We start from the raw sequence: 72,089 nt of genomic DNA on the forward strand, positions 1-72,089 counted from the left end.
ATTGGTAAAACTGCTATATTGTGACACCATGAACAAATGATAGAGCATAAATGTTCTCATGTATTCCCCTGAACTGGATTTTGCTTACTGTAGTTGATGGCCAAGGTACAAAATATGGTTTGGAATAAGATTGTGCTGCCCATCTTTCATGTTCATATATTTCTGGCCTTTTCTATTCCGTGTTTCATATCACCAAGATATTTGCGCTTATTTATGACCATGTTGCATAAATTTATACTCTGATTTGACAACTGCGTTTTGTCATCCTGCGTGTTACTACGCTAATCCATTCTTATTGTGTATGTACTACACACACTTCCCTCCACTCATTTTCCACCTATATCATAATTTTTTTCTTTGCTTAGAATGGTAATGTCGATCGCATTTATTTTCTTTCCAGGTCCTCTTGCATACTATCAAGACTTAATGAATTGGCATGGATGCTTCAAGGGAATTTCCGATGGATCAACACCTACCCCACTACCAGTTAATGTTACAATTAGCCATAACTTCGCTTCCTCTGTAGGTTAATATCTCCGTTTTTCCCCTGTACTAGATAGAGGTGTGAACCTTAGGGAACCATTGATGTACTAGATGCAGGTCAATGGTATTTAGTATTAACATCATGAACTGATATGGATGATGCACATCCACCTTCTCTCGTCTTTATCTACTCAAGACTAGATAACCACGCCGAATATTATTCCACTATACTGTATTTCTTTTCTTTGCTTAGAACATCAATGTCATATTTCTTCTTTTCTCTGATCCTACTGCATGACCTCATAAGTCTCGGTCCAATTTCAGAATGCACGGCTCATGCCTCTTTTGTAATTAAGTCTCCAAGCAGGTTCTAACACAGCACGGGTCAGTTTCATCATCATATCATTGGTCTGAAAATTATTGCCGACCACGGTCCAGTTCTATCTGTATACTCAACATATATATATGTGTTGGGACAAACCCGATACCAGCTCTCTTTCTCTCACTCGCACAAACGAAGGTGGAAGATGGAGCACACAATTTTTCCAGCGCACAAACGCCTCCGTCACACAAATGGCTCCTCGGCCGCACAAACGGCCTCACTTTACTAGGCACATACCCAGGCATGGCAACACACCGTAGCCTACCCAGAGGAGCTCTCTCACAGCCGGCCGGACGCATACCACGGTCCAGGCGGAGACTACCTCTTCTCTGGCTTCTAGACTCGGCTCACACCGGCGCGCCTCGACCAGTACATATGGGTTGGGTCTTTATACCCGTGCACACATACCAGGCTAGCTACCACGCACGCACCCACTGACTTGGCTTGCGCTGCATGCACTCGGCCACACCGCAAGTCACGCACGCACTAGCCTAACGGCCACCACATTAGGCGACTAAGGGCATGTACAACAGTGTCTAGTCAGCCGTCTGCAACTCAGCCCACGTAGGAAATTAGATGATGTGGGAGGAGAGAGAAGAAGAAAACGGCAGAGTCCATCGGTAGGAATAACGACGGTCTATTAGCGTGAAAATCGTTGCTTATCGACAGGCTGTTTCCCATCTTCCACGGAAACCACCTCTGCCGTTTCCTCAAAATTTGGTGATTACCGACAGTCAAATAGATCCTCTGTTGTATAGGCTGTCCCTAACGATGTCTATACGTGACATGGATAAGTTTTATAGACACCCAGCATCGGAACGATTGTACATGCCCTAACCCATGCACTAACTACTCACTGGAATCTCTCCACGATTAACAAGATCCGGTTGTGCAGCTAACAACCATGCATGCATGAGCACAACGGCTCGGCCGCCGCTCACGCACCGCTAAGTCAAGATTATAGCTATCAATATACTCTGCCCTATTCGTTTGAATGAAAAAGCTAGAGCAAAATTACTCCTAAATTAGTCAGTACAAGAACAGTACAGTGTGAAATTTCTCAGAGAAAAAAATTACCCCTAGATCGAATGCATCTCTCATCTGATGAAATTCGAAGGTCTCTCAGAAATGCTAAAAATTAACAACTAATGCAAAAGCAAATCTGGAATACGGGAATGGAAAGGGGTTTGTCCGAGTCCGATAATTAGCTGGTTGGCGCTAACCTGCCGGAGATCTGTGCCGGCCTCGTCCATAGGCGGCTCGAGTTTCGGATGGCGAGTCGCCTCCGGCCGCCGGATCGAAGCTCCGCAGAGCAGCATCGGAGACGTCGGCGACCTTCCATCTTTTTTTTTTGGAGATGACGCTGTTTTTTCTCTTCTGAGGCAAACCTTCCATTGCTGCTGTGTATGCTCGAGGAAAAGGTAAACTGGTTCGGCCGGCCCACTCGCACCCGATTATTTTATTTTTTTAGAATCACCCGATTATTTTATGAAGCGCTTCTTTTTTGTATTTGATGATGCTTTTGTTTTCTTCTTTTCCATTGCATTAGATCAATGATAAGATTAATTATATATGAGATGTATGTATACAAATATATCATTATAAACTCCTTTTACATATGAATTCGACGGTATACTTTGTGTAACATGCATGTTGTATATTACTAACTTATTAATGGTCAAAGGCAACCTCAATAAAAATATAAGGCTCTATATATTTGGATGGAAGGAGTACTGTTAGTTTCAGTTTTTTAATGATTTGAATGTTCATATGTCTGTTGTTAGTGGTGATGAAATGAGAATCTAGTCTATGGACTTTGTACCTCGGTTTTACTTTCATGCTCGATAAGACTATTTGGTTTTTGCATAACCGAGTAATGAAAGCTACCTTTCATCTAAGAAAATCCATGAACCAACCATGCACATCCTAACTTACATTAACTGAATATAGTAAATTATAAACTTGAAAATATTGAAACACATGCCGAATAAATTTGTAATATAAATTGATAAAATAAATTATAAGAAACACATGCGGATGAGGGGAGCATGTGCAGTCGACTGTCGCGTGCTATTCATTCTAGGCGTGATGCGAGCGTTTCGCAAGCGCGATTGTGATTGGCAGGAGGCGGTGGTGGCAGGCCGGTCTACTCTCAGCGTTGGTGTTCCAATCTACTCGTGTCAGTGAGGACTCCGACGGCTGGCAGCTCTTGGCATGGTCTGGGGCCAGTGGCTAGCGGCGCAACGACTTCACATATTGCAGGCGACAAATTCCTAGCATTGGCTCATCCTGTTCAGCATTGGTTGGCTCCGGTGGTTTTATGTTGAGTTTGCCGACGTTGGTGGGCGGAGGATTTGGCACTTCCTAGATCTTGCCTACATCAATGGCAGCGAAGCGATGGAGTGTGGATGGTGTGGCTATAACTTGTTGCGTCTAGGCGTCATTGTCGGTGCCGTGAGACTCTTTCACTAGGGCTGCAAAGCATGTGCGTACAAGATGTTGAACCCGCCGATGAGTTCGGCTCTCCCTTGTGTGGTAGTTTTGATTCAAACGCATGGCTTGATTATGTGGTGATGTGCAAGCCAGGAATTTGCAGACGGGCAGCTATCTCCGGGGCATGTATGCCATGAAACGGTTTGGATTACAATTCCACCGGATCATGGTGTGTGGATGTGTCTCTCCACGCAACATCGTCTTCTACTCTTCTTTGACAAGTGGTAGCGGCAACACACAATGTCCTTGGGTTGGTGTTGTCCTCCTAAGCTTCAGATCTCCATATTTGGGATAAAGACCCGGTAGGGCCTTCTTTTGTTGCAGGGGCAGTGACATTGTTAAGGCGCCTTTTCCTTGTTGAAAGCATTGATTTGGAGATCTCTTACACATGTTATTTGGGGTGAAACCAAAGATCTGTCCTTTAGCGATTGAAACAACAGTAGTGGGGCTTGCGCGCCACTTCCTTTCTAAAGGTGTTGACCTTCTCGAACCTCGTTGGTCGATGTTGTTGCTTGTTGCATGTCATTTTTCACGATGGCTCTCTTTATTTTGCACTCTTACTCTTTTATCTTTTTTGGTCGTGTGCATCCTCGGTGTCTCAACTAGATCGTGAAATTGTGTCCTTGCAGAAGTATCATCTTGATATTAATATATTATTCTTAAAGTTAGGTGTGGGGGTATTGTTTGCTAATTCTATTCTAACGATGTATTGTAAATATAATTTTACCCAAGATCTCGATGATAGAACTTTAGATCAGAGTAGGCTAGTAGATCCGGTGAACCTACCTTGTCCAGAAGCGGATGAACTCGAGCCGGAGGCCCTCGTGGTGCTGGGGCACACGGCGATGGCGGAGAGTGGGCGAGGTGGAGGTGGAGCTTCCCGTGAGCACCGCGCTAACCCTAGATCGGTAGGGATGTAGGTGGGGTTTGTGGCAGCGATTAACCTCGTGAGTCGTGCCCCGGCCCCCACCTCTGTTTATATAGCGCGGGTCACAGGGGGCCATCAACCATGGTTTGGTTGGGCGCCCCCGATCAGGGCGCAAGTCAAGGGCCCGCCCGTTGGGTTCGAACGGGAGAGAGATCAACCTAACATTCTCCCCCTTGATCTCAACTTTACTTTTAACTTTATACTTTCTAGTTTATTTGTTTCATCACATATTGGTACATAGAGCATGTTTCATCGTCACGGCTTAATTGCCGTTAGAATCATACAGCTACAACATACGTTATGTTCAGAAACAAATTCTGTTCCTTTTGGGCCTATCCAGGAATCATAAGGCTTTCCCTTAAACCCATGTCGGCTAAGTGTTCCTTGAACACATTGGGTGGTAAGCCTTTCGTTAGCGAATCCGCAAGCATATCCTTTGTCCTTATATGCTCGAGACTTATAGTTTGATCCTGGATTTTATCTTTCACAACATAATACCTTATCTCTATTGTTTTGGCAGCATTACTCGACTTGTTGTTGTGAGCATAGAATACTGCGGGCTGGTTATCACAGTACATCTTTAGTGGTTTGTGAATGCAATCTACCACTTTCAAGTCGGGTACAAATTTCTTTAGCCATATCGCCTGCCCCGTGGCTTCGAAGCATGCTATGATTTATGCATACATCGTGGATGATGTAACTATCGACTGTTTGGAGCTTTTTCACGAAATAGCTCCCCCAGCGAGGGTGAATATGTATCCTGACGTGGATTTTCTATCATCTCTGTCCCCCGCAAAATCTGCGTCTGAATACCCTTTTATCTCTAGGGAATCACTTCTCCTATATATTAGCATGTAGTCCTTCGTGCCTTGCGCATAACGCAATGCTTTCTTTACCATCTTCCAGTGCTCTAGGCCTGGATTCTCTTGATATCTACCGAGTACCCCGGTGATAAAAGCTAAGTCAGGGCGAGTGCACACTTGTGCATACTGTAAGCTGCCAACTGCCGAAGCATATGGTACTGCTTTCATTTGATCGATCTCATACTGGTTCTTGGGACATTGGAATTTCCCAAAACTATCGCCCTTGACTATTGGAGCAGGTGTGGCTTTACTCGCATGCATATTATACTTTTTAAGAACCTTTTCTAAATATGCTTTCTGAGATAGTCCTAAGACTCCATTGTTCCTATCTCGGTGAATTTCTATGCCCAAAACATATGATGCTTCACCAAGATCTGTTATGTCAAAATTTGAGGATAAGTATTTCTTTGTTTCTTGTAGTAGACTAACATCACTACTAGCAAGCAGGATATCATCCACATACAAGATTAGGAAAATATATTTCCCATTTTTAAACATTGCATAAATGCAATTATCCTCAATATTTTCTTTAAATCCAAAACTTTTAATCGTTTGATTAAACTTTAGATACCACTGCCGAGAGGCTTGTCTTAATCCATAAATGGATTTCTTCAGGCGGCATCCCATATTTTCCTTGCCTTCCATGATAAAACCCTTGGGTTGTTTCATGTAGACCTTTTCTTTTAAATCACCATTCAGAAATGCCGTCTTAACATCCATTTGATGTAACTCTAAATCAAAATGAGCAACTAATGCCATTATGATTCTGAAGGAATCCTTACATGAGACTGGAGAAAATGTCTCATTGTAATCTATCCCTTCTCTTTGTGTAAATCCTTTTGCCACGAGTCGTGCTTTATACTTTTCTATATTCCCTTTAGAGTCATACTTAATTTTGTAGACCCATTTACAGCCTACTGTTTTGGCTCCTTTAGGAATTTCCTCTAAGTCCCAAACATCTTTGGAACTCATCGATTTCATCTCGTCTTCCATTGCCTTCATCCACTTTGATGAATGAGGGCTTCTCATGGCTTCTTCATATGAGGTGGGATCTTTTTCCATATGAACCATTTCTGTGTTATAAACTTTAAAGTCAGTAGAAATAGCTGACTTTCTTGGTCTTGTAGACCTTCTAAGGGCCTCAGTTTCTGGCACATTTTGTGCCTCAACTTCTGGCACTTCTTCTAAAATTTGCTGTTGCACCTCCCTTTCATGCTCAACATCGGGTTCAGTCGGCTCCTGACGGACAGGTTCCGGGTCTTCCCCCATAGCTGTCATGGGTGGAGTTGCAACTGGTAGTGAGAAAAATGGCTCCTGAATCATCGGATTAGGTGCATGCACCCTCTTCTCCTCAAGATCAATTTTCCGAGCTACCAAGCTCCCCCTCATCATTTCGTCCTCTAAGAAGACTGCATGTCTCGTTTCTACAAACTTTGTATATCTGTCAGGGCAGTAGAAACGAAAACCTTTTGATCTGTCTGGATAGCCAATAAAGTGGCAACTTACTGTTTTGGGATCTAACTTTGCAATGTTTGGATTAAACATTTTGGCCTCAGCAGGGCACCCCCACACCTTGAAGTGTTGTAGGGAGGGCACCCGTCCTGTCCATAGCTCGTACAGTGTTTTGGGCACCGACTTGCTTGGTACTCTATCGAGAATGTGAATGGTGGTTTTAAGCGCCTCCATCCATAATCCCAATGGCAAGTTGGAATAACTCATCATGCTGCGCACCATATCCATAAGTGTACGGTTGCGCCTTTCAGCTACTCCATTCTTTTCTCTCAGAGTGGGATACATTAAAAGCACATGAGTTATCATATTTTTCTCTTGCCAGAATTTCTCCCGCCATACGGGATTTTTGACATAATATTATGTCAGCTTTACCCCGTTACGCAGGTATTTTCCCAGACTTTTTCCGCCATGCAGGTTTTATCATAATCATCTTTTCCCGCCATGCGGGTAATTCCCTGTAAGGGAACATAAATGCCAGAATTGGCTCTTTTGACTGCATATTCAATCATCAAATTTAGGAATAAATCTGAATGCTCTTTGACACACATGCTTGATCCGACGTTGGTCAAATTAAACACGCATGTTACTTTTTTCATCTCAAATCATGTTGACTGAAAAAAAACTTCTTCATAGAGAGTACATGAAAGACATTCATCAACCAAGACTCTGAATGATCTATCTCTTTTCTTTTTATGCCATTCTTTAGAGAGAACATACTCCCTCACGTTATGACTCATCTTTTGGGTCACAAGTACCCAGCCATTCGCTTTCACGAATGAAAGCATGCAAAACTTTTAGTCTGAGAAAACTTAGCCAATAATCAACAATGATGGGCATAAAAATAACCCTACGTTGGTCTGGTTAAAAGAAATGCACATTAAACTTTTGAAACTTTCTTTTATATTCTAAATCACCATTGTGGCAGAATTAGAATAAACATCATCCTTATACATTAATTCCATATCACCGTTGGGCGGAAATGGAAATAATGCATATAACTTATAAACAATGTGATGATAGTATTTCTATTAAACAACTTTGCTAAGAATTAATCTTCACCATCAACTTTATTGCATCGGGAACAAGAAATATACATTTCTCTAGTTCAAGAGCATTTCTTGATCTTTATCCGTTCTCTGAAAATTGACCACTTTGATACAAAACTTATCAGAGATTTAAACTTTGAACATAAGACTCATAGAATTATAGCATTGTTATCATCAACGTTGGTCAGAAAATAACAATACCACATTTTAACTTTAAAAAACAATAATACTTTCCTTTTGTCATAGTGGAAACTATCTGCATCTTATTTCACCCACGGGGGAAAAACATTGCTAAGAACATTTCTTCCAATTAAATTTTCCGTTGGTTCCAATTTAATTGGAGGATAAAACTTTTACTTTGCAGCGGAAACTTTATAATATTCTATTCAAAAATAATTATGTACTCTTTTGCTCTCTAAGCAATTTTAACCGGTTGGTTCAAAAATGCATTAGAGAAGCAACAATTTAATATCTTACTTTAGTTTGATTCACTTTTAAAAAAGCACCTTTAAATTTGAATAATAAAACATGATCATGTTATTAACAACGTTGGTCATAAAAATAACATAATCATATTCATTTTAATAATCTCTTCAACATGCTCTTAAAACCTTCATTCTATATAAACTTTTATTTTCTTTGTAAAAGAGCACTAATAATTATTTACGCAGCGGAAAAACATGAATAAAAATTCATGAACTTTTTATTCTTTACAGAAACTTTTCTTTTATCAAAGAAGAATTAATGAACTTTATTATTTTCTTTATAAAATTCCTGAACTTTTCTTTTTCTGAAAATTTTCTATTTTCATTTTCAGAAACTTTTTCTGTTTACATTTCTATTTTCTAAACAGATTTTTCGTTGGATAAATCGGAATAGGAAAAAGAATTAAAACTATATAAATTTTTTGTTAACAACAGTAACTTTTTCAGAATTTTTTCCATTTTCTGAAAAAAAAATAGCAGCTGCACAGCCTAGCACGCGCCCGCAGCGGAAAAAGAACGGCCCACGGCCTGTGACGCGCGCGCGCGCCGGCCTCGTCCTTTCGGCCCGATGGCCCGGTCATGCGCAGCGCAGCTGCGATGGCCTCGACCACTTTCGGCCCAAAGCCCCGTTTGAGCCGGCGCCGCTCGATCTTCATCCGACGGTCGTCCTTGGATCTCGCTCGAACAAAAGAGCCCGCACCGGCCTCGAAGGAAACCCTAGTCCATTCTTCCCCTTCGCACGCCGCTCAGCCTCTGTCCCGCAAGGGTGTCGGGGTTCGGCGGTCGCCGGCGACGGCGACGAACCGCCGCGGCGCGCGTGCCCCTTTCCCTTCCCCCTCCTTCTCCTTCCTTTCACCTCCTTTCCTCCCTCTTTCTCCGTTTCCAGTAGCCGACAGGTGAGGTCGAGCGCTCTGCGCTCTCCACAGATGGCGCAGCAGCGAGTCCAGCCACGTCGGTCGCCGGCGACGGCGTCGAGCTGCCAGCCGCCGTCTCTTACTCCTCCCCCTTTTCTGTGCTACCTTCTCCATCCCCACTATAACAGTGAGAGAGAGAGAACAACAGGAGGGCAATCTCTATTCCTCCCCGCGTCCGACGGTGCTCAAACGACGGCGAGTGGCGGCGCCCCTACAGTTCCCCTTGCCGGCGTGCGCGAACTCCCGCCGGAGAGCGCGCCGCTGTCAGGTGGTCCTGTGGAGGTGCCCTTTGCCCCGAAGGGTTGCTCTTCGTCCCCGCACCTCGGCTTGCCGATGCGTGTGGGGATCGAGAGGAACGGCGCGGCCTTGCGGCGACGCGATTTCTTTGCCCTTTGCCCCTATTGTTCTTTTAGGGTTAGGGTTCTTTGGGGGAGGGGATGTCCTTTTCTTTTTCTTTTTCTGTTGTTGTTTCTTTGTACCGAAATCAACTAGCCCGATCTGGCTGATACCATTGATAGAACTTTAGATCGGAGTAGGCTAGTAGATCCGGTGAACCTACCTTGTCCAGCAGCGGATGAACTCGAGCCGGAGGCCATCGTGGTGCTGGGGCACACGGCGATGGCAGAGAGTGGGCGAGGTGAAGGTGGAGCTTCCCGTGAGCACCGCACTAACCCTAGATCGGTAGGGATGTAGGTGGGGTTTGTGGCAGCGATTAACCTCGTGAGTCGTGCCCCGGCCCCCACCTCTGTTTATATAGCGCGGGTCACAGGGGCCCACCAACCATGGTTTGGTTGGGCGCCCCCGATCAGGGCGCGAGTCAAGGGCCCGTTCGACCCGTTGGGTTCGAACGGGAGAGAGATCAACCTAACACCCGACAGTCAATGTCCAGTTACAAAGTAAATCACATGGGAGTGAAAAGTAAGTCTAAGCTCGCAAGGCCTCCCTACCACCCTGGCAGCCACATTCATAATTAGCTTCGTCTATATGCATATGCCCACCTCCTCGCGAGGCCATTTGTCTTTCCAGAATGTGTGATATTCTCCTCAACAATTCAGTTCTTCACGTCCTTCTGATTTTTCCTTATTTTTTTTAGGTTGCCTTATTATTATTTTTATGGTGTGTAGTTTTTTTTAGGAGATTATGGTGTGTAGTTGGTGGCTCTGTGAAGGCACATTATGCTCAACTACTCACTCTATATTCCTGTTGTATTCACCAACAATTCAACCGTTACTATAGTCCTTGGAGAAAAGCTTCTTCCTTCGCCCTCAAAAGTTTTTTTAAAACGCATCAGTTGTCCACCCAATAGATGACAACCACCAATTCAACACCCTACTCACTGGAAGTAAGGCTGAGGAGAATAAAACTCGAAACTGAAGAACATTTGACCAAACTGCATGACATCATCATCTCCACTAGCACTATTAAGAGCGATTGAAAATGCTAGGTGACAAGCCAAATCATCGAGAGCCACTCACCGACTGTATTGAACCACGGTGCTCTCCGATATCAGCCTTGTCAGGCACATGGGTTACAATATAATAATTATAGTCGTGAAACATTTTATTTCATGGAGTATCGTCGCCAAGGATACAAAAGTCTACCATGACAGAAATTTAAAATCATGTGTCGACGTTGATCTTTGGTCCTCCATGTGTTTCGGTTTGAGAAAGTTTGCCAGTGTGAGGGGAACTGGTGGATACGTGCATGGCCGAAACAAATCAAAGCTGCTCTAAAAGGCACATGTGGGGTTTCTTCACATTGAATATGCAGTTGTAGTACGGAACTGCATATTTCAATCTTCCTATAGATGTTGTTGCAGAACCCATTTGGATTTGAGGGTTGTTATCTCACTAGTTAAACATACGACGGGTGACCGAACACAAAGAATTTCTGCGTCCAACCTTCGGTGCCCTTTTAAGGCGTTTGTCGATCATATGCGCACGGTGCGAATATTGTGGAGTGTATAGGGCTAACATCTTCGGTCGGCCGGTCCTTGATTGCCGACTTGCAACACTACTCAGTAAAAATGGAATGTTCTCACAACAAATCTGAACTTTGATCATGAAGTGGATATTTCACAGTTGCAGCTTATTGATTCCAAGGGAGAGATGAGAAGTCTGTTTCGATGTGGAGCTTTGAGAACGGTGTCGAAACGAAACAAGCCGCGTGGCATGCATATCCTGGATAGGGTCTAATTAGATGGAGAAAAAGACCCGTTCTCATAGGATTATTTTCCATAAAAGAATGTGGAGAGGACAGTTCTTTGGACAGGTTAGAATGGTTCCAACGAAGACAAACAACCACTGGAGAAAAAAACTCCCACCCCCGCGTCGCCCACCTCTGGCGACTCGGGCGGCGACTCCCCTCGTGCGCCGCCGGGCCTTCTCCTCTCCCCTTCTCGTCTCGCCGCTGCCGGAGGCGTTCCGCCGGCGAAGCCCTGGCGGGCGCTAGTGAGGGCGGCGGCGGGGCCTCTCCCTGGGCGCCCTCCTTTCTTCTCCTTCCCCCTTCGCTGGGAGTGGCGGCTGCGCGGCGGCGCGCGCCGATCTGCGAGGTCCAGCGGCAGGGTGCAGCGGCAGTCCTCGGCGGGCGGCTGGCTGTGGCCGGTGTCGTTGGGGTGGCCTTGGCGCGTGGTGGGGTGGTCGCGGTCGGCCGGGGCAGGCGGCCAGATCTGAGCGCTGCGCCCTTTCCTGGATGCGGCGGCGGGGATGGCTGGTGGTGCCGCGGTGGTTGCATCCTGGCGGCGCGGCTGCTGGTGCTTTGGCGGCATGGCTGGCGGGAGGAGGTCTGACGGTTGGTTGCGTGCTCTGTCAGACCTAGGCTTGGTCCCGGCGAGCGGTGCGGGTTTGGGCAGCGGCTTGGTGTGGTGGCTGCTCTGGTCGTGGGCTACGGCGGCGCGGGGTGGTATGGTGGCCTCCCTGCTGCTTGGTATCTACACGGCAGCTCGGCGGTTCCGGCTGCAGCGACGGTTGGCTTCTCCGCCGGCGTCGGCTCGTTTGCAGGTGGACTATTTCGACCTTCGTTCCCTCTCCTCGGCGTCCGGTTGCTACTTTCGTCGAAGGGCTGGTTCTCTCCCAGCTGCGGTCCATCGCTCGTCTCGCGTCCCGGTGCTGCAGGACCGAGCTCGTCCCGCGCCCGACGCGGCAGGACCGAGCTCGTCTCGTGCACGGTGCAGCAGGACTGACCTCGTCCCCCTATCTATGCTGCAGGACTGAGTTCGTCTCGCGCTCGGGGCAGCAGGACGGGTCGGTGGATGCCAGTTTTGGCCGACCTATTGGGTCTCGACGCTGGGGGTCGCCCAAGGGTGCGAAAGGTGGGACCTTTCCACTCGTCTCTTTCGTTGGGGTGCGACGGGTCTCGGGTGAGGTGGTGTCGAGGTCTTGGATGCTGGGGCGGTGGCCCTGGTGGTGGTAGCGCGGTGCTCGTGGGCAGAGCCCGTGCCTTGGTGCTGCCCGGTCACCATGGCCGTGTGGGCGGCGTGGTTGCCGGGGTGTGGCGTTCGGTGGCGATGAGTGTTGGCCGAGGTGAAAACCTGTTCTATCTTCGGACAGACTGGCGGCGGCGAAGATTGTTCCCTTCTTGAAGACGTCGTCGCGGCTCTCTTTGCTTGTCATGCGGATCCGGGGGAAACTCTGATCTTTGGATCGGGCGGTGGCTGGTGTCGTTCCCTTCCTGAAGGCGCCGCCTTGAAACGCATGGTTCATCATATGTAGCTTCATCTCTGCGTGGTGGTAGTGCTAGGGGTGGTGTTGCTACGCTCAACATCTATGTATCCTGCCCTGGGTGTGTGCATGTGTTGTGGTGGCGTGGCGTGTGTTTGTACTGGGTGCTTGTTGATTGATGCTTTATATATAAAGCGAGGCGAAAGCCTTTCTCGATAATGGTTCCAACTTCCAACTCATACTCCATCTAAAAAAATACTCGTACTCTTTGAACTTCTCTTGAACATATTTTTTTGGGTTGAGAGAGCGTAGACTATGCCAGGCCTGGAAAGTTGGCCCGTCATTATAGGCCAAGGCCCAATTTGGCTGCCAGTACCATGGAGGAAAATCTATCTTGACTCTCGACTCTCACTCTCCTCTCACTGCCCCATCCCATCTCGTCCAGGGTTTCCCGACGGCTGGCCTCGCCCCCTCCCCATCTCGTCCAAGGTTTTCCGGCGGCTGGCACCTCCGACCTCCCTCCAATCACCATTCCCCGCTCCAATCCAATGGAGACCAGCAATAAGAAAATGGCGTCGCATCTGACGGACATCCCCGACCACCTGCTAGCGGAGAGGTCAAGCACATATCGTGAATATTACTCCCCCCCGGCCCCCGCGTCGCTCCCGCAGGGGCGACTCGGGCGGCGATAACCTAGCCCGCCGCCAGCCTCCCCTCCCCCCTCTCCTCTCCCTCGCCACCACCGGAGGGGGTCGCCGGAGCGCCGCGCGTCCGCCCGGGGAGGGTGGTGGCGAGGATCTGTTCCGCCCTGTCGCGTGCAGGGGGCTTTGGAGCCGAGGCGGCGGCCTCGGGTGGTGGAGCGACGGCGACCTCAGCAAGCGGCCGTCGCTAGTGCTGGCCGTCCTCCTTGGCCGTGCGGGTGGCAAGGCGGCGGCGGGTGGTGGCTGTGGGGCGCGGTGGCCGCGGGGGCGCCCGTCCCGGATCTGACGCCTCCGTCTCCAACCCTTTCGGCCCCTGTCAGATCTGGTCTCTGGCTGGTCCAGGCTGCCGGTGCCGCGTCTGTGCTAGGGGTGGGGAAGACGTGGAGCCCGGAGAAATCCATGGCTGGCTCTGCCGGCCACGACGACGGCGACGCCTGAGGGCGCCGTCTCCTACTTGTAGGCGCCGTCAAGGTTATCCCTTTCCCCCTCTGCCTCGTTCCCCTGCTCATATACCGGGGTGAAAACCCAAATCCCTTTGGATTGGGCGGCAGCGACGCTCGCGGCGCCGTCACCCCCATGGTGGTGCCGCCTTCGGTGAGTTTGGGGCGGTGGTGAGTCCGATCTGGTTGGTGGGCGTTTGGCGGCGACATGGTTGGAGCTGGTGGGCGTTTGGCAGCTTCGTCTCCATGTTCAGTCCAGTGGCTCCACTCCATTGTTGCTCTGTCATCGGCAGCCCCACCGTGCTTTTGCTTCTCCTTGAGTGTTGGTTCCCTCCCAGTGCCATGTTGCCCTTCGTTGAGCTCGGCGACGCGTGTTGGTGGTGCTCTGGTATGGCATTTCGTGTGGCCATGGCGTCGGGTGTACATCTTTGCTCTTGGGAGAGCATTCTCATCGTCCGACGGATCGGCGCCTCGTGCCAGGCGAGGGGCTAGGGAGCCCCTTTCGGAGATGTAGGAGGTTGTCGCCGATTCGGCCGGAGCCCATGGAGCTGCCATCGTCACTCCCGCTTGCTAGCTGGGTCTCCTCAAGGTCAGATGGTGTCTCGGTGGGGTGGATCACACTCGGTGGAGGGCTTCAACGTCTCCAAGCTGGTCTTGTTCTTTAGATTCTGCATCTTTGCTTGTAGATGGTAGGAAGCCTATTAGCTGTTAGCACAGCACTCTTGTACCCTTTTAGCTGTTTTCTGTTTCGTCTCTGTTCTTGGTGCTTGTTGTAATCCTGGCCGGTTGATGGCTTTGTTAATTCAAAGCCGGGCTCGTCCTGAGCCTTCGTTCCAAAAAAAAACCTACTAGCGGAGATCTTCCTCCGGCTGCCCGACCCAGCCGATGTCGCCCGCGCCTCCGCCGCCTGCGTCCCCTTCCGCCGAATCTCCACCGACCGGTCCTTCCTCCGCCGCCTCCACGCACCACCACTCCTCGCCTTCCTCAACCCCGACGGGTTCCACCCAGCCCTGCCGCCTCACCCCTCCGCCCCCGCCGCCCGCGCGCTCGCCCTTGCCGCCGACTTCTCCTTCTCCTTCCTCCCCTCCCACTGCCGCTGGAGAGTGCAGGACATCCGCGGCGGCCTCGTCCTCCTCAATCGCATTACCCGAATTGGACGAGGAGATGCCCAACTTCACGGAGCTTGTGGTGTGCGATCCCTTGCACCGCCGCTACATCCTGCTTCCCCCGGTACCTAACCACCTAGTCCCTTCTATGGAGCATCCAGATCCCACGCTACCCGAGCTTTGGTGCGTGCCTTTACTCGTTCCCCTCAGCGAGGAGGCGGCAGCAGCAGCAACTGCAACGGAGGAAGAGGCATCATTCAGAGTGATATGGTTGGCACATTACGAAACCATGATAACCGCCTCCGTTTTCTCTTCAAGCACCGGACAATGGATAGCTGCTGCATCCAAGGGCTGGAGTGATTTGGGCATTACCAGTGACCAATATTTCATGGCGTCACAGATCTCCCCTTGTTTTATTAGACGCAGCTATGCTTATGGCTGCTTCTATTGGTATTTGATGATCTCGACGAAAAAGATGCTCATGCTTGACATCAGGACGATGGAGTTCTCTGTCGTTGTTGACCTCCCACCTGGAAAATGGAGCAAGGAAGGTATTGCCATTGTGGAGGCAGGGAAGGCAGGCTTGGGATGTTTGGTTTCCATAGTGAAACTACATCTGACCTCAGCTATACCATTGCGCTTAACAAAGGTGAGAGTCCCAGCCAATGGCAGATGGAGAAGACAATCTCACTAGATTCTGGGTACAAGTATTATATCAAAGCTGCAACCGACACGTACTTGCTATTGATAAGGACAGCAGCCGTGCCACGCCCATCTCTAGGCTACGCACAATATGAATATTTCTCAATGGACGTCAAGACATTGCAGCTTCAGAGGGTTTGTGTGAAACAATGCCAGCCCATGATGCTCGGGACACACATTATATACCAACTTCCCACCATCATTGTTGTCTTCACCGGCAATATGAAGAGGTAAGCTTCCTATTGCATCCTTATTATCACACAACTTGTGTAATGGTTGATCGCTCATTGTTACATTTGATAATTCTTGGTTACATGGCTGGGTAGTCTTGTTTATTTTCATGTGCTTGTGAGAAAGCCAAGCCAGCTTGGGAACATAATTGTTTTTTGCTGTCTTGTTTGTTCCAATTGCCATTTAAGAGAATGAGGTTGGTAAGAAAAAAAAATATAGCTTGCACACTATGACTAGCTTATGCATGAGTCCTGATGGAAACATTAAAAACAGCTAGTCATTGTAATTATTTTCGAGTAGTAGTTTTGATGATCAAGATAAAGTAGAAGGAACAGAACTTTATATCCAGTTTACCTTGGGAGTGTTTCACCTCGAGGAAATTCATTCAAGTCAAAGAAAGCCCGTTTTGTACACTTTTTTCTTTTGATAGATGTAAGGAGGCATAAAAGTTCTCTTTTAGTTATCTTCAGATGTATAATTTGAAATTCCGATCAGGTGCGGTTACGATTAGATGGCAGTCGAGTTCCGACCGCAGGTATCCGACAGCAAAACGATAACGTTTAGATGCGGTTATCTTCAGATCGTGGCGTAGTGGCTGAGCAGGGCCTGAGCCACTACGATTAGATGGCAGTCTGAGCGGGGCCTGAAAACTGGGCTCGTTATTACCAGCCAAGGCCCATTCCAGCTTCGAGTGCCCTCACTCACAGCCGGCAGCTCCTCCCAATTCCATCTCGTCCAGGGTTTTCCTGGCGGTTGCCTCCTCCGCCCTACCTCGCCGGCCATTCCCCACCTCCACGCCAATGGCGACCCGCAAAAAGAAAATGGGAGATGGACATCCCCGACCACCTCCTCGAACAGATCTTCCTCCGCCTGCCCGACCTGGCCGATCTCGCCCGCGCCTCCGCGGCCTGCGTCTCCTTCCGCCGACTCGCCATTGACGGATCCTTCCCCCGCAGATTCTGCCGCCTCCACGCACCACTGCTTCTTGGCTTCCTCGATCCGGACGGGTACCACCCAGCCCTGCCGCCTAACCACTCCGCGCCCGCGGCCTGCGCGCTCACCCTCGCCGCTGACTTCTCCTTCGCCTTCCTCCCTTCCCACTGCCGCTGGACCGTCCAGGACGTCCGCGACGGCCGCGTCCTCCTCAACCGCGGCCCCAGAGAAGATGAGCGGTCTCCGGTCTTCCGCGAGCTCGCGGTGTGCGACCCCTTGCACCGGCGGTACGTCCTGCTCCCCCCGGTACCTCACGACCTAGCCGCTTCGCTTGAGCACTCGTTCCCCATGGCCCGCGATGTGCGGTGCAAGCCCTTCCTCATTCCCCTCGGCGTGGAGGAGGCAGCGGCGGGAGAGACAACATTCAGAGTCATCTTGATGGCACAGTGCGAAACTAGTCTGTCTGCCTTCATCTTCTCTTCGAGCACCGGACAATGGCAAACTATTGCATCCAAGGATTTGAGTGATTTGGGCCTTGATAGGTTCGAGTCGATCACCATGTCACATGGCCCCATTTCTTGTCAGAGGCGCCATTATGCTTATGGCCGCTTCTACTGGGACTGGGCTGTGATAAGCATAAATAAGTTGCTCGTGTTTGACACCATGAGGATGGAATTCTCTGTTGCTGACCTCCCACCTGGAGATTGGACTGGGCAAGGTTTAGTCTTTGTGGAGGCAGGGGAAGGCAGGCTTGGGATGTTTGGTTTCGATGGTGAATTTGCATCTCATCTCAGCTATACCATTGCGCAAAACGAAAGCGGGAGTCCTAGCCAGTGGCAGGTGGAGAAGTCAATCTCACTAGATTCTAGGTACAAATATCTTATCAGAGATGCAACACAGAAGTACTTGCTCTTCACAAGGAGAAAAACCTCACCTCTAGAGAAGTTACTCTTTGAATATTTCTCACTGGATGTCAAGACGATGCAGCTTCAGATGGTTTGTGCAAAGCAATGCACGCTTCATACACTCATATACACCAACTTCCCACCATCGTTGTTGTCTTTGCCGACAATATGAAGTGGTAATTTTTTTTATTGCATCCTGGCTATCTCCTTCCCTTCATAATTAACACACAGCTTGTCTAATGCTTGGTTGTTCATTTTTATTTACATGATTCAATAGTGTTTATTTTCTTGTGCTCGTGGGAAGTCGAAGGAATGCTTATCATTGCACCACATAATTGAAATTCTTTTTTATTGCAGTCAATCTCCACCACTCTGACGTCCTCGTATCATAGTTGTCCTAATCTGAAAGCAAGTCATATTATTTTGAGATGATTGGTGAAACTTGAAGAGTTTTCAGGTTACTGTGTATTAGCAATTTTGTAAGATGAATTCAAGGGGGGATACAGTTTTGTTTTTCCTTCTTTTTTGTGCATCATTTTTTTTACCAGTATGGACTTAGTTTTTCATAACTTGGTTCTTTATGTTGTTGGGCCTCTGTCGGGCTATGTGTTCCAACTTTGTATTTCAAATTCCAATACTTGGCACACTGAAGCGAGTGTTTGCAGCCACATGTTTCAAATTCAGTTTTGATGAATATTACCAATGTGCCTCTACCTAGGTACATATAGTTCGTTCCTTTTAGCTCGTAAACTCTCAGATATGTGTGCAATATAATTCTTATTTCTTCCTGTAAAAAAATACAATTCTTATTTATTGCAGTCAATCGTCACCACCCTTAGGTCCTCATATCATGTTGTTCTCCTAATCCCAAAGCAAATCATGTCCGTCGAGATGATTGACTAAAACTCAAGGAATTTTCAGGTGATTGTGTATTAGCTATCCTGTAAGATGAATTGGAGGGGGCACCCAGTTTTGTTTCACTTTCCTTTTTGTGACAAATTTTTGTACTCGGATGGATTACAGCACCTAGTGTGTTGGTTGTCGCTACCAATGCCCCTAGTTTCTTTCCTTGTTTTCTAGTTAGAAGTTTGTTGTACTGCTAGGTGCCTTGTAGTATATGATTTCTTGCTGTCCTGTGTAGCATGGAAGTACCACTTAAAGTTTTTTACGACTCATTTCTTTATGTTGACTGGCCTCAGTCCGGCTATATATTCCAACTTGTGTTGCAAACTACAATTTCAATAAACACACTAAAGCGAGTGTTTGCAGTAACATGTTTCGAATTCAGTTGAAATCAATATTCAATATTACCAATGTGACAATGCTATTAATTACTGAAACTTATGGAATTTTTTAGGTGATTGTGTATTAGAAATTCTGTAAAGATGAATTTGAGAGGGCACCCAGTTTTGTTTTGTTTCCAGTTTTGTGCATCATTTCTGTACTAGGATGGCTGACAGCAGCTTGTGTGTTGGTTCTCACTACCAATACATCCAGTTTCTTTCTTCTTTTTAAGCTAGAAGTTTGTTATACTGCTAGGTGCATATATACCAGGTAGTATTTAAAAATATTCATTTCTCTTAAAAAGTTGTGTATTAAGAATTTTCTCATGTACTTTAAAAATATTTAATATATTTTTAGAAAATATTCATCAGATATTTAAATAACGATCATCATGTCTTAAAAATGCCTGTGGTTTATTAAAAATGTCTATCCTGTGATTTAAAAATATCATCATGTTTTTGAAAAAATGTTTGTCGTGTATTAAAAAAATACTGCACGTTAAAATTGTTTATAGTGTATTTAAAGAAATGGCCATCCTGTATTTTAAGGATAGCATGCATGTGTTTTATTAACAAATATTCATCGTGTATTAAAAAGAAGTCTTCATTGTGTCTTAAAAAAAAGGTTTGTTGCACTTTAAGAATGTTCATCACATTTTCCAAAAATGTTCACGTCTATAAAAAAAATATACGTCATGTATTGAAATTTTTTGTCGTGTGTTCTGAACATGGTCATTGTGTTTTTCGAAAACCTTCATTGTGTAATAAAAAAAGACCATGAATTAAAATTATTCATGGCGTATTTTAAAAATATTCATAGTGTAATTCTTTTTTATCATGTACTAAAAAACTGCTCATCATGTAATTAGAAAGGTGATCATACATTTCATAAAAATCTTCATTTATTTTTAAGAAAGTGTTTGCGTATTTTAATAAAATGTTTATATATTTCTAAATGTTGTCCATGTACTAAAAAAATCCAGCCACCACACCCATCTAATAACTTCATTATTCCCTTGCAATTTTTTTATTATTATTTCCAATGGCCTATCTCCAGTAGCATGTGTGCAAATTTGAATCCGCTCACCACATATATCATGTTCGGGCAAATACCCAACTCACCGGAGGCCTATGTATTCTGCAAGGACGCATGCCCCCACGGCACCTCTGTATATCACCAAAATCTAGCGGGTTCGTACAGCTGAACTTTGAATGATTTTTACCTCTCTTTTTTTTTAGACAAACTCTTTTTTTTATGGGTAGACAAACTCTTTTGTTTTTGAGAGGCTACTCTTTTTTGTTGAGATGGATGGTTTTCACTTTCTGTTTAGCATTTGCTGGGCCAGGAAAGTGAGCCCGTTATTGCCAGCCGAGGGCCGTTTCGGCATCCATCCAGCAGCCCAGCAGAGAGAAACGCACACAGCCGACGGCTCCTCCCCATTCCCATCTCGTCCAGGGTTTCCCGGCGGCTGGCCGTGGCTCCCTCGCCCTCACTCGCCGGCGGACAACCAAGCAAGCTTGGGAATATAATTGTGTTCCTTGTTTTGTTTTCTTTTATTCACATTTATAATTTTATATCACGATGTTTTGTTAAAATAAACCTGCATAACTTCTGCGGTCACAAATAAGATCATGGGTCACTGCTCCAAATAAGAACAGCTTGTGTTCACAGGCAACTGAAATTTTATCTCAACATCTTGAAATCAGCCTCAAAAGATCAAGGGAGTGCTTATCATTGCACAAGCAACTGATTTTTTTTTATTCCTGTTAATCTCCACCAATCTTTGAGCCTCACATCATGGTCATTCTACTAATCTGAAAGTAAACCATATGGGTGAGATGATTGACTGAAACTTATGGAGGTTTCAGGTGATCGTGTATTAGTAATTATGATTTGGACACCCTGTTTTGTGACTCGGTTTTCATACTGGGATGGTTTCTGTTGGTTCCTGCCACCAGCGCACCTAGTTTCTTTCCCATTTTAATTATACCTTTGTTATAATGCTAGGTTTCTAGGTGTTTATGAACTCCTGCAACATGAATGCGCCGATTCTCTAAGGCTAAGTTTTCCATGACTCATTTCTTTATGTTCATGCCAGTATGGCTATGCATTCCAACTTGTATTGCAAATTACATGCTAAACACACTAAAGCTGAGTGCTTGCAGTCACACATGTTTCAAATTTTGTCGAGGTGAATATTACCAATGTGACAATACCGTTCTGCATCTTCCCTGTGATACTACCTAAGTACCTACAGCTTGTTACTTTAAACTTGTAAACTCTTCAGTAGGCACAAATTGGGCAGAAATTTTTCTATGATGTCTGAGCTTTCTTTGTCTTATTTTTCCAGATTCGATCGAGTCATTGTCAGATCAGCTTTCCGAGTTCAAAGTGATTATGGCTTCGATGGCGTGGAGTTTCTCGCTGTTGTGATCACCTTTCGGACAAGCTGGCGTGTGACAATCTACAGAAATTCTCTTGGGAGTGGTCATGTTTACATTGTTCCTGTTTTCATGCTACTTCTAGCTTCGGGTTCTGTAACATGGATGTGGCTGCTCTCCGTCTACAATGTGACAGTGAGTTTCAGTCAACCAACAACTGTGGGTAAAGCTAGCTGTTGTATAGTTACAAGCCACATCCTTTTCTCAACTATTAGAGTTTGTTATTATAGAAAATGAAATCTGACAAATGGCAACGCTATATATTAGTTGTGTTCTACGTTTTCCCTTTCCTCTTTGCATCCGTTTGTTCCTCACACAATGCTCAAGTAATTATCTGAATGCAAGCTTACCCGCTGTTTCTGGCAAACAATGCACATTTACTTTTCTGCTGAGCAAAAAGCAAATATATAGGCAGAGAAAACAAGTCTTAAAATCTACATGGTCGAGGGCTTTACTAGCAAGCACTGAATGATTTTCTGTTCTTGTGCGTCTGCCACCTTGGCGTGCCTGCTGCCATGCATGTCCGGCCTGCTGGTCGGACCATCTTCCTTGCTGGGGAGTTCTCCCCTGCTTCCATCCATCAGTAATGCACACAAACGATAAAAATGTGCAAACCAAAGGTGATCCACTGTGATGGTGGCTGTATCCTGTACATATTGAAAAACAACACTATCATCAGGAAGTTAAAATAATCTTCATTGCAGAAATTTGCCTAGACATTGTTGCAGAAACCATCTGAATTGGGGGGACCATATAAAATGGAGAAATATTATTTTTTGGAATGATATCTGGTCTGGTAATGCACCTTTCTTGCATTAGTTTCCCTGCTCTCTTCAGTATATGTGGTGATCCAGACATTACAGTTTCCAGAGCTTATTGCAACGGGGAGAGGGTGATCATCTCTGTCAGAACAGATTTTGGTGTGGAGGAACGTAGTACGTGAGCTTTGGGATTCTCTTATAACGGAAATTGGAATTAGAAATGTGCATCTGGGGCTCTGTGCTGATGAGGTGGTGTGGCACCTGGATAAATCTGGTGTGTTTTTTACTACTAGTTAATATATAAACAACTTTTCATGCAATGGGAATCAATTTGTATGAAGAAGTAACTGATGTACTTCATATTTTTCAAGTGACCATTTTAAAAACTTAAGAGTAATTATAACAAAGAAAATCTAACAATGGCCAACCCAAGACAAGCACCACAGTTGTAAGGACATTTCCTCATGTCTGAATTTCGGTGGAAGCAAACTGGTGGGAGGTTTGCCGGTGTAAGCACCACCATCTATTTAAGTTGTACGACCTCGCCGGCAAACCCCATCTTGTCAGCATTTGCACTCTGCGCACCTCTGCCTCTCCTCTCCTCCTCTCCAGTCCTCTCATCTCCTTCACAGAGATGGTCAAGTCCGGTAGCGGCTCTGAGTGTTTCTCAACGCCGGCAGGTGGATCCCCGGGGTCGTCCAGATCGTGGCACCTTCGTAGATGGTCTTTGGGCCCGTCGGCATCTACCGGTACGTCGTCAAGGAGGAGGAGGAGGTGGTGATCTCCGACGACAACAAGGAGCAGCAGCAACCGCACTGACGGACGTGGAGTACGCGCGCAAGCTTGAGCGGTCGCTGTTCTACCGTGGTTTGGTGCCACCCTCACCGCCGCGTCACCGCGTCAAGGAGCCGGCGGCTCCGTGTGGTTCTCGACGTCGGCAGGTGGATCCTTGGGGTCGTCCAAGTCGTGGCACCTCAGTCGATGGTCTCCGGGCCCGTCAGTGTCCACTAGTCCGTCGGCGGCCACGGTCAAGGAGGAGGTGGTGATTTCTGACGACAAGGAGCAGCAGCAACCGCACTGATGGACGAGGAGTACGCGCGCCAGCTTGAGCGGTTGCTGTTTGACCGTGGTCCGGTGCCGTCCTCACCGCCGCGTCACCGCGTCAAGGAGCCGGCGTCGCCGCCATGAGGCGCCCTTCTCACCGCGCACCTCGTCCAACCCGCGCCCCGTCGCCCTGTTTTAGCCGAGGCAAGGAGGTGGCACCACCATCCCTGCCTAGATGGCACATAGCCGTCGTGAAGGAGGATACATTCCTAGCAATCACCAATGTGTGTGCCGCCTCCTTTACTATACCTCGGACGCTGCAGCGGTGTCTTCTGTTTGCGTGCTGAGACGGTGACCGACAAGGCGGCCTTTGAGGAGGACCGCCAGGAGAGGGGCAATGTGGCACGCCACTCTGCCTTCGCCAAGTCGGATGTGGCACTGGACTGGGTGCTCGTCAACCCGGACGTCGTGCTGGTCTGTGCCAAGGATTGATCCTGGACCACCACACAGACAACCTCCCGCTGTTGGCGCCGGATCAACGACCAGCTCTACAAGATAAGGTTGACCGAGTCTGAGCGCGCAATCCTTGTCCTCGCCGGCAAGGGCAAGGCCAAGAACGGGCAGCGTGGGCTGGAGTCTGTGCCCGAGAGTCGTCGCGAGCCGGACGTGGCCGACTACGCGAGGTGGAGTCTGGAGCGGCTCCGCCACGAGCACGCAACGGCGGCCAATCAAGGACGTCGCAACCCCTGGGCAGTCGTCCGCCACTGGAAGGACGACGGTGACAAAGACAACAACCTGTCTAATGCTTAATCGTTCATTATTGCAATTGGTATTTCTTGGTTACATGGTTAAGTAGTGTTTATTTTCGTGTGCTTGTGAGAAAGCTAAGCCAGTTTATTTCAATTGCCATTTAATAGAAAGAGATTGGTAAGAACAAAAATATCTTGCACACTACGAGTAGCTTATGATGCATGAGTCCTGATGGAATCACAAAAAACTAGATCACGATAAATATTTCTGAATAATTTTGATGGTTAAGGTAATGTAGAAGGAATACAAGTGTACGTCCAGTTTAGCTTGAATTGTTTCACCTTGAGGAAACTCATTACGGTAAGTGCGAGTCATTTTGTACACTTCTCTTGTGATAGCTATAGGAGGAGGCAGAAACATTTTCTTTTAGTCATCTTCACATGTATAGTTTATCTCATCATGTTAGTTTGACATGAATCTGCTTAACTGGTACAGTCACAATCAAGATCCTAAGTTGCCCTAGATATCTAAATAATAAGAACAGCTTGTGCGCGCGAGCTGTTTAATCTGAAATCAACCTCATAAGACTAAGACTGCTTATCTTATCATTGCACAGGCAACCAAAATTCTTGTCCATTACTGTCAATCTCCACCTTCAGATCCTCATAACATGACTGTTCTCCTAATCTAAAAAAAAAGTCAGTTGAGATGATTGACTGAAACTTAAGGAGTTTTCAGGTGGCTGTGCATTAGCAAAGTTTCCTATTTATTTCCCTTTTGTGACTCATTTTTGTAGTTGGGTGTTGGGCAGCACCTATTCTGTTTATTATAAGTGTTCTGTACCAATTCTGCACCACTGAATTTTTCTTGACTCATTTTTTTATGTTCATGCCAGTATTGCTGTGTTCCAACTCGTAGCAAATTACAATGCTAAGCAGACTAAAGTTGAGTGTTTGCAGTCACATGTTTCCAATTCAGTTGAGATGAATATATTACCAATTTGACAACACTACTCTACCTCTTCCCTGTGATACACTGATACTACCTAAGTGCCTACAGCTTCTTACTTTAAGCTCGTGAACTCTTCATTCTGCACAAATCGGCAGAAAATTTTCTGTGATGTCCGACCTTTCTTTGTGTTGTTTGTCCAGATTCGATGGAGTCGTTGTCAGACCAGCTTTCCAAGTTCAAAGTTAGCTGTTGTGTTCACCTTGTTGACAAGATGGCGTGCGACAATCTACAGAAGTTCTCTTGGCAGTGGTCATGTTTATGTTGTTCTTGTTTTCATGCTACTTCTAGCTTCGGGTTCTGTAAAACGGATGTGGCTGCTTTCTGTCAACTATGTGACAGTGAGTTTCATTCAATCAACCACTGTGGGTAAAGTTAGCTGCTGTATATTTACAAGCTGCATCTTTCCCTTAACTATTTGAGTTTGTGATTATAACAAATGAAACCTGAGAAATGACAAAACTATTGTACCAACATAACTGAAACATGACCACACCATAGCACAGGGCTCAAGCAAGGTAAGAGTACACAATGCCTGGGGGTGGCCAGCGCATGGCTGACAGTGATTTGTTTCTTCGGAGATGCAGAAACAAACGGTATGAAGCCATTGCCAGTTCCAGGGCAACGGTATATATTAGTCGTGTCTAGGTTTTTCCTTTCCTCTTTTCGTTCATTTGTTCATGACACAATGCTCAAGTAATCTTATATTTATATTTACTAATTGGAGGCACCAAACGAGGCTCCACGTTAATCCTGGAGGTTAGAAATTTTCATCCATTAGATTAGGTAATAATCAATTAACAGCCATCGGATGATCATGAGGCCCGCTACACCTATTCCACCTGCGTGAGGCAACCTGACTCCTCTCCTTACGTTTCCTTTCCTTATAAAAGTAGTAGTAATGAGGAGAAACACATCTAATCTCTTTCCATCTCCTTCCGTGATAAAGGAAGAAATTGAGCAGATGTTGCGTCCTTCCCCCAATTTATTGGCCGGTACAAGTGGGAGGAGAATTCATCTCATGTGTTCATGCGCCTCCACGCAAGGCTATTCAATGGCACATATCATCCATGTGCTCAGATCTGATTTATAGAAACAACCCACAACAAGATGTGGAGTAGGCGATGATTCCCGATGGACTCTCCAGCACGCATGCTTTGTGGGCGCCCAGAATATTTGATGGAGGGTTTATACGGTAAGCACCAGAATTTTGTGGTGTAAGCAATCTGCAATCAGCCATGAGGAACAAAATGTGTTTTCCTTATTTATTTATATGGATCTTAATTTCTTATTCTAGAAGAACGAAACCTGCAGATCAGTTGCAAAAGAAACTCATGAGCGTTTTGTCCCGACAAAGTGAAGTGCCTTGGGAGGCACATGCTAGAAGACGTTGGCAAGTACTGCTAGCATCAGGCCAGCCCCTCCAAGAGCTTCTTTTGAATACCGGTACATGCCGGCTGCAGTAATTCCTCCAGACACGGACAAAGGTAGGCTTGATATTACTCTGCGTGTGCTGTAGATTTGGGTAGTTCATATATTTGGGTGCTGGCATGGAATTAGCTAATACTTTGATGCATGTCTCTGCCTCCCCCCATTGACTCTCTGTACTGTGGCAGATTAAACTTTAGCAGTAGCGCTGGCCAGCGCCAAGTTCGTATAGCCGTGGGCAGCAGCCCTGACCTGGTAAATGCTAAGCATGTCCACTTCCCTACATGATCATGTCAGATCTAGAATAATTTTTTTAGCTATGGGTTAAGGATTGAATTGATCTCATAAGATAATTATAATGTTGACTTGCAAGTTCATGACGACCCAGATATTTTGGACTGAGTGGTTTTAGAATAATTGCCAGTCTCACAACATGAAACATTGGTATGTTCGTTAAGTTTAACAAGAATTTTTTGTTGAAGTTGATATGGCTAGGACGATAGTCTATTCTGCAAGATTGTAATTGATTAAAAGAGAACGTGTTGAAATTCATACTCTCCAGCCTTTCAAATCTTCTTAACGGCCAACCACGCACGAGCCAAACATCTATGTCTAGCTTATTCGAGACAATGTAGGAGGCATACCGAGGTATACCAACTACGTTAGATGCAGGCTTAATTTCCGCAGTCGTCGACGAGGCAGCCAGGTGTACGCACTCAGTACTGTATGCACTGCAGCAGACTGGTGCAGCGGAAATTGCTTAATTTCAGTTGTTGACCTTTACCCATACCCTAATTCAAGTAGTAGCAAGTAATCCCAGTTCCAGAAGTGTTCTCTGACCCATCGTTTCATTGTAGTTTTCCGCCAAATTTGCATGATTCCTAAAGTAGAATCACAAAAAGATAATTCTGGATGTGCCAGGACTTGATTATGTGCTATACAGAGTCCACGAGGATGAGAGTCAGCTTTAATTGTCACCATCACCTCCAGCGATGCAAGCAGAAAGGCTCTAGATGATGATGCTTCATATAAAAATGGAAACATTCATATTTGATCAGCTTGCAACTATTACTAAGTAATGAATATATATTCTATTTAACTCATTTTAAATAGTTAATCTTCTGCTACGATCTACCTAAATTGTACCTTTACCTGCTTTTTATAATATATCGAAATGAGTTATACACGATGTAAATAGTCTACATATTCTATGTTAAATCTACGTGCACAAAGTGAGTGGATCTATGACTTTACCTCCACTGTGCGCACTGAGTAGAACTATTACTTCTGTTGTGCTTTCCTGGCATAAATAGATTTGTATATGCATATATAATTTTTCAAAATGCACTTTGTGCCAGAAACCTTTTCTTCAGACATATTTTCATATCGACTGGAATAGGACACATACTTTTTGCATGTATCACTATTAATGGAACTGCGTAGAATTAGCACTGATTTATCTCTAGACATTTTTCCCTCTTCCCGTTGCAAGCAAATCTTAGTAAATATTCAATATTTTTGAGGACGGGTGGGGAATCATGTTTTATTTCCAGAAGAATATAGTTGAAAACGTGTACCTTCAAAGTTTTATCTCTGCAAATAACAAGCACTTATATTTAATCTCTGGATGATTAATCTGCTTTTTGTTACCAGATCTGTGTAACTAGATAAGAGTTTCTTATTTACCTAACAGTGGCGGCATCTAGGGTACAAGGCAATGGAAAAGGGTCTCTAGAGAGCAATGCCACATGCTGCTGACTGCTGTTGCAAAAGGACAGTGAGCGAAAGGTGCATGAAAATAACAAGTTACAAACAAGTTAAATCACATTAATAACCATATACAGGTTTAGGAAAAATGGATGGAGGGTCAAAGGTAAGATGGTCAATCCGAGTGCTTTGTGTATGAATGAAGGAATGGTAAACATGAGTAGTTGAATGAGAACAAGTAAATTATATAACAAGGCATTCTTATATGAATGGTAATTATAGAGAAGTTTGATTTGTACATAGAGAATTATCATTCTTATGCATGTATTCTAAATTGATTTATTTTTCCATCGAGTGATTCAGTGTAAAAAGGTTATGTGTGTTGGTTGCCCTTTCATCTAATATTAAACTGTGTTCACATTGTACAGAAGGAGAATTTTTTTCAGATATTGAAGAGGACTAAGGGTAACTACTGTTGGCATCTTAATGGGAAAATCTAAAGGACCTGGAAGTGATCATGGTGGACATATCCATGCCCATGATCTTTAATGCACTTGATTAGATCTCCTGATTGGAATTGTCCTACTGTGTTTGTAGTACTAGAGCTTTGGTCCACTTTTTCATCAAGTATGTAGTCATTTCACCACAACTACAACAATTCTATGATGCTCTTTGTGAATCATGGTGTGTGTATCTGCACTACGGTTTAGCCTTCATATGTCATCCTTGGACAATCCATCAAAATACCCGAGTAAAACTATGCTGAAGAAAAAAAATTATAGAACACATGACATTCATTTGTTTTTACTATATAGTGTCTACAAAGTTTACTTACAAGAATAATAATTAATCCTTATTTATAAAAAAGGGGTTATATAAAAATACTAGCCCGTGCAGATGCACGGGTTAATGACTAGTTATCTTAATGCAAGCTGACTCTATCTCGGGCGAACAGTGCATATTTTCTTTTCTGCTGAGCAAAAACAAATATATAGGCAGAGAAATCAAGTAATTATCTTAATGATTTTGTGTTCTTCTGATGCCGGGTTTTCTGCGTCTGCCACCTTCGCCTGGCCTGCTGGTCGGACCATCTTCCTTGCTGGGGAATTTTCCCTGCTTCGATCCATCAGTAATGCATGCAAATGATAAAAATGTGCAAACCAAAGGTGATCCACTGTCATTGTGGCTGCAACCTGTACATCAGGAGAAAAGATATTCTTCACATCATATCAGCAATTGTCTTATGTATGGTAATGACTGAACTGCAGAAATTTTCTTAGACATTGTTGCAGAAACCATTTGGATTTGGGGGCCGTTTAAAATGGGGAGAGGACAGTTGTTTGGAACGTTCCCTGGTCTGGTAAGGCACCTTTTTTGCATTTTCGTTCCCCTACTCTCTTTTGTGAGTGTGTTGATCCAGACATTCAAATTCCTGAAGCTTACTGCAATGGGGAGTTGGTGATGAGCTTTGAGGACAAATTTTTGTGTAGAAACGTAGTATGTGAGCTTTAGAGTTCTCTTATAAGTTACTCCCTCTGTAAACTAATATAAGAGCATTTAGATCACTAAAATAGTGATCTTAACGCTCTTATATTAGTTTACAGAGGGAGTATAACTGAAATTGGAAATGTGCACCTAGCACCTGGATGTGAGTCTGGAGTTCTTTTTACTACTAAGGGGAGTCGATCAATATGAAGGAGAGTTTCCTGGGTGCTGAAGCTGCATATGAAAATTAAGGTTTTCATGTGGCAACTGCTGCTTGACAAGTTGCCTTTGAGATTCCAATTGTGAAAAAGAAGAGGGCCTAATAATGGGTTGTGTGAGGGTCCTGAAGACGTAGATCATATGTTTTTTCAATGTATTGCTGCCTGATTTGTGTGGAGTTGCTGGGCTGAGATGTTACACTGGAACTGGGTGCCACTAAGTAGAGGTGACCTTTGTGCTTTCATTGAGGTGGTGCTGGGAGAGTTTTAAGCAGTTCAAGTTCCGGATTGTTCTTGCTGCTCAATTCTGGGCTATATGTAAGACGCGTAACAATATGGTTTTTGAATGAAAATTTGCGAACCATCTCTCTGATTACTTATTCGCAACTCCCATTTATTTTGCAGCGATTTCTAGCCTTTTTGGAGTCATAGTCAGATCAACATCCATGTCCTGAAACCTCAATGTGAGTGTGTTTTGAGTAGCATGGATTTCTCGCAGAAGGTGGTCACCTTGCCTACAAGATGAGAATCTGCGGTGCTGCACTTGGTACTACTGGTCATCCTGCCATTCATGTTCACATGGCTTAGTAGTGGTTGTTTAGGGTTTAGGGTCTGTTGTCTTGTTTGTTCAAACTGCTGTTCAAGAAAATCATATGAGGAAAAAAATCAGTGATATACCTTATGTATTGACTATTATTTCAGGCCTCGTGAAATCACAAAATACTAGAATATGCCAATTATTTTTGGCGAATAGTTTTATTGTGAAGGTGAAGTACAACTCATCTTGTCCGCGTATATGAATCTATGTAAGTGTCAGTTTTGAAATGAATCTGACTGGTATGGTTGCAAATAAGAGCTCTGTTGCTGCTCTGAATAGAAAGAGCAGCTTGTTCTTGCAAGCTGTGTGATTTAAATCAGCCTCATAGGATCAGTTATAGGCAGGGCACCCTGTTTTCTTTTAATTTCATTTCCTATTTTAGACAGCTCAACATTTCACACCTAGTATAAGTATAATCTATGTATGTATATGATTTAGAGGACCACATAGGTTGCTGAGTGTGCCTGCCCAATGACCTAAGTTGAAAGTTTGTCAACACGAAGGTACACCCTCTGTTCCTAAATATCACACGTTGAACTGCCAAAGCGTCTTATATATAGAAATAAAGGTAGTACCACTTTTGCATGACCTGTGTTTTCTAGGACTCATTTCACCATGTTTACATGCCTTTGTTTGGCTATATATATTTGAACTTTTGAATACTGTTATTTGCTACCCCCTCCTGAGCGCAGTCCTGATGTCTATGTTCCGGTTACTCTAAAATCGGTCTGGTTCTTCCCTGCCTAAGAGTGTGACGTCTGAATCAAGAAGGATTCAGCTGGCAGTGGTCATGCTAATTGTATGGAGGAGGATTGTTGTCTTTTCGTTGATTGTCTGTCAACCCCCCCCCCCCCCCCCCCCCCCTATTTTCCCGCTTTGGTGACCTAAGTTAGAAGTTCGTTAGTCATTTGATATTCCTCGTCAGCCTATGATATACTATATCCAACACAATAGAAGATCTATAGCTTGTTCCTTTTTGCTCTTGAAGTAATGAATATGTACAGACAGTGTCGAATTTAGATCAGTATTCCTCTTCCCTATTGTTTGACTTTTTTTATGGTCTTGTTTGTTCAGGTCGAGTCAAAGTGATCCTGATTTCTATGGCGGACTTATCACAAAGTGATCCTGATGTCTATGTTCTTCCTTTCATGCTGCCTCTAGCGTCAGTTTGTGTAACATCGATGTGTATGTTCCCTGCCTAAACAATGTGATGATGAAATTAACGGTTTCAATTAACCAAGATTTAAGGGTCCCAATCAACGAAGAACTGTAGTAAAACTAGCTGGTGTATTTTTCAATGTTGATTGATAGGTGTTCAAGCCATCATCCTTCTCGTTAGAGTTATTATTAATAAAATCTGGCAAATGACAGAACCGTGAAACAAAGGCGTTGGAAATGGAGTGCCTGAGCGCGTTTCTGAGACTTGAACAAATCACCCACACTATTGATAACTTATGTCCTCCATTGTGCCGCTAAGGAGGCTATCCAGTAGTTTCGAGAAGGGCACTGAGAGATGCGGTCTCTCTGGAACTGGAATTGCGTTGAACGTCCCACCTGGAGAATTTGCTGCGATGGCTTGGAGACCCTATCACATAGGAAAGGCATAGAGATACATTGGATTAATTCAGAAGCAATGATTTTGACTCGAACAGATCTTAATGCATACGTACATGGTTATATGCGTCGCCGCCAACAGTAAATGTGTGGACAGGCACTTTGGAGATGAAGTTGTCGGTTCCATAAAAAAAGTCACCCTTGTTTATTAATCCATCAGAGAAGAACAAGATTATGCCGTTGTGATAACCACGGTTTCTGAGCATTTTATGCGCCTCGGCAAGGCCTGATGCCATGTTTTTGCCACAGGTCATCCTGCGCCGGGCGAATCCCGTGTAGCCAGTTTTCTTTGTCTCGGCTGGGTCAACTACTTTCATGTCCGACGTGTATGTGTTTGGGGTGACGTCGACGTAGACGTAACCCATGCAACTATCAGGGAAATGGGTCAGCTTCTCTTGCACCAACCAAAAGACCCCATTATCCACCGTGTGCCAGGCTGGGGTTGAGTCAGTGCAGTCAAAGGCATACACAATAACCACATCGAGTGGCTCCCTTCCTGCAAACCAGTATGAGATCCTATACTATGAAATGCTCTTGGTGATCACTCCTAAACTAACAGATTGGATTGGAGGTTTGTACGTAGATATACCTGAAAGGGAACTAAAAGGCCTCTCATAATCCTCTGGGGTTCCGCCAAGTAGGCTATCCAGTAGCTTGGAGAAGGATGTTGATAGGTTTGGCCTTTCTGGAACGGGGCTGGTGTGGAACTTCCCGCATGGAGAATTTGTTGCAATGGAGTGGAGAACCTAGCACATATATGATATATAGGAATAAATAAAAATTATTCATGAGACGATCATCATTTAGATGGATAAACACTAATCTGGTACATACATGGTTATATGCATCCCCGCCGAGGGTAAATGTGTGGACAGGCACTTTGGAGACAAAGTTTTCAGTTCCATCAAAGAAGTCCCCTTTGTTTATCAAGCCATCAGAGAAGAACAAGATGATGCCATTGTGGTGCCCGCGGTTGCTGGTCATTTTATGCGCGTCGGCAAGTCCTGATGCCATGTTTTTAGTACAAGTCATCCTACGCCATGCGAATCTCGTGTAGCCAGTTTCCTTCGTCTCATTTGGGTCAACTACTTTCATGTCTGATGTGTATGTGTTTGGGGTCATGTCGACGTAGATGTAACCCATGCAACTTTCAGGGAAGTGCGTCAACTTCTCTTGAAGCAACCAAAAGATCCCATTATCCACCGTGTACCAGGCTGGGGTTGATTCAGTGCAGTCAAAGGCATACACAATCACCACATCGAGTGGCTCCCTTCCTGCAAACCAGTATGAGCAATTGGACAATTAAGCATCCTATACTATGAAATGTTCTTGGTGATCACTCCTAAACTAACGGATTGGATTGGAGGTTTGTACGTAGATATACCTGAAAGGGAACTAAAAGGCCTCTCATAATCCTCTGGGGTTCCGCCAAGTAGGCTATCCAGTAGCTTGGAGAAGGATGTTGATAGGTTTGGCCTTTCTGGAACGGGGCTGGTGTGGAACTTCCCGCCTGGAGAATTTGTTGCAATGGAGTGGAGAACCTAGCACATATATGATATATAGGAATAAATAAAAATTATTCATGAGATGATCATCATTTAGATGGATAAACACTAATCTGGTACATACATGGTTATAAGCGTCCCCGCCGAGGGTAAATGTGTGGACAGGCACTTTGGAGACAAAGTTTTCAGTTCCATCAAAGAAGTCCCCCTTGTTTATCAAGCCATCAGAGAAGAACAAGATGATGCCATTGTGGTGCCCGCGGTTGCTAATCATTTTATGCGCGTCGGCAAGTCCTGATGCCATGTTTTTAGTACAAGTCATTCTACGCCATGCGAATCTCGTGTAGCCAGTTTCCTTCGTCTCATTTGGGTCAACTACTTTCATATCTGACGTGTATGTATTTGGGGTCATGTCGACGTAGATGTAACCCATGCAACTTTCAGGGAAGTGCGTCAACTTCTCTTGAAGCAACCAAAAGATCCCATTATCCACGGTGTACCAGGCTGGGGTTGATTCAGTGCAGTCAAAGGCGTACACAATCACCACATCTAGTGGCCCCCTTCCTGCAAGCCAGTATGAGCAATTGGATATTCAAGCATCCTACTATGAAATGTTCTTGGTGATCACTCCTAAACTAACAGACTGGATTGGACGTTCATATGTAGATATACCTGAAATGGTACTAAGAGGCCTCTCATCATCCTCTGGGGTTCCGCCAAGTAGGTTATCCAGTAGCTTGGAGAAGGATGTTGATAGGTTTGGCCTTTCTGGAACAGGGCTGGTGTGGAACTTCCCACCTGGAGAATTTTTCGCAATGGAGTGGAGAACCTAGCATATATAAAATGCGTGGAAATAAATCAAACTTAATCATGAGGTAACCACCATTTAGATGGATCAACACTAATTCGATAAATACATGGTTATATTCGTCCCCGGCAAGGGTAAATGTGTGGACAGGCACTTTGGAGACAAAGTTCTCGGTCCCATCAAAGAAGTCTCCCTTGTTTATCATGCCATTAGAGAAGAACAAGATGATGCCATTGTGGTGCCCGCGGTTGCTGATCATTTTATGTGCCTCGGCAAGTCCAGATGACATGTTTCTAGTGCAGGTTATCCTACGCCACGCGAAACTCGTGTAGCCAGTTTCCTTTGTCTCATTGCGGTCAACTACTTTCATGTCTGATGTGTATGTGTTTGGGGTCATGTCGACGTAGATGTAACCCATGCAACTATCTGGAAAGTGCGCCAGCTTCTCTTGCACCAACCAAAATACCCCACTATCCACCGTGTGCCAGGCTGGGGTCGAGTGAGTACAATCAAAGGCATACACAATCACCACATCAAGTGGCTCCCTTCCTGCAAACCAATATGGACAATTGGTCACTCATCCCACTATGCATGTTCTTGATGATCACTCCTAGACTAATATTCGATTAGATGTGTTGTGATGTATATATACCTGAAATGGAACTAAGAGGCATCTCATCGTCCTTCGGGGTAGTGCCAAGGAGGCTATCCAGTAGTTTTGAGAAGGGTGTTGATAGATTTGGCCTTTCTGGAACGGTACTGGTGTGAAACATCCCACCTGGAGAATTGGTCGCAATGGAGTGGAGAACCTACATGTATACAATACATAGGAGTGAATTAAACTTATTCATGAGACGATCATCATTTAGATGGATAAATGCTAATCTGGTACATACATGGTTATATGCGTCCCCGCCGAGGGTAAATGTGTGGACGGGCACTTTGGAGACAAAGTTCTCTGTTCCATCAAAGAAGTCGCCCTTGTTTATTAACCCATCCGAGAAGAACAATATGATGCCGTTGTGGTGACCACGATTGCTGATCATTTTATGCGCCTCGGCAAGGCCTGATGCCATATTTTTACTGCAGGTCATCCTGCGCCAGGCGAATCCCGTGTATCCAGTTTCCTTTGTCTCAGCTGAGTCAACAACTTTCATATCTGACGTGTATGTGTTAGGGGTTGACATGACGTAAATATAGCCCATGCAACTATCACACAAGTTGGTTAGCTTCTCTTGCACCAACCAAAAGATCCCATTATCCGCTGTGTACCAGGCTGGGGTTGAGTCAGTACAATCAAATGCATACACAATCACCACATCCAGTGCCCCCCTTCCTACAAACAAATATAGACAATTAACTCATTCACACATGTTCCTAATATCCAGTCCTTAGTTAATTGTATTCGATGGCAGCATATACCTGAAATGGTAATGGACATCTTGTCTGGAACTGGGAGGGATGAATTCACCGTGAGGGCATGGAGATCCTGAAATACACACAAGAATAGAATACATTGGAAGAAAATAATTAGTAAGCTCATAAAACATTTGACTAGAGCACATATAAAAATCATTTAAACCTTTTTCTCCTCTTGAGTCTAATGGGATTTAATCGAGACTCGGGACACGAAATATACTTGCATTCTCGAAGCACGTGTGTGCCCACTATCATGCCCCAAAAATGGTACTCTATGTCTACCATGGTTCAAGTGTAGGAGCCCTTCTTGCCGAAGATTAGAGAATGTTATTACAGTAAAAGCACATCAACACCATGACCTTTTTTTAGGGAAACATCATGATCAGTTGAGTATCAAGTTCTAGCCGATGTCCATTATCATTTAATATAATAATAGTGAGCCTTGGGTTATTGCCATAACAGTTCATTGTAAATTTCCAACAGTTACAACCCTAGATAAGATTGTCCATTTAGAGGCTGAAGCTTACTGTACTAACAACCATTTTTTTAATTTAGTCATTAATTCCCACTATTAAGATCCTTTTTCAAGCGGTATGTATTTGATGCCCCAAATCAAGCGATGTTGCTTCCTGATGAAGAATCCAATTGCCCACTTTCTTCTGAAAGGAGCCCCCCCCCCCCCCCCCCCCCCCCGGGTCCGCATATGCATCGATTAATGCCCTCTTCATTGCAAGGTTTCAGGTTATACAAGTAAGGTAAAATGTAAAGAATGAGCACGACATACCAACTAGAGGAACCACAATAAAGATTACATGATGCTCTCAAGTTTTACCTTTTTGGATTGTACAAATAATGTAATAAAATATTAGAAACAAATACAAAGATGTGGTTATCAATCATACCTTGCTCAAACCCTGAGTTTCCATACCATTCAAGTTTTCTACAATCTCCTTTATTGTGGGTCTCTTCCTTCTATCATGATTGAGACAACGTACTGCAATTTTGGCGCATGTCTCCACTTGATATAAATTTGTTGTGCTATCCCTCTTCCTCCAATATGCACACACCTGTACATCGATACACAAAAGGTTTTTTTAGCAACACCATCAAATGGATAATTATTTATCTATATTGTTGTAACACCAGAACTTTAAGCATAAATTGAACATGTCGTTGACAAACATAATTTGTTCATACATCTTCAACAAAATTTGTGTCCCCTGAGTCGTGATAAATTTCAAAACCGCCAGATCCCCTAATTACTTCTATGATTGTAACACCTAAACCGTAGACATCAGTCTTGTCTGACATCTCGCTCCCATGTATTAATTCAGGCGGCATGTATTTCCTGCATGGTATAAAAAAATGTTTAAGGGCACGGTCAGTGTCACCATTTGTTTGGTTACATGAGAAAGAAAATCATGCCAAAATCAATGAAGCATTGCACTCACGTTGTCCCTGAAACTGAACCAACTTTGATATGGCTACGGCTTGCAGTGTAAATCCTTGACAGTCCAAAATCCGCAATTTTCGGTTTCATGCTCTTGTCAAGTAATACATTGGCAGGCTTTAGATCCAAGTGGAGGATCCGATTTTCACATCCATTGTGAAGATAACACAAACCTTCACAAGTCCCCTTTATTATTTGGTAATGTGTGCGCCATTCATCTCCCAGAGAAATTCCTGGAAAGAGGACAATGACTCAAGCGTGAAACTAAAGAATCTATTTTTTTATTTAAAGATGGAAAAAAGAGGATCGAAATGAAGATTTGAAGTTTACCAGACAGACGCTTATCTAAGCTTCTGCCGACCATATATTCAAAGCAGAGCACTTTGTATATGTGTCTACCAAAAACAGACGTGCCATCAGGTAGCTCAACATATTTCTTGGTTTCTTCATTGCAATACCCAACTAGACGTACAATGTTTGGATGTTGGACCTTCATATGGTTACGGAGTTCCTTCATAAATTGTCTGTCGTCAATTCCTTTGGTCGCATGAAGCAACTTCACTGCCATGGCTTCCCCATTGTAGACTGCCTGTTTCCAATTGATAAAACTAATCAATAATATGATGCTCAAGATAAAACAGAATACTAAGTCGATCATTGGTAGTACCTTGTAAACGTCTCCATAGCCACCACTTCCAACTTTTTGGGCGTCCGAAAAATCGTTAGTAATTCTTGGCAACTCAGATGATTCTATTTCTAAAGCCATGCTTCAACGATCAATATATGTGCTATACCTAGGTAGGTATGCCCTTTCCTGTGTACAAACAATGCACCATCAATAGCAAACAGCAACAGAAATCCTAAATCATCATGTTGAGAAAGCCTCGGTGAATACAATTGTAACTAGTTTAACAAATATATACAACTGTAACTACTATCTCCGATCCATATTACTTGTCGCTCAAACGGATGTATCTAGATGTATTTCAGTGCTAGATACATCTGTTTGAGTCACAAATAATATGGATCCGATGGAGTATATTTTTTTGGTTGGTTTTCTAATCTTACTAGCGAATATTGCCACCGACGAAACCCTAACCCACCACCGACCCCCCTCCCTCGCTCACAGCCCTGCCACTAGAGGGCGTTGGCGAGCGAGCTTGGCTTGTTTCACGGTGGTAGCAGAGACTGGTTCTCTCTCGTGCCACATCGGCGCCCTGGCGTAGCTCACGCGGGATGGTGACGGTTGTAGAAGAGGAGGGCCCTAGCGTGAATCGATCTAGTGGCGGCGCTCCGTTAGGTTTAGGGTTTAGGTAAAGACATGGTGGGCAAAGCCAATGTTACTGCGGGTTGTTCCGCGGCTAGTGATAGTGGTAGTCGGACTCTCGGCCTAGTGGTCGACATAAGCATCTGGACATGGACAAGGTGGCTACGACGACGAATCCTTTGTTTGCCGCCTCTACCTCTCCTAGCTACGGGGATCATGGTGTTACGATAGTCGCCGGATGCGGCGGCGGCAAGGTCCTCTTTACCTGCTTTAGCCTTTTTTTTCCAACGATGTGAGCGGTCCTTTGGATCTCTTAGCACCAAGATCCGGATAGCGTTAGAGAGAAGTTGCTAGCAGGTAGATAGGTCGCCGGTGGTGATGGTTTCACCAAGTATGCGGACCAGGCATTATCAACGTGGAAGCGCTCTTTCAGTGTCGAAGATGTTGACTCAAAGCTCAACTTCACGGATAAAAACCCCAAGTTCGACCTTTGATTGTCTTGTATAGGGGTAGGGTATTTTTTTTGTTCCTTTGGTCACATGTGGAGTGGTGGATTATGGCCCAAGGTTATAACCAAGCCGGTCAGGCTGTCGTTTTAGGTTTTTACTGGTTGGACCGCTGGTTCATTGGTTCATTTGTGAAAAAACACCAGAATATTTAAGGTTATTTCCAAAATGTTGACCAATGGATACACATAATATTGGATGTAAACCATTAATAAATCACAAAGTGTTATTAGTCTAGTTCCTTACTGGGCCTTTAGCATGCCTTGCCTCACGAATAAGTGTTTGATTACTTGTTGATGTACCTTTTTTAAAAATATTTTTTTTTTTTTTTACTAAAAGACAGATACACCTTAAAAGTCACGCAAGGTGATGTTCCTGATTTTTCCCGTCAAACCATCGGTCCGGTCCGGTTTTTAAACTATGGTTAGAGCAAATATGATTAGGATGATCTTAGTTCTTTTAGCAAATTTGTTTGACATCGATCCTTGACTTTTGCTTGATATAATTAAATGGTTAATAAGTTATAATTGTGTGCATCATATTGATGCAAAGGTAATATTTTGCCTTTGCGTCAATATGGTACAGCCAAAAAAGTGTATTCTCCTCTGTGATTTTAATAAACCAGTATCGCTATTGCGTTTCAAATTAAGGGGCTCTCATTAAAGGCCAATGCTATATCTCGCCTACTGCAAGGCCAATATAGCAATCGCCTCTCGCGACAGGGAGCAGGCCGTGGCCCAGTACTGGAACGGAAGCGAGGGGATGGTGGAACCGTCTACTCACATTTTCGGAAAATCCTAACTATATGCGGCGCACACCCCCTCTGTACACTTGTATTATACCTGGGCCGGCCCATTCTATTTTTATGTTCGTAAAAACCAAAAAGATATGCCCTCGCACGGATTTGAAGCGGGGATCTCCAGGTGGATACTCGCTGAGCTAACCACCTTACTGCCCTTACCTTCTGTGCTAAACTGAAACTTCTTCCCTCATTTCTTCTTATGTCTTTTTCTTTTTTCTATTTCCTTTTCCTTTTGCTTATTTGCTTTTTCGTTTTTCTTCTCTCTTCTTTTTTTTTCTCATTCGAGAAACATGCTTTCTCCATGATTTCTTTCTACAAAATTTATGAACGTTTTTCAATTTTGGAGGAACTTTTCAAATTCAATGAACTATTTTTCAAATTTGATGACCTTTTTTCAAATTATGATGAACTTTTTTCAAATTCCATGAATTTTTTCCCAATTTTGATGAACTTTTTTCCAATTTCGATGAACTTTTTTCAAATTAAATGAACTTTTTCAAAATTGGTGAACTTTTTTCAAACTCGATGAACATTTTTACAAATTTTGATGAACTATTTTCAAATTTATTGAACTTTTAATGAAATTCGATGAACTTTTTCAAATCCCGTGAACTTTTTTTCCAATTTCGATGAACTTTTTTCAAATTCAATGAACTTTTTTTCAAAATCGGTGAACTTTTTTCAAACTTGATGAACTTTTTCGTATTTTGGTGAACTTTTTTCAAATTCCATGAACTTTTATGAAATTCGATGAACTCTTTTCAAACTCAATGAACTTTTTCATATTTGATGAACTTTTTTCATTTTTGTGAAATGTGTTTCAAAATTTCTGAACACTTTTCAGAATTTATGAACCTTATTCCTGGTTCAACTATTTTCTCAGCACGATCTGCAGGCTCTAAGAGAATTTTTTATGTACGAGATTGCTACATGCTCCAACAGTCAAGTACAGCTGCCAATACTGAAATCTTTTCTGTGACAACATGTAATATACAATCATTTTACTGTTCCTCTAATTCATTTGCAATCATATACAAATATTCCCTACATACAGAAAATTTAAAAATTGTTCCAACAAGACATCTATTCTTATTTTCTCTTCAATTCACAGGGATTCCGGCTATTCAAATAGTTCAACATTGCCATCTGCCAAATTTTGAAGGTTTTGAAGTAAGTTCTGAAGATGGAAACTTGGTTTTTGTAAAACAAAAATAGTTTATTTCTTGCAGTCTTCTCTTTTATAACTAACTCTGCCATGCTAAAATGAACTCTCTTCTTGTTATTCTAACTTCTTCTGTTTCTTTTTTTTTCAACAAGATCATCGTGCTAGCTCACATGCTGAAGTGTTGTTCCCACTCCAATGTAATATAAGACCTAGCAATTTTGTGTTCCAAGATCAACTTCTTCTTCTTATTCATGAAAATTAATACTTTTCTGGAGAATTTACTACACATTTATAGTTCGTTTTTTCCCATTTTATTTAAATCAATGTCAGATTATTTTATTATTTGTTAATCGAACAGAAAAGTAATAATATATAAGAAAAACAAAGAAACAAGACAATACACAATTTTCGTCGACAATCTAAAAGAAATAATCAACAAAAAATCCCGTGCTGCCATTTTTACCACAAGCAAAGTCAAAGGAAAAGTCAAAGAACAAAGCAGCGACAGCATCCAACGAGCGAACAAGCACGAATCAGCGTCAAACAGAATGAAACAGCTAGAAAGAATGAGTGGGCTTCCAACAATGCAGCCCATGAAGAAAGCACGTAGCCGCCGAAACTCGTTACAGGCGCCGAAGGCGCCGACGAGGAGGGGAGCTCCTACTGGACGCTCGTTGCGTCCAACAGGGCGCCGACGCACAGGGGGCGACGCGACTTTTGCACAGGCACGTCAAGGTGATAATTTGCAAAAAACAAAGCAGCGACAGCATCCAACGAGCGAACAAGCACGAATCAGCGTCAAACAGAATGAAACAGCTAGAAAGAATGAGTGGGCTTCCAACAATGCAGCCCATGAAGAAAGCACGTAGCCGCCGAAACTCGTTACAGGCGCCGAAGGCGCCGACGAGGAGGGGAGCTCCTACTGGACGCTCGTTGCGTCCAACAGGGCGCCGACGCACAGGGGGCGACGCGACTTTTGCACAGGCACGTCAAGGTGATAATTTGCAAAAAATAGCAGGGTGTGACGGCTGGGAATCGAACACAGCACTTTAGGCTTGCACTCGCACCCTACTAGCCACAAGGATGGAAGCGCTCGGTTGACCATACAGCGGAAACCTACAAGAACTAAAGAAAGTATAAGACTGTTTGAAAAACATCCTTTACGATTTTCCAATAGCAAAAACAAAACGTGAATGTTTTATCAAACGCGAACATTATTAGTTTTTTTTACAAATTTTGAGAAAACTCAAACATTTTTCAACACAAAAACGAATTTTGGAGACGCGAACATATTTTTTAGAACGGAAACATTTTTTAAACTACCCAAAAACCTGAACAGGAACAATTTTTCAAATTTGGAAACACAAACAACTTTTGAATTTCCCAAACATTTTTGGAATTTGTGACATTTCTTTAAAGCACAAACATTTTCTGAATCTTGAGAACCAATTTTGAAACGGAGAACAAATTTGGAAGCGCGGACAATTTTTTAAAGCACAAACATTTTTTGAATCATTGGAAAAAATTTGGAAATGGAGAACAAATTTGGAAGCGCGAACAATTTTTAAAGCACGAACATTTTTTGAACCTTGAGAACAAATTTTGAAAACTCCTAAACAAATTTGGAAGCGCAAACAATTTTTTAAAGCACGAACAGTTTTTGAATCTCGAGGACAAATTTTGAAATAGAGAACAATTTTGAAAAATCCTGAACAAATTTGGAAGCGTGAACAATTTTTTAAAGAGCAATCATTTTTTTGAATCTTGAAAAGAAATTTTGAAATAGAGAACAATTTCGAAAAATTCCAAACAAATTTGGAAGAGCGAACATTTTATGAAATCCGGTATACTTTCTGCATTTCGAAAGTTTTGAAATTTTTGTGTAACGGGAACAAATTTTGAATTAGAGAACATTTTTTCGATAACTGAAAATTTTATGAAAATACGAACAAAATTTGAATTTTTTGAATTTATTTTGAGAAAAAGAGAAGAAAAGGAAAAGGAAAAAGAAAGAAAACAAAAAAATCAGGAACATTTTTCGAAATTGTGAACAAAATTGTGTAAATGTGAACACTATTTCACAAATATGAACAATTTTTGACAAAAAGAACATTTTTGAAAATTCTGAACCATATTTGAACTTTTCGAAAAGCTTACAAAGAAAAAGTAAAAAAAAACAGAATAAGACAAAGAAAACGAGAAAAAAGAAAGACAGAATAAGACTGAAGAAAAAACAATAGAAGGAACAAATGGTTTTTTCCTCGCTTTTCGTTTCTTTAAATTTAGCATTGCTATTATAATAGTTCCACAAGCCAGTCGTTGTGGCTAGCGCGGTGTGTTCCGCTACTGGAGGTCATAGGTTCGATCCCTAGCGCTATCGTTTTTTGCGGTTCATCTCGCGAGTCGAAACCACTAAAATGGGCCGACCCAGGGTGAGCTGCGCCCTGTGCGAAGCGGCGTCTCTTCGAATTGTCGTTGGTTCGCACAAAGACGAGCGACCTGGCGACCAAGATGGGCCAGCCCAATCCCGTAACATAGGCAAAGGCTACAGTATCCGGTTTTGCGAATCTTCTAGACGGTTCCCGAACCGGTTTTCATTTTTATTTTTTTCGTTTATTTCCTTTTTTATTTTTCTTTCTTTTCATTTTTTATTTTTATTTACTTATTTATTTATTTTCTATTTATTTTTAATTGTTTTTCTTCTGGAGTTTTTTCTACTTTATAAGAATTTCAAATTTGTTTTCAAAATAAAAAAAAGTTCAGAAGTTCAAAAAACTTCAATGTAATTAATAGTTGTACACAAATTCAAAAATAAAAAAGATTTTTCAAACGTGTTTACACGTTGAAAAAAGTGTTCTCCTTTCAAAAAAAAATTTTGTTTTAAATTTTTCTTCAGAAATGCAAAATGTTTGCAAATTTCAAATAATGCTTTTTCATAATTTTGTTCACAGTTTCAAATTTTGTTCACAGATGCAAAAACATGTACCTTTTCATAAAATGTCCATGTTTTCAAAAATGGTCTTATTTCTCAAAATTTCTTCAAAAAATCAAAAAAAATTCCATTTTAAAATTTGTTCACAGATTCAAAAATTGTTCACATCTTTAAAAGTTGTTCATGATTTTTTAATAATGTTCCCGTTTTCATAAAAATTTAGAAATATTCCTATTCTCAAAATTTGTCCACAAAAACAAAAATCTTCGTTTTCGAAAAGTGTTGAAAATTCAAGAATTGTTCACAATTTGTCATAACTTGTTCCAGATTGTCAAAAAATGTTCTGTATTTTTAAAAATGTTCCAGTTTTCCAAGATTTCTTCACGAATTCAAAAAAGATACCTGTTTTTATTTTTTTCACAATTCAAAAAATGGTTCACAATTTGTGAAAACTTTTTCCAGATTGCCAAAAATAGTTTCGTATTTTTTAAAAAAAATTCTTTTTTATGATTTTTCACAAATTCAAAAAATTCTTCTCTTTTGATTGTCTTGACAATTCAAAAAATCAGTCGTAATTTTAAAAAATCTCCCTGTCTCTTAAAAAATACACAAATTCAAAATTGTTCCTACTTTTCAAATTTGATTGCAAATTCGAAAAATTGCTAACATTTTTTGAAAACTCGTGTGTGTTCTGTCAAAAATGTTCAAATTTTTTAAAAATGGACTCAGAATTTACGTGATAAGATTCAAAAGGAAAACTAATACAATCGGCCCATGTGACTAGTTTTAAAGAATTCACATTGCAGTTCGACCACGAATATGAATCAGGTGTAGTGGCTAGCTACCTTCCTCGACAAGAGGGAGGTCGCCAGATCGAATCCTTCCTCGACAAGAGGTTGAATTTTACACCGCTCGCTGCCTGTCTAGCCGGGCTAGTCGGGGAATAACATGTCTGAAGTCCCCACATTTTGATTAGAAGCTTGTAACAAAGAAAGGATGGTGCAACCACCACGCCACCACAGCGGGAACTGTGAGTTAGAAGCTTTCTCATTCTTTTATTCTTCTTTTTCCTTTTTCTTTTTCTTTTTTTCTTTTTTTCTTTTTATGCATACTGGTTCGTTGAATTGTTTGCAAATGCGTGAACTTTTCATTTAAATTGATGTTTTTTAAATTTCATTGACTTTTCCCGGAATTTCATGAACTTTTTCTAAATCGATGAACTTATTTTCAAATTTGTTAACTTTTTTCCAAATAGATGAACATTTTTTTTCAAATTCGCTGATATTTTTTTAAAATAGATGCACTTATTCATAACTTTGGTGAACTTTTTATAAGATTGATAAACTTTTTTAAGGTTTAATGAACTTTTTTCTCAAATTCGATGAAATCTTTTCAAATTCAGTGAAGTTTTTTTTCAAAATTGATGAACTTTTTTCAAATTCAATGAACTTTTTTCGAATTTGATGATTTTTTTTTCAAATTTGATTAGCTTTTTTCCAAAAATCGATGAACTTCTGTCACATTTTGTGAACTGCTTTCAAAATAGGTGAACTTTTTTCCAATTTTGTGAACGATTTTTCTATATTGATGAACTATTTTTCAAAATCAATAAGCTTTTTTCATATTCTTAGTTTTCTAGTTTTTCATGAATCCCTTTGAAATTTACGTTTTTATTTAAAAATAATTTATACTTGGTATATGGTAAATAGTTATGTGCAGTACTAAAAGGGTTTGTTTTTGTTTTTCTTTCACTTTTTTTCTTTTTTCCTATTTTTTTACTTTTGTTTATACTTTAAAATATTATAAATACTTATATTACAAAAACACACTCACAAAAATACATATAAAAATGTTTAATAGGGATTAAGAAATGTTGAACATGAAGTTGAAAATGTTGAACAAGTATTTAAAAACGTTGAACACGTCTTTGAAAAAAAATGTGAATAAGTACTAAAAATGTTGAACAAGTATTTGAAAATGTTGAACACGTATTTGAAAAAAATGTAGAATAAGTATTTGAAAATATTTTGAATAAAGTAAGTGAAAAATTGTTGATCATGTATAAAAGATATGCTGAACAATTATTTGAAAAAGGTTGAACAAGTATTTTAAAAATATATAACAAGTATTTGAATAAATGTTGAACAAAGTATTTGAAAAAAGGTCGAACAAGTATTCGAAAATAATGTTGATCATGTATTTGAAAAATGTTGTACAAGTATTGAAAAAATGTTGAATGAGTATTTAAAAATGTTGAACGGGTATATGCAAATTTTTGAACGACTATTTGAACATGTTGAACAAGTGTTTAAAAATGTTAAATCAGTATACAAAATGTTGAATCAGTATACAAAATTTTGAACAAGTATTTGAAAAAATGTGGAACTGAGTATTAAAAAAATACTAAACGGGTATACGGAAAATATTTAATAAGGATTTGAAAATGTTTAATCAGTACTAAATATGTTGAACAAGAGTTTCAACAAAAATAATGAATAATTATTCAAATATTGAACAAGTGTTTAAAAATGTTGAATAAATGTTCCGACAATTTTGAATGTTCATCCAAAAAATAAATTTGTCGTGTACAAAAATGTAGCGTGAATCGAAAACAAACATACGAAAAAATAAAATAAAAAAAATAATGGAGAATAAAAAAGAAAACACAAAACAAAAGAAAACCAAACAAGAAATGGAGAAGAACAAGGAAAAGAATGAAAAAAATCAAAGAAGATAAAAGAAATGAAACAAAATTAAACGAAATAGAATGAAACAAACTGAGAAGAAAGAATGGAAAAAGAGAGAGAAAAAAGAAACAAAATAAAAAAATGGAAGAAAAAATGTAGAAAGAATTAATAAAATGAAAACTAAAATAAGCCGAGAAGAAGAATAAAAGAAACCAAATAAAAAGAAAAGGCAACTAAAACCAAAGAAACAAATACAAAAAACAATGAAAACAAATGGAGAAGAAAAAAGAAAAAGAACAAAAAATAGAAAATAAAAAATAAAAAAAAGAATAATGTAGAAGAAAATGGAGAAAGAAAAGAAAAATAGGGCGCGCCCAACTATTTTCAAGCTCAAGTACGACCCACCCTGGTAGTGTAAGATGATCTCGAGCGTAGCGTAGTGACTATGAGCGATACGCTACTAACTGGAGACCAGGGATCGCGTCTCGGTTACCCCATTTACTTCTTTCTAATTTTTAACACCGCACGCGCTTAACTGGCTGCCCTAGTACAAACGCGAGGGGGAAAGCTTCAGCGACAGCTGCCACTTCGATTGCTGAATGCGATAAATAGCTCTCGCACACATTTTGGTGATTCAGGCGAAGTTTCTGTATGGTTTTTATATTTTTTCTTCTTTCTGTTTCTTTTTTCTGCTTTTCTGTGTTTCCTTCTGGTTTCTACTTTCCTTTTTTTTTGTAGTTTTCGGTTTTCTCTCTTTTTCTAAAATACGTACAATTTTTTTTTCATACACATTAAATATATTTTTATACAAATAGAAAACATTTCAAAAACATCATGATTTTTTTAGAAAATTATAATGAACATCTATCCCATGTACTTTGTAAAATGCACATTGAACATTTTTTAATTACATAGTGAAAACTTTAGAATAGATGTTGAACGTTTTTCAAATGTTTACTGTGTATTTAAAATGTTCACCGTGTATTAAAAATATTTATTTGTACTAAAAGTTGGTCACCCTTTACTTAAAAAATGTTCACCGTGTATAAAAAATTTATTTATGTGCACCAAACATGTTTAATATGTATGAAAAATATATCTTAGAAATGTATTAAAAATGCTATTCGTGTATTTTAAAAGGTTCACCATGTATTTTAAAAGATTCATCATGTATTAATAAATGTACATCGCGTATTAAAAATGTCGTCATGTACTTTTTAGAATGTTAAATGATTTATCTTAGAAATGAATAATGTGTATTAAAAAAAGTTCCCTGTGTATTTGATAAAAATCTTCACGACAAGTTAAAAAATATGTTCATATTGTATTAAATATGTACATCGTGTATTTTAAAAGTCCATGACCAAACTCATGCACACTTGTGTGATGCGCCTTTTGTGTGTACATTATTGTTCGTGTATTTACATGTTGGATCATTCCGATGTACGCTTCTCTTCATCATCGGTGTTGTTTTGGTCATATGGGGCCTTAAGATGACGACTTTCTAGCTATCTAACACCACAAGTTTTGTCCGTCTTTGATAAGGGACGGGTGATGACGTTGGCGCCGCCTTCGGCTCGCTCATGTTTGTAGTCGTTTCTAGGTGATGCTCGAACTATGGTTATTTTTTATATTCCTTGTACTGCCATAATTGATGATTAATAGATCATAAATTTTTACTTCCCGAAGTGAAAAATCATAGACGTGCTTTCGGTTCTTGTTTTTTGGTTTATGTTTTTTGACTTTCAACCTTTTCTATTTCCTTTTTTTATTTCTAGTTTCCCCCTCGGGTGTTTTCTGGAATTTTTTTTATCAAAACCTATTAACATAAAATCTAGTTTTGAAGTTCTGAACGCCAGAAACACAAAAGATGAAAACGGTTCATGACGTTAACGTAAGGTTCAAGATTTTTTTTTGAAAAAAGAATGAACAAAAAAAGCACAAACATCTAAGGTTGCGACAAATATCACACATGCAATGCGCGACTTGTCATCACGAGGGGAGGTGTGAATGACCTTTGCAAACATTACACTCCAAATAGTGATTTTGTAAATTGCCATGCCCCTAATAAACGAAAATGGTAACTGCCTGACGTTCCCTGTGAACGATCTTTCAGTGAACGCTCTGTTTGCTATCACATCATGCACATGGATCTTGATGATCACTGCGTTGCCACATCAGGAAAAAAATGATCCGTTCGCTGGGATGCAGGCCATGCACGAACGCTCCTTTATTCTTCGCAAAAGTATTCTTGGCTGAGGTGCGTGATGGGTAACAACTTGAACTAGGAAGAGGGTTGTGAACATTTGTGGCTAAACTTGTTTCATTACAGATCCTTTTTTGCCGTTGCATAATTTGAAGAAAAAAAAACTTTTTTGCCATGTGCCCATTACAAATCCCAAAAGTTGCCATGTTTTAGAGAATAAATTTTTCTAAACTTGCCATGTGCAATTATATATTGTTTCCATGTGCCCATTATAAATCCCATGTGAAATTTTTTCTAAACTAGCCATGTGAAAATTTATTATATATTTTCATGGCAATTTCATTGTTTACTTATCATTTAACCATGCTAAATTTTTATAGGTAGCATGGCAATTTCGCATTTTTTTCAGTTAGACCATGACAATTTTATTATTTAAACCATGGAAATTTTTAGTTAGACAATGAAAATTATATTATTTACACCATGATTTTTTAATGATGGGACTATTTAATTAGTAAGAGCATGACCTTTTTTTTTAATGGCGTGTAAATTTTATTATTAAGAGCATGGCTATTTTGTTTCTAATGCATGGCACTTCTTTCTTATATTTTACCATGGCCATTTCATGTGTGTGATTTTTATGTTTCTTGAAAATGAAAATATAAAGGATGGCAAATTCCTTGGATGTGTCTTTTACAATAATATGCAAATTTGGCTCTGCATTTTTTGGGCCATGCTATTGTTTTTTTCTTAGCAATTTCATGTTATACATAATGGAAAATCTATTTTTTATTTTGATGCCATGCATTTTGGACTTCTTACGGAAAAAAAATTGGGCTGTTTGTTTTCTTTGCATAAGGGTGACGCTGGATGGGGGGCGGACCATGAAAAGACATGTGGGCAGTTGGGGTCACCTTGTGGGTTCTCCTAGTGAAAAATAAATTCTCTGGATCGATCCACCTGTACCCATAGCTATCGAAATATTCGCTCAAGGGTGCCTCCCCTGGGAATGATCTCCATTGGAGAGCTCCTATTTGCCTCTCGCGAGCGGCAAAAGGTCGAGCTTCCACTGAAGGTCGACGCAGACGGGCTGACCCATTAAGAGGTAAAGAGCTCTAGCGCTTAAAAAATTGTAAGAAATACCTGCGGGAGCAAGAGCTCGAATTCATGGCGTCCCGCTCGTGAACTAAGAGCATGATTGGTTTGATGCCAAAAGTTGGCATGCCAATATTTGGCAAATGCCAAATGTTGGCTACTGATTGGTTGGCTACCAACTTTTCTTCTCAACCTCACAAAAAGTTGCCGACATTTGGCAAATTTTGATTTTGCCAAATATTGGCAATGCCAATTGTTGGCATCAAACCAATTATGCTCTAAAAGCCTTAATGAATGGACGTGTTTAGTTTAGTTGATTGATATGCATCGAGATAGTTTAAGTACCGAACTTCTTATGATTTTTTTGAACATTCAAGAAAATTGTGAAAAAAGAATTTAAAATTCTGATTTTTTTTACAAATGCAAATAATTTTTTAAAACGAAAGCAATCTTTTGGAAAATGTGATTTTTTTTAAATTGCAAAAACTTCGAATTCAAAACAATGTTTTTGAACTCAGTAATTTTAATTTTTTTGAAGAAATTTGGACACTTTTTAAAATTTTATATACTATCAACATTTTTAAATATATAATGAGCAATTATTTAATATACGTTGAGCATTTTTGTGATATACGCCGGAGAATATTAAATATACATTGAACTTTTTTGTGATCTACGCTGAACAATATTTGGATACACATTAAACATTTCTGTGATATACGGTGATTCTTTTGTTAAAGTGCACAATGAACATTTAAAAGAAATGTGGAACATTTCTTAATATAGGGTAGGCATTTCCTTAGATATTTATGAACGAAAAAAATAAGAGAAAAACGGAAAAAGGAAAAGAAAGAAATATAGGCAGAAAAAAAGAAAAAGAAAATTGTTCATCAAGTATTAATAAAATTGTTCAACATGTATTATTGGAAAGAAAAAGAAAAAATAAAGAAAATTAAACAAACGAAAATCATAAAAACATGTAAAGGCAACGTGTAGCACTGGCGTGAACTGACCCGGCCCATCCATGGGCACTGCGGGCGTTTCTACAAACATTTGACGCCAGGAATTGCCCTTATTGTGGGATCTCCTATAGGGCGCCTTATACGCCGGCTGAGGACAGGAACGCGCTAAACAGTGCAAAATGTATATAAAGCGAGAAAAAACATCAGCAAAAAGTCGATCTAGTGAGAATTGAACCTGCACCAAATTGCTTCAGTGCGTGATTAGCTAACCACTCAATCTAATACGCCCCCATGAAAGTTTTCAACGTGAAGCAGGTTGAGAACAAACTATAGCCGCGCTATTTAGAAAAATATGACTTCTTTTTTCAAAAAATGTGTACAAATTTAGAATCTGCACAGATTTCAAAAAACATCACGAATTAGAGAAAAGTTCATTTATTCAAAATAAGTTAACCAGTTTTTAAAACCATACATCTATTTAAAATAATTGAATTCAAAAAAGTTCATCAATTATGGAAAAAAATTGATGGACTTTTAGAATTTTTTTAATGATTTAAAAAAAGTTCATTGCTTCAAAAAAATCATGTATTTTTAGAAAAGTACATGAATTTTCGAAAAAAGTTCATCGATTTCGAAAAAAGCTCATGTTTTTTTAAAGTTCATTAACTTTAAAATAAGTTCATCGAATTTGAAAAAAGTTCATCATTTCTTTAAAAAAGATCATCAATCTTTTTTAATAAATTTCACAAAATCGAGAAAATTCATCTGGTATTGGAAGAAAAGTTCACAAATTTGAAAGAGTTCACAGATTTTAAAAAATAGTTCATGAATTTGGCAAAAATTCATGGATTTTGGAATAAGTTCATCGATTTTGAATAAAAAGGGTGATCGAAGTTTTTAAAACAGTCAGAAATTATATAGGCTCAAAAAGCTCTCTTGACCTTGAGAAAGAATACAGTAAGAGAAGGAAACATATAGGCATAAAGTGGTTCATAATCCTATTGGTAGTGCGGTGCTCACTCAAATCAGTGATCCCGAGCGCGAACTCCCGCGAGCGCACCCTTTGGTTGCTTCAGATTGAACGAAAAAAAAAAAGACGGGTCAGACAAGCGCGGCGCGGGGTTGTGCGTCCCTTGGTGAAAAGTGAACAAATGGGCGCAACGGACCCCGTTTAGGATTTTTCCCTATTGCGGCTCTATCCTATTTGACGCATTATACGCCGGACTGTCACAAAGCTGAGCGATCGAGCGGTGACTTGGGCCGGCCCATTAGCGTGTTGCAGCGTTTCCAGTTTGGGAACCTTTTAGAGTGTTGCAACCGATTTTTTAAGGTTCCCTTAATCTTTTTTTTCCTATTACATATTTTCCTGTTTCTTTTTTCGTTTTCTACGGTTTTTATTTTCAATTTTTTCTTTTTTGTTTTTCCAATTCTTTTTCTTCTTTCTTTTCCTGTTCTGTTTCTTTTTTTTATTTCTTTTCTTCGTTCCTTTACTATTTTCAAGTCTATTTTCCTTTTTTTTTACAAAACTTCATCTGATGAAAATTGTTTGACATTTTGTTATAAAATTCGTGCCTGGAAGAAATTTGAAATTTTCAAAGTGCTCGTTTTTTAAAAATTGTTGATAAATTAGAAAAATTGCATTTTCCAAAAAATGTTCGGGAATTTCAAAAAATGTTCTATTATATAAAAATTATTCGGATTTTCCTTGTTTGATTTTTTCACAACTTTTCACTGAAATGTTCTACATTTCAAATTGTGCGTAAATTTCAAAAATATGTTCTTATTTTAAAAATAAATAACGTATTTAAACATTGTTAGTGTTTCCAAAAAATTTCTCAAAATTCAAAATATGTTGATGATTTAAAATTTTGTTCTGTTTTGAAATTTTGCTCATAAATACGAAAAAATCGTGTTTTCAAAAAATGCTCGGAAATTTCAAAATCTGTTCGTGATTTCAGAAAATTATTTGGGTTTGCCAAAAAATGTTTGTAAGTTCAAAAAAAATCACTCAAATTTTGTAATATTGTTCGGGATTTTTTCAAATAGTGTTTAAACTGCTATATCCATTATTTATGAAGTCTTGTGATGGATATCTCTCACCACACCTTTTCGATCATGATGTATAGAAACGAGCGAGCTTGAGTACGCAGTCGCAGATTCGAATCCCAGCTACCGTGCCCTACCCTTTTGCGATTTTTCGTCATCGCATTGGCAATGGGCCGGCCGTAGAGTGCGACAAATAGGAGCTCCCCCTATTGGGGTCCCTCCCCTAAAAAAACCCTATTGGCGTCCTAATAAAATACATGTTTAAGCCAGTCATGATGAGTAGTTATTTGATAAGAAACTAGTCTTGGGCTAAATTAGAAAATCAGGCTCGATCCTTGGTTGGAAACAAGCTTCAGCCCATCTAGTTTAAAATCCACAAAGGTTCAAGGCTCGCTTTTTTTTTTCTTTTTTTTTTTTGCGAAACACAACAAACATAAGCATTCACAGACATGTACATACACTCATCTTATGAATGTATATCTCTGTGAGCAATTTCAAAAGACAAAGCCGGCAAGTCTTGAAATTGATTAAGCCACCACATGAGTCTTTTTGTCGGCGGACACACCACTTACCACTGAAAGAACAAAGCTGTTAAATCCTGCAATAAATCTAGAAAAGTTCAAGCAATCATACCAAGTTCAGAATTTACGCAACCTTGCGGGTGAGGGTGGATAGATTTCACCACAAGGAACCTAACGAACTGAGACTAGGCTCGGTTCACAGCTGATAAAATAGGTCGATTGCTGTTTCTCATATACTCTAAATTCTCCTATATTTCTTTATAGAGAGAGTAGTTTGTTATGTATGTTCTATTGTGGCGGAAATTCCGTGAAATTCGGCAGAAACATCTCAATAGCGCTGGCTTAATTTGTACTTGGCTGATGTTTTCATCAAAAAGAAAAGAAAATCCATGTGAGGAAGTCCCGGGCGGATCTAGCTAGCGGACGGCGTAAGAGATAATTAAAACCAAATGTTGTTGTGTTCCCCTTCCATGATCCATGCGTATATACTACATACGAACAGCAGTACAGTTGCAGGACAGAAGTTGTAGTATCTACTTAAAATCAAACTAGAAACTACAAGATCGAAGATGGAAGCGATGGCTAACCTTGTTGAAGGTCTTGCGGCCACCTGTGATGCCTCTGCTGCTGGGGTGCTCGGTCACACTGATTAAGCTCATGGGACTCCTCCATCGGCACCAACCGCTATAGTCACGGAATGGGACTGGGAGTAGTTCGTTGCATTTACAGCAGAGAGAACGACATGCGAGATAGTACAAGGAAACAACAGGACGATGCATTTATTTTTAGCAGGTGGAACAGGAAATGATTATTGCTAATAGTTATTGCCGTGCCTGTACGATGTCTCCCGCAATCATAATTTGAAAAGATGCTATACTGTACTATGTAGGTGGAATTCTATAGGGTATCTTTTTTGCGAATCACTTTGTAGAGCATCAATCAGCTAAAAACACGGGGACAAAATTGATCCATATACAGTGCCGCCTAGCCTCATGTGGACTTCAATGGGAAGCTCTCATACATCTCACTAGTTTTCTAAATTATTTTTAGCCTCTGCTCGATCAAAATTCTCCGCCTCCAACAGCAGGCACACCTCGTGGGAGTCGGTCTCGGATATACATCTTGCTAGAACGGGCCCGAACAGCATGCACAGCCTCTTCTTAAAGGCCGTGCTGCCTCTACTGCCCATCTCACAAATTTTACAACACTGGCCCCCATTCGCCATGTCGCCTAGCGTGGTTCCCACTCAGGGCTCATTCGGTTTGGAGGAAATCAAAACATAGGAATTAGGACTAGTATAAGAATTTTATAGGATGACACTTGCCATCCTAAGAAATTGACTTGCCTCGTTCCTACGTGTAAAATGAGCTTTGAGTGGATGTGTAGTTTTCTCCAAAAACACAGAAAATGAATAGTATTTGTACGAAATTCCTGTACGCATTTCCTACTAACCGAATGCATATATAGGAAATTTTCCTCCAAAATTCTTGTTCCTATGTTTTTCCTACAAAAATCCTCCAAACCGAATGAGGCCTCAGTGCTGTAGCCAGATTTCACCTACGCCCCAAGCCAACAGTCAACCAAGGAAATACACTCCACGCCCTAGGCCACGGCCTTGGCAGCCCTGGGCCTGGCTACGCCCCTGCTCCCAGTCCAAGAAACACGACCTTTAAGAAGGGTGGTAACTCGAAAGCGGTAAACCATTACAAAAATGGGGTTTAGCGGTGGTTTTGATGGCATGAGGCGTTTTCCCATTCCGCCTCCAAATCTATGCTGCTCATACTGCAGGTAGTGTTAGAGGGGGTTGGATGAACGACTTTGAGGGGAATGGTAGTAGTTCATTGCATTTACAACTCACAGAGATAGTATGACGAGGGAACACAAGGCATTTATTTTTAGGGTACATGGAGCAGATGGAACAGACCAAAATTATTGCCAACAGTTATTGACTGCCTTGCCTATAATCATTACTATACCTCCCATTCACAAATATAAGATGTTTTGGATATTTCAATATGGACTACATATGAACTGAAAAAAGTAAACAAACACACTAAAACGTGTCTATATACATCTAAATCAGAAAAAAAAAGGTTAAAACATCTTATATTTGTGAATGAAGGAAGTATTTGCCTTCAATTTTTCCAGAAATCGTGATTTGCATGTATGGAATTATTGCTAACGCCGCAACCTTACGCCTGGTTCAAGTTGCATAGTTGGAGGTTGGCTACAACGCCAAGGTCGAGCTATTTTAGTGTAGGCATGTGCTTGAGACAAACCCCATCGATCATCGACCATGTTGCTGGAGATACACTTCCCTACGTTGAAGAAATTGGGGCCTCTTTGTCAGATGTTCAGGTGTGCTCTCTCACTGTATTACATTCAGGCCATCTTCTCCATACAAGGGAGGAAGCATCACTGTTGTGAAGAGTTCGTCGGATTGGAACGTGATCTGCGGCTTCGAGCCCTGAGCAACCTTCAGGTCTGACAATATGATTTCCTTTGATTAATGTACAGTCGTGCTCTGCAGAATGTGTCCCAATAAAGTAGCCTTGTAAGCATGCTGTAAAAAAACCCATGAAGCATGCCATATGGTACTTAATTCCAAGGTTTTGGATTCCGAATGGAACATTTTTCTCGAGGGGGGGGGGGGGGGGCGGTAAACTCGGTTACCATGGTAACCATGAAATTTCGACAAAAATTCGAGCGAAATTTAAAGTCAAAATTTGAATTCAATTTTTTTATGACATGAATACATAGGACGAGCACATAATGTTGTCTACACTAGTGCTAGCGCAGTGGTAAGATGTCTACTCCAATGCGCGCGCTTGAAGGTCGCCAGTTCGACCCTCGCACGCTCAATTAAGTGTTCAATGAAGTGTCATGTTGTTCGAAGTTAGATTGACAGTAACATCTAACTTCTCTATCAATATTTTTTTCATGTTCACATGTCCATAACTTATGTCTGAGAGTAAGAGCATCCACTGAAAGTATGTATAGCGCTGAATGTCAAGAGAAATCTCTATTCAAAATGGGGATCTGGTTTACATATCCATGTTGGGATATCCTCCTCATGTGGGCTGTGAGAAGATGACCATTTAAGGCCTTTTTAGGCAGCCCAAAGAGGTGCAGAAGCCCACTACCCATTAGGGTTATGACCTAGGGTCATTTTGGACTTTGCACATGTGTGGATGGGGATGCTTTACCCTCCATCCAGCAGCCACCACCATGAGTGACGAAAATCAGTTCATCCTCCAAGAGAGAAGAAGAGAGAAAACCAAGAGAGCAAGGGAAGAAGAGGAAAATTGAAGGAAGAAGCAAAGGGAGCTCCTCCCCAAGGTTGTGATGGTCCAGATCCACTACCTTGTCTCCTTCAAGCTTCGGTTCCGCCATCTTTGGTGAGATTGTTCCAATCCCTAGTTCTTGAGCTCCAAATCTTGTTGTGTTCATCCAAGATTCAGAAATCTTGATGTATGAGATCCTCTAGTGCTGTCTAGAGAAGAACTTGTTGTATCCCACATTTGATAATAGTGGAAGAGGATTTGGGTGGCTTCGGCCCGTGGTTTTTCCCCTCAAGTTGGGGGGTTTTTCCACGTAAAATCTGGTGTCCCTTTGTTGATGGTTGGCGCTGTCCAGAAACTTACTCCTACCACAAGACACTAGGCTGAGGAGTGTCTTGCCTGCTGAGTAACATTTTCTGCCTCCATATATGCTGCTGCATATGTTTCCTTCCGTGCTAAGCAACGATCCTTGAGTTAGTACATGATGTGGTGCTGAGATTACTTTGTTTCCGCTGCAGTTTTTAGTTAACCACAAGTGCATTTGTGTGCTAATTCCCAAAAGAGTGGCATCAGAGCCTTGGTTGCTTAGAAGGTTGCAAATCCCAGTTGCTTGATTGTTGCTGGAAGTGCTGCTCATAATGGCTTTGGAAGAAAGCGCTACTACAAGTGGCATGATAAAACGTGATTCTTCCAATTACTCATTATGGAAGCCCATGATGGAAGACATCCTTTATTGCAAGGATTTGTATGAGCCAATTGTGAAAGACAAGATACCCACCGGTGTCACGGAAGAAGAATGGAGAGTGTTGCACAGAAAGACAGTAGGTATGATTCAGTTGTACATCAACCACAATATTTTCCACCATGTTGCAAATGACACAAATGCTTATGAGATGTGGCAGAAGTTGGAGACCATGTATGAGAGGAAGACATCAATGAACAAGGCCTCGGTGATCAAAAGACTTGCAAAGCTTGAGCACCGAGATGGCACAAGTGTGATTGAGCACTTGAATGTCTTCCAATGCCATATAAATCAACTTTCAGCCATGAAGACCAACTTTGAGGATGAGGTGCAAGCATTGTTGCCGCTGAGTTCCATGCCTGATAGTTGGAACACGCTTGTTGTGTCACTTAGCAATTCAGCTCCGGATGGGAAGCTGACTTTGGAGATGGTGAAGAACAGTATGCTGAATGAAGAAGCCAGAAAGAAGGAAAAGGGTGATGCGTCTTCTTCTGATGCGTATGTAGCTGAAACCCATGGGAAGAATGAGAACCGTGGACGCAGCAATACAAGATTTCAGCAAGGCAAAAGCAAATCCAGGGGGAGATCAAAGTCAAAACAGAGAAACGATATTACTTGCTTTCATTGTGGCAATCCGGGACACATAAAGAGCGAGTGTAGAAAGTACAAAAGAGAGCTTGCAGAGGGGAAACTCACAAAGAAAACCGAGCAAAAGGCTGAGAGCAGTTCAGCCATGACCGCAACAGATGAAGACTATCTAGTCATTGAAGATGAAGATTGCTATAGTGCTGTTCGTGATGATGCCATGAGTTGGGTTGTGGATTCAGGTGTGCCCTTCCACATCACATCACACAAGGAGTATTTCACATCCTACACTAGTGGTGTTACTGGCCAAGTGAGGATGGGAAATAGTGGTTCATCAGCAATTGTTGGCAAGGGCTCTATATGCATTGAAATAAACACAGGTTACAGATTGGTGCTCGATGATGTGAGGCATGCCGACATAAGGCTGAATTTGTTATCAGTGGGCAAGCTTGATGATATCAAACACCCTAGTTATTTTGGTGAAGGAAAATGGAAGCTCACCAAAGGCTCTTTGATTGTGGCTCGAGGAAGTAAGCAAAGTAATCTCTATGTGACTAAAACCAAGTTATGCAATGAGGTGTTGAACGTTGCTGAAAAAGACACTTCGGTTGAATTGTGGCACAAGAGGCTTGGGCATATGAGTGAGAAGGGCATGCATGCTCTTGCTCGCATGGAGTACCTCCCTGAGTTGAAAGGTATATCCTTGAAACCCTGTGCACATTGTTTTGCTGGCAAACAACATAGGGTTGCATTTCGTACACTCCCTCCACATCGTGCAGAAAATGTTCTTGATATTATGCACACTGATGTTTGCTCCATGACTGAAAAATCTCATGGTGGAGCATTATACTTTGTGACTTTTATTGATGACCATTCTAGAAAGGTTTTTGTGTATGTGCTGAAACACAAATACCAGACGCTTGAAGCCTTCAAGGAGTTCCATGCCAAGGTTGAAAGAGAAACTGGCAGGAAATTGAAGTTCGTGAGATCAGACAATGGTGGTGAATACAGAGGTCCTTTTGAAAGGTATTGCAGAAATGTTGGCATCAAGCTTGAGAAGAGTCCACCAAAGACACCTCAGCTCAACGGTCTTGCAGAGAGAATGAACAGGACACTCACAGAGAGGGTCACAGTTATGCTCTCTCATGCTCATTTACCTAATTCTTTTTGGGCTGAAGCATTGATGAGTGCTATGTATGTGGTTAACCTATCTCCCTCAGTCCCTCTTGCAGGTGATATCCCTCAGAGAGTTTGGTCAGGGAAGGAGGTATCATACAAGCACTTGAAGGTCTTTGGTTGCAGGGCATTTGTACATGTTCCAAGGGAAGATAGATCCAAGCTTGATAGCAAGACAAAGCAGTGCATCCATCTCAGCCAACCAAGTGAAGAGTTTGGCTACAGGTCGTGGGATCCAGCAAATAGAAAGATTGTGAGAAGCCGAGATGTGGTGTTCATTGAAGATCAAACAATAAAAGATATTGGGAAACCAGAGAAGCCAATGACCAACACACCTCAGGTTGACATGGATCCAATCCGTCCTCCTCTTATGCATGACAATCATGGGGGAGATGATGACACTGAAGACAGTGGAGATGCAACTGACCAAGGTAGTACAAGTCAAAGTGACGAGCAGCCATCAAGTGATGATGATGATGAAGTTGGTAATGATAATGCCAACGAAAATCCACCTGATTCACCACTAGTGCAGCAACAAAGAAGAAGTGAAAGCGGGGACATTCCTTCTTCTAAATATCCACCACATCAATATGTGTTGATGACAGATGCAGGTGAGCCCTCATGCTATGAGGAGGCAATGTCTGATGAGAACAAAGAAGAATGGTCAGAAGCCATGCAGGATGAGATGAATTCCCTGTATGAGAATGATACTTTTGAGTTGGTGAATCTGCCAAAGGGCAAGAAAGCACTCAAGAACAAGTGGGTGTACAGAGTGAAGACTGAAGAAAACACCTCACATCCAAGGTACAAGGCCAGATTGGTTGTGAAAGGACTATTCAGAAAAGGGCATTGATTATGGTGAGATATTCTCTCCAGTGGTCAAGATGTCTTCGATCCGAGTTGTTCTTGGCATGGCGGCCACCATGGACTTGGAAATTGAATAACTTGATGTGAAGACTGCATTCTTACATGGTGACCTAGAGGAGGAGATATACATGTAGCAGCCAGAGGGATTCATGGTTGCAGGCAAGGAGCACTTAGTTTGCAAATTGAAGAAGAGCTTGTATGGCTTGAAGCAAGCTCCTCGGCAGTGGTACAAGAAGTTTGAGTCTTTTATGACTGGGCTTGGTTACCATAAAGCACAACCTGATCATTGTGTCTTTATGAAGAGGTACGCCGAGGGTGACTTCATTATTCTCTTGTTGTATGTTGATGATATGCTGATTGTTGGAAATGGCACAACGAGGATTGCTCTCCTCAAGAAGGCATTGAGTAAATCATTTGCCATGAAGGATTTAGGACCAACTAAGCAAATACTTGGCATGAAGATCTCCCGTGATAGATCAAAGAAGCTGCTTTGGCTCTCACAGGAAAGATACATTGAGAAGGTACTTGAAAGGTTCAATATGAAAGATGCAAAATTTGTTATCTCTTCGCTTGCAGGCCATCACAAACTGAATTCAAAACAATGTCCTACAAGCAAGAAGGTGAAAGAAGAAATGAGGAAAGTACCTTACCAATCTGCTGTGGGCAGTTTGATGTATGCCATGGTATGCACTAGGCCTGATATTGCCTATGCAGTTGGAGTTGTTAGCCGGTTCATGACAAATCCAGGTAAAACTCACTGGGAAGTAGTGAAGTGGATTCTCAGGTATCTGAAGGGTACTTCTACATCTTGTCTATGCTTTGGAAGCGGTGATCCTGTATTGCAGGGCTATACAGATGCAGATTATGCAGGTGACAAGGATCGTAGGAAGTCCACATCTGGATACCTGATGACTTATGCAGGGGGAGCGGTGTCATGGCAATCAAGATTGCAGAAATGTGTTTCTACATCAACTACAGAAGCTGAGTACATTGCAGCAGTTGATGCTGGCAAGGAAGTTTTGTGCATGAAGAACTTCTTGCAAGAGCTCGGCATGAAGTAAGATAAGTATGTTCTATTTTGTGACAGTCAGAGTGCTATTCATCTTGCCAAGAATCCAAGCTATCACTCTCGAACCAAGCACATTGATGTGAGGTACCATTGGATTCGAGATGTTGTGAGTTCCAAGTTGCTGAAACTTGAGAAGATCCATACCGACGACAATGGTTCGGATATGATGACCAAGATATTGCCAAATGAGAAGCTACAAGCATGTTGCAAGGTAGCTGGCATGGCGGTGCCCCCCTCATGAGTTGGAGGGGGGAGATTTGTTGGGATATCCTCCTCATGTGGGCTGTGAGGAGATGACCATTTAAGGCCTTTTTAGGCAGCCCAAAGAGGTGCAGAAGCCCACTACCCATTAGAGTTATGACCTAGCTAGGGTCATTTTGGACTTTGCACATGTGTGAATGGGGATGCTTTACCCTCCATCCAGCAGCCACCACCATGAGTGACGAAAATCAGTTCATCCTGCAAGGGAGAAAACCAAGAGAGCAAGGGAAGAAGAGGAAGATTGAAGGAAGAAGCAAAGGGAGCTCCTCCCCAAGGTTGTGATGGTTGTCGGTTCTATATCCGGCGTATCTCGTAGTAGGGGTCCTAAGCTAGGAGTCGTGGAGCGATGGTAACATGGACACGGGATTTTACCCAAGTTCGGGCCCTCTTGATGGAGGTAAAACCCTACGTCCTACTTTTGATTGTATTCATATGGGGATAGTACATAGTACAGGTATCTACCACGAGATTGTAGTAATGAATATGAGATTGTCTATTGACTAGCCTGGCCTCGGTTTATATAACACACCAGAGGCCTAGGGTTTAGGGGAGTCCTTGTCTTGTGCGCCAAGTCTCGTGGGATCTTCCTTGTATGCGGCATGGGCTGCCCAAAGTGGCCCATGAGTGAACCGCCATGGGGGGGTCCTCGGCCCAATCTAGCTGGTCGGGAGACGACGTGGTGAGTACCCCCTAGTCCAGGATACCGTCAGTATCCCCCTGAACCGGTCTTCAAGTTGGGGACGCTCCTCGATTCTTCCGAACTGTTCTTCATCTTCGGTCGTCGGTCTTGAAAACTGGTTCAACAAATCTTCTCATCTTCGATCTTGAGGATAGCCAAAGTGAATCCAAAGAGTTTACACGTTGGGTATCCGAGGATCCCTTTAAGTCTTCGGCCTTTACAATGCCTTGTTATTTTTATGCCACACCTCGGGTTTGAAGTTGTTCCCGGGCGGCAGTGTCCTCTTGCGTCCGAGCTCCAACGCCGGACTGCATTCGAGGTATCTTTTGCAGCCGAGCACCAACGCCAAACCGCTGCCGAGCTCCAACGCCGGAATGTATCCGAGCTACAACGCTAGACTGTATCCAAAGAGTATTGTTACAGCCAACCTCCAACGCCGAACTGCATTCGAGCTCCAGCGCCGGACTGTATCCGAGCTCCAACGCCAGACTATGTCGAAGCTCCAACGCTGGACTGTATCCGAGCTCCAACGCCGGACTATGTCCAAGCTCCAACGCCGGACTGTGTCCAAGCTCCAACGCCGGACTATGTCCAAGCTCCAACGCCGGATTGTATCCGAGCTCCAACGCTGGACTATATCCGAGGTGTCATAGATCACCTTGGTTCAAAAAAGTTGAAGGAGTTTAGCCGAGCTTAATATTGGAAATGCCCTCTATGGAGCCAGCCACTGGCGCCCGAGCTTTATGCCGGACTGCTTCCGAGGTGGTGCACCACCCCGACTGCGGGCCAATTTTTTGTCAATATTTTTGATTGGTGCAATTTATTCTCTGCCGAGATATATAGCCAGTAGCCCTCAAGGTGTGTATCGGTCTAAAACCCGAGATGCACCTGAAGGATGACATAAGACCGCTGATCCCAGTAGCCCCTGAGACTCAGGTTGATTCGCAAAATCGGCATGAGGATCAACTCCTAGCTCAACAGAATACTTCGGGACACACAAAGCGGTGTGCAAAGTCCTCGAGACTCAGGTTGGGTGCGGCCGACCAACCTGAGGATCATAATCTCCTCGAAAACTATATTGCACTTAAATTTTCTGCATTGGATTGTCAATGCAGTAGCCCCCGAGAATTGGGTTGGGCAAAATGGCCGACCCTAGGATCGTACCTCCTCGGGAACAAGTTCAACTGTCATGTGTGTTTTGACAACACCGAGGTGGAGTTTAGCAGGAAAGATGCCGAACGGTAGTTTTAGAAAAGAGTTTCACGCCGAACACCTCAACCAAGAGAATGTCCTGCTTCGTCTAGATTGAATCAAGGTGTTATGGTGCCAATATGAAATTGGTCTTAAAATTGTACTTTCGTCTTGCTTTGACATGACACATCTGATCTCTAGACTTCAAGTGGGTCAGCCTTCGGCTTCAACCTCCCTATCCCGAAGGCGGAGTGTTTCTCAGGCCAGTTTAGCGAACTAAACGCGAGCGGCTTTAGAGAGAAACCAGGCTACCCGGCTATTGATCATACACCTGAGTCGAGAAAGGAATGGTAGAAAAAGACTGTGCAACAACTAAAAAAAGCGGCTCATATTAATTTAAGAGCCCCCAAGTGACTTGGGTAAAAAAAAATATGTATAATGATTGTGTGTACCGAAGTACTTATATCATATCTGTGTTCACCCGAACTTTAAACGCGACTTAACCGACCGTCGGCTTCTCCCTCTTCGGTCAAGGGCCGAAAAGTGTTATGTACTCTACCGGTCGAGAATATCGACGGTGTTTCCGATAACCAGGCAATCAGGCCATAAGGCTATAACAGACAAAGCGCGCTCAGGGAACTTATGCTATATTACTGACGAAGTGTAAGAAGCATCTTCGAAGAAAATAGTACCCCCACCGATACCTTTCTTCGGTTGCTCATTGTTACTATGAGACTTGTGCAATATATTTTTTGTACTCATGAGTTCCGTTGTGTGCCGACCATGATTGAAAACAATAAGAGCGCTAGCTTTCGGCTTCACCCAGTCTGAGGTCCGAGCTCGGATGACCCGATCGTGACAATCGCAGAGGTGCTCCCTTTACTCCCTAGCCGAACAATCGGGGAAGTAGGGGTAAACACAGGAGCAAGGGAACCCAGCTTGTGGAACACTTAAGTCAACATGGTGCATATTGTGGCGTAATACACGAACAAGGAACGAAGCCATACAAGTATAATCATATGCAAGAAGAATGGCTTCATAAAGGAAGCCCCCAACTAAACGGGGTATTTGAATTTGTTTGTAACAAACGAGGTTTTGACAAAGAAAGTTTTCCGCAATCGAATTTTTGTCAAAAAAGTATAATGCTTGGTCGAATTCAAACAAAATTTAAAACTGAAAGTTTTTGAGCATGAAAGCGACTTAGCTGGTTAATGTGCTCGGTGTTGATGACGCGATTCGGGCTTGTGGCAGGACGAAGACGCCCATTGATCTGTGACAGATCCGACAAGGTTCGCAGTCCTCGGCATGGCCGAGGTCCCAAACCCCAAGCCCGAGGTGTCCGAGTTGGGAGTTCAGCACTCTGGAGTGGCGACATAACACGGCCAACATGGCGAGGTGGAACCCCCAGTCCGACCGAGGCGACGGAGCAGGCCGGCAGTATGACGCCGAAGTCCCCGGCATGGGTTAATGAAGTGATGACAAAGCCCCCGGTCCAGCCGAGGTGACGTGGTACGTTGGTACGCCGAGGTGAAAGCATTGCCCAACCCGAATCATTTACCTGTGCACAGAAAATAGTGCAAGCCGGAGATAGTAGTAATAATAATAAAATGATTGCATAATTAATTTATGCGAAGTGAATAATCTGGTAAACATGGCCTGAACGCCGAAGTTAGCTCGATGGAGTGATAGTGGTGTGACATGGCGATGTCGACACAGGTTGGCCGGCCTCGGTGACAGCGAGAGACTGGCAGACCGACGCCATGTACAAGGGTCGGAAAAATTTCTCTGCAAAAATAATGCAGCACAAAAGAACAGAAAATATTCTTTGTATAATAATTTATGTGCTAAACAAATAGCTAAGAAAAATAAAACCTGGACGGCGATGGTCATGGAGGACCGAAGCGAATAAAGAAACATCGGTCGAACTTTGATTGTTGCCCGAAGTAGTGCTAGCTGGACTGCTAGTATTCGCCAATACGTGAAGTATTGTTGTAGATTAGATCACAAGGACCGTGCTTGCAAAACAAGTATTTAATTAGGTTAGAAATACTCCAGGTCTATGTACTTTTCAAAAAAGGATTACTAGGAACTGCCAACACCCGACGAAGAGCTGAATTAAAAAAGGGAAGAATAATTAAATCTTCCTGTTTATGTGCTGCCATGAAGCCAAGTCCTTGTTAGTGTACTGCTTCCGCACTATCTCTTCGGCTGGATCGCCTTTTGGTCAGATTGAGTCCGGACCAGATGCCGGCCCGTCTGGGGCAACAATGTTTTTACGGCAATGTCCGGACAGATGGACCTGCGTACCCAAAAGTGCACATCGAAAGCAAAGACAATTTTGGATACACTAAATTATACAGAATAACAAAACTGGAAAAAGTGCACCTGATCCGTAATCATAGCAGTAAAAGAACTGCCCAAAGTGCTATATAATTAGCTAGCACGTTCCATCGATCAAACCTTGATGGGTGTGCACGACCGATATTTCTAGCCCGGCTACTGCCCTGGTCTCTCATGCATCCATTGAAAACCGGCTAGCGGTAAACTGTTCGGATCGGAATCGCCGGACCATCGAGTCAACGGACCGAATTTTAAACCAGTCACTAAGGGTCTGATGTTTCTGTTCGGAGGAGCGAGACGTAGAAGTCCGAGGTAAAACACCAGGGATGGTACTGCCTGACCAATCAGTCCTCAAAAAGGTTATGACCAATTTGTACTTTTGACTGGAGTCCTCAACGTGGACTTCCTGCTGGAATTGTGGGAGTACTAGTAGTCTCCACGTAACTTCAGCTCTCCAAGGCACTTTTAGTGCTCCACGTGCTAGCCCAGATTGAAGGTAGTAGCCTTGAAATAATTGAATATTGCTACAAACAAGCATTCATTTATTAGTAAGATTCGCTCATGCATCAGGTAACAACTGACCGGAGGCAGCGTCACTATTTGAATAAAAAAAAGAAAAAGCGGAGGATCATCCTTCCATGCTTGCCGCCCGAACAAGACAATTCGTGCTTTGTGGTTTGTTCGATATGAGGGATTGCACATGGTTCGAGGACAGCTCGTCGTGCACTAGTTCGAATGCACCATCCGCACAGTCCTCGGTCATGCGGGCGTTTTGATGCTCGGCGGCGGCGGGCTTGATCCGATCTCAGATCGAAAGCAGCGTCGAAGAGACCTGCGTAATAAAATAGCGATCCAAGAACAATAATTCCCAAAGGAACTAATTTGTGCAGAACAGATTTAACTGAAAAAATATCACCTGATTGCTCCATCGATTCGTAAGGATCACCCAGCAGGCTCTCAATGAAAGCACCAATGTCGATTCTATATCCGGCGTATCTCGTAGTAGGGGTCTTAAGCTAGGCGTCGTGGAGCGATGGTAACATGGACACGGGATTTTACCCAGGTTCGGGCCCTCTTGATGGAGGTAAAACCCTACGTCCTGCTTTTGATTGTATTCATATGGGGATAGTACATAGTACAGGTATCTACCACGAGATTGTAGTAATGAATATGAGATTGTCTATTGATTAGCCCGGCCTTGGTTTATATAACACACCAGAGGCCTAGGGTTTAGGGGAGTCCTCGTCTTGTGCGCCAAGTCTCGTGGGATCTTCCTTGTATGCGGCATGGGTTGCCCAAAGTGGCCCATGAGTGAACGCCATGGGGGTCCTCGGCCCAATCTAGCTGGTCGGGAGACGACGTGGTGAGTACCCCCTAGTCCAGGACACCGTCAATGGTCCAGATCCACTACCTTGTCTCCTTCAAGCTTCGGTTCCACCATCTTTGGTGAGATTGTTCCAATCCCTAGTTCTTGAGCTCGAAATCTTGTTGTGTTCATCCAAGATTCAGAAATCTCGATGTATGAGATCCTCTAGTGCTGTCTAGAGAAGAACTTGTTGTATCCCACATTTGATAATAGTGGAAGAGGATTTGGGTGGCTTCGGCCCGTGGTTTTTTCCCTCAAGTTGGGGGGGGGGGGGGGTTCCACGTAAAATCTGGTGTCTCTTTGTTGATGGTTGGCGCTGTCCAGAAACTTACTCCTACCACAAGACACTAGGCTGAGGAGTGTCTTGCCTGCTGAGTAACATTTTCTGCCTCCATATATGCTGCTGCATATGTTTCCTTCCGTACTAAGCAACGATCCTTGAGTTAGTACATGATGTGGTGCTGAGATTACTTTGTTTCCACTGCAGTTTTCAGTTAACCACAAGTGCATTTGTGTGCTAATTCCCAAAAATCCATTGATCAAGTTATATATAGACGACTAGGGAGTTACAGCTGTCACCGAACAGTGCTAAGATATCGGCATTCGTCGTGTTCTCATGTTTCTAGGTTTTTCTTTTTCCTCGTCATGTTCAGTTGTATCACAATGCTGAAATAATTAGCTGAATGCATGCTCACTGTTTCTGACAAACAATGAACAAACAACATGCATACTGAAAAACAAGGTTCATGTACAACAGAAATCAAAACTAAAAATCATTATGTGCTCTTTAGAATGGTCATAGTTATCAGGAAATCAACCATCCATCTCACCTAGGCCTTGAGGGGCTATTGATGGCAACTAAAAGTAAAGGGATAATTAGATTTATGCCCCTAGTTGTGTCCCACTCGGCTGTTTTACCCCTAATTTCCAAAAGTCACCGCTTCTGTCCAAGTCACTTCGCTCCTCTTATGCTTTTGCCCTTTGACCGTTTGACCATCAGTTTGAAAACTTCATAACTAATTCATACTAAATCAGAAAAATGCAAATAAGATATCAAAATGTTCGGGAAAACATCACTTATATGTCAGTGTCATTTGCATTCATGAAAAAAGTGTTTGAAAGTGCCCATCCGAGTTTTAGCTCTTATGCTACCACCATGAATATTAAAATAAAAAAAAAATTCAAAAAATTCAAAAAAAAAACATTGGTGGCAAAGAAAGATAAATGTTTTAAGTGATTGCCAAGTTTCATCAGGGAATGACATTCGTGGGTGCCCCAACAAAAAAAAACAATCAACACTCCAAAATAGATTATTTTTTGCCACGACTTCCACGAATGTCGTTCCCTGATGAAACTTGGCAAGCACTTAGAACATTTGTCATTCTTTGCCACCATATTTTTTTTTGAATTTTTTTAAATTTGTTTAGATTTTACTATTCATGGTGGTATCAAAAGAGCTAAAACTCGCATGTGCACTTTCCAACACTTTTTTCATTAATGCAAATGACACTCACATATAGGTGATGTTTTTCTGAACATTTTGGTATCTTATTTGCATTTTTCTGACTTTGTATGATTTAGTTATGAAGTTTTCAAACTGACGGTCAAACGGTCAAAGGGTAAAAGCATAAGAGGAGCAAAGTGACTTGGACAGAACCGGTGACTTTTGGAAATTAGGGGTAAAACAGACGAGTGGGACACAACTAGGGGCATAAATCTAATTATCCCAAAAGTAAAATCCTCTTCTTTTAAGAGCACAACATTGCGAGACAACATAAAAGAGCAACTTTTGTCGCAGTGTCTGAGGGAATCCTGGACTAAGGGGTCCTCGGGCGTCCGGCCTATTATCCATGGGCCGGACTGATGGGCTGTGAAGACACGAAGGCCGAAGACTGTACCCATGTCCGGATAGGACTCTCCTTGGCATGGAAGGCAAGCTTGGCGATCAACTATGAAGATTCCTTTCCATGTAACCGACTCCATGTAACCCTAGATCCCCCGGTGTCTATATAAACCGGAGGGATCAGTCCGGAAAGGATATACTCATTACCATAGCCTGGCCTTGGTTTATATAACACACCAGAGGCCTAGGGTTTAGCCATCACTACCTCGTGGTAGATCAACTCTTGTAATACTCATATTCATCAAGATCAATCAAGCAGGAAGTAGGGTATTACCTCCATAGAGAGGGCCCGAACCTGGGTAAACATCGTGTCCCCTGTCTCCTGTTACCATCGACCTTAGACGCATAGTTCGGGACCCCCTACCCGAGATCCGCCGGTTTTGACACCGACATTGGGCTTTCATTGAGAGTTTCACTGTGCCGTCGACTAAAGGTTCGATGGCCCCTTCGATCGTCGATAGTGACGCTGTCCAAGGAGAAACCTTCCTCCCCGGACAGATCTTCGTATTCGGCGGCTTCGTACTGCGGGCCAACTCGCCTGGCCATCTGGAGCAGATCGATAGCTACGCCCCTAGCCACCAGGTCAGATTTGGAAGCTTGAACTACGTCACGGATATCCGTGGAGACTTGATCTTCAATGGATTTGAGAACGCGGCGATCGCTCCCCCTCGCTGCGATGAACATGACTTAAATCTGTCATCGGACCACATTCAGGAGATGGTTCCTGTAACTGCTACGGCCTTAGATCTGGAGCAGATCGCGCCATCCGAGGCCACAGAGTCCGCGGCGTTAGAGCCGCACACAGACTCAACACCTTGCAATATCTGCGTCAACGGAAATCCGGACTCGTTTCCGGCTATAAGTTCCGAACCACGTACGCCTGCGAACACCGAGCTGGATCGGTTATCGATCTTCGAGTTCAGCGCCGCAGACATCTTCCAACACTCGCCCTTGGGCGATGTGCTAAATTCATTAAAGAACCTGTCCTTGGCGGGGGACTCACAACCGAACTATGTCCGGTTCGAACTAGAGGCTGATGATGGAGAATTTCGCTTCCCACCCGCCACCCACTTCATAGCCACTGTTGAGGACTTAACCGACAAGCTTGATTATGGCTCCGAAGACATCGACGGATGGACGACGATGCCAACAAGGAGCAGGGCCAAGACCCGCCATTCACTGGACATTGGACGGCCACCTCTTCGTACAATGTGTACATGGTTGATACACCTAAAAAAGCTAGCGACGATGACAAAGAAGATCCAGTTGAGAATAAACCTCCTGAGACACAGTCCAAGCGCCGGTGCCCTAAACGACGTTCTAAGTCACATCGCTCAAAAGACAGCAACACTGGCACCGGAGAAAATAGTACTCCGGACGACGCCGAAAACAATGAAGACCCTGTTGGAGCAACATCCGAACAGGAGGAACAAGAAGACGGGCAAGTTAACCCTGATAAACAGGCCATGCCCAACAACTCGGATGATGATAGTTATCGTCCAGTCTTCGAGGATGAGGAAAGCCTCGGCAACGAGGATTTCATCGTGCATGAGGCACCCCTCGAGCAAGAGCGCTTCAAGTGCCAGCTAATAGCTACTGCAAGAAGCCTGAAGAAGAAGCAGCAGCAGCTTCAAGCTGATCAAGACCTACTCATTGACAGATGGACTGATGTCCTGGCAGCCGAAGAATACGGCCTCAAGCGTCCAGCCAAGAGTTACCTGATGAGGACATAGACCTGGGGTAGGGTAATAAGCCTGACCTATACGTCCTACCTAGGGTCCTTGTCTTAGAAGCAGAGAAGTTCAAGAGTAAATAGGGAGGGCCCAACAAAGGTGTCGAGTGCAATCCACTCGACCTACCATTCACTCGGAAACCCCTCCTTCTTTAGGTCACTCGACCGCTCAACCATTCGACCATGTAAAAGACCACACGACGTACAGAAGACCTAAAGCCACTCTACGCAGCAACGGTCGGGCGTTTACTCATAGACTTAATGATCATTTATAACACTTTATTATTGACGTTACCTGTAACGCTCACGCTTTATGTACATTGAACCCTATGTAACGGAGGGGAGCTGGGGTCCTGGCGCACTCTATATAAGCCACCCCCTCCTCTGAGACAAGGTTCGCACCCCCAGTAACACACAGACGTATAATCTAGTCGACCGCCTCCGGGCACCGAGACGTAGGGCTATTACTTCCTCCACGAAGGGCCTGAACTCGTAAAACTCGTGTGTACAACTTCGCCATAGCTAGGATCTTGCCTCTACATACCTACCCCCCATTGTACTGTCAGTCTTAGATCCACGACAGTTGGCGCCCACCGTGGGGTAGGTGTCTTAGCGACTTGTTGGTAAAGTTGCGATCTTTCCGATTCCCATCATCATGGTTTCCGGCGGTGGATTGGCTGAGGGCCGTGAGATCCGTCTCGGCGCGCTCGGCTTCGTCGCCGACGACTCCGCCTGGCTCCAAGAGGCTCCACTCGACGTCGATGCGCTCCCCGTCCGCGGGGCGATGCACTTTCGCGCATGCGTTCGCGGCGTCCTCCTTTGGCAGCCGTCGACTCAGTATCGGTCGGCTCCTGTGGCGTCCTCACTCCCTGCTGGTCACCGGCGCAAACGTTCCGGTCGGCCGCGTCTCCAGCGGTGGGTGAGGCACGCGGTGACCCGCCAGTCGGCCACCCCACAAGTCACGGCAATCGAGCCCGACGAAACTCTCTACGGCCTGTTCGACTGGCTCCGTCGAGACCGCATCCGAGTGCGACAACAGTGATCCCGCGGCGGAAGTCTTGATGGTCAATGGACCATGCAGTCCTCCTGGCTTCCCGCGCAACGACGGTGGCGATGGTGGTGGCGATCCGTCGCGTGCCCACGAAGAGTACCACCCCGAGCCTCTTTCTACGCAGCAGAGGGAAGAGCTCCGCCGCCGCAATATGGATGCACTTCACACTCCTATCATTGGAGAAACCCCCGAAGCCCCGGCCTTGGAGGAGGTGCGCCTGGCCAACTTGGCTGAGCGCACTCGACTGGAGGCACACACTCGACGAGCGTGCTCGGCAGAGGATTCCTGAATCCAGTCGACGACAGCTTTTTCCGCCTCCAACTCAGGTATACCGAACTCCGATTCAGAATCTCA

At 42.8% G+C, this 72,089-nt stretch overlaps 2 protein-coding genes across 2 annotated transcripts; one reads left to right on the forward strand and one right to left on the reverse strand.

Moving 5' to 3' along the window:
• The first annotated feature begins 16,164 nt into the window (after positions 1-16,164).
• LOC123166501 (uncharacterized) lies at positions 16,165-19,240 on the forward strand. The gene is made up of 2 exons (XM_044584309.1): positions 16,165-17,959; positions 18,141-19,240. Exon 1 carries the CDS (start codon positions 16,774-16,776, stop codon positions 17,953-17,955), a length of 1,182 nt encoding a protein of 393 aa, XP_044440244.1. The 5' UTR covers positions 16,165-16,773; the 3' UTR covers positions 17,956-17,959; positions 18,141-19,240.
• Positions 19,241-31,775: 12,535 nt separating this feature from the next.
• Positions 31,776-54,212, reverse strand: LOC123164820 (uncharacterized). Its single transcript, XM_044582412.1, has 17 exons — positions 54,080-54,212; positions 37,971-38,117; positions 37,634-37,892; positions 37,305-37,536; positions 37,051-37,201; positions 36,756-36,920; positions 35,857-35,923; positions 35,331-35,770; positions 35,087-35,243; positions 34,544-34,983; positions 34,299-34,455; positions 33,751-34,190; positions 33,506-33,662; positions 32,956-33,395; positions 32,711-32,867; positions 32,178-32,617; positions 31,776-32,092 (listed from the first exon to the last, which is right to left on the reverse strand). Exons 2-17 carry the CDS (start codon positions 38,067-38,069, stop codon positions 31,949-31,951), a joined length of 3,945 nt encoding a protein of 1,314 aa, XP_044438347.1. The 5' UTR covers positions 38,070-38,117; positions 54,080-54,212; the 3' UTR covers positions 31,776-31,948.
• Between the last annotated feature and the right edge of the window lie 17,877 nt (positions 54,213-72,089).

Source organism: Triticum aestivum, chromosome 7D, assembly GCF_018294505.1.
Source record: "Triticum aestivum cultivar Chinese Spring chromosome 7D, IWGSC CS RefSeq v2.1, whole genome shotgun sequence".
NCBI classification, from domain to species: Eukaryota; Viridiplantae; Streptophyta; class Magnoliopsida; order Poales; family Poaceae; genus Triticum; species Triticum aestivum.

Excerpts from the sequence above, each read along its gene's own strand:
- LOC123166501 (XM_044584309.1), top strand. The coding sequence starts at position 16,774 with ATGGACATCCCCGACCACCTCCTCGAACAGATCTTCCTCCGCCTGCCC.
- LOC123164820 (XM_044582412.1), bottom strand. The coding sequence starts at position 38,069 with ATGGCTTTAGAAATAGAATCATCTGAGTTGCCAAGAATTACTAACGAT. Across the intron at positions 36,921-37,050 it reads ACACAAATTTTGTTGAAGAT|GTGTGTGCATATTGGAGGAA; the intron begins GTATGAACAAAT and ends ATCGATGTACAG. Across the intron at positions 35,924-36,755 it reads AAACTCAGGGTTTGAGCAAG|GATCTCCATGCCCTCACGGT; the intron begins GTATGATTGATA and ends TGTGTATTTCAG.